Raw genomic sequence first — 72,089 nt, forward strand, 5'->3', positions numbered from 1 at the left:
ATAAATGACCCAAAGGTAGTTTTATCGTATTTGGAATTTAAGATGGGTAGAATAAGGTAAATGTGTCGAGATACATCACACATGTGTATCCAAAGGTAACTTGTGTCGATGGTCTAATTTCACAAGAACCTTAGTTTTATCGAATATGGTTGTTAGGCGAAGAAGTTTCACGTGTCGGAGCTCTTACCAAAGTAAGACTCTGATGACCCCCTTCACTCGCCTGGAAATAAGCATATCAAGGGCCTTTATTCTTTTGTTTTTTCCATTAAAGTTTTAGTCTCGTACGAATGCTTCCTGATACGTGTCTTTTGTTATGCAGTTTTTACTTCTATGATTTTAGATGACTCTAGCTCTATACCTTTTCTAGATGAATCTAACTTTAGTGATTGGAAATAAACTATTCTTTTTACATTAGGGTATATGGATTTAGATCTGACCCTAAGGATAAATGAACCTGCTGCCCTCACTGATCAGAGCACTGCTGATCAAAAGATTGCTTTTGAAAAGTGGGAACACTCGAATAGGCTTAGCTTATTGCTTTTGCAATCTAAAGTTGCTAAGAACATTCGTAGTGCTATCCCACAATGCAGAATAGTGAGGAAATTTCTGAATGCCATTGAGGCACAATTTGTAAGTTAAAACAAGGCCAGAGCCAATACCTTGATGTCAAAACTCATATCTATGAAATATACTAGAGGGGGAAACATTCGCCAGCACATTTTGGAGATGAAAAACATAGCGTCTCAGCTAAATGACATGAAGCTCACCATCTCTGATTCTTTCCTAGTGCATTTAATTCTAACGTCCTTACCTTTGGAATACGGTCCTCTCAAAATCTCTTACAACACACATAATGATGAATGGACGTTCAATGAACTTATGTCCAAGTGTGTTGAAGAAGAAAAAAGGTTGAAAAGGGAGAAGGTGCAGAGTGCACATATGGCTTCTCATACATCCAAGGTAGGACCATGGAAGAATGCATTTAAGAGAAATGCTAGAAAGAAGCCAACTGAGGATAAGTCATCCCAAGATAAGCAATCTAACTCTGCTCCCATAAAGTGCTTCTTTTGCAAGAAGAATGAACACATGAAGGCAGATTGCATAAAGTATAAGAAGTGGTTGGAAAAGAAAAGGAATTTGTCATTTGTTTCTCATGAATGTAATTTATTATAAATTCCTGAAAATAGTTGGTGGATTGATTCTGGTGCTACTGTTCATATTTCCAACTATCTACAATTATTCCTGAGCATAAGGGAACCAACAATGCATGAGAAAAGTATCTATTTGGGAAACAAGATGCGTTCACATGTGAAGGGTGTTGGAACCTGCATGATTACTCTTGATACAGGCGTAGTTTTAGATCTTCATGATGTCTTTTATATTCCATCATATACTAAAAACTTAATTTCAATTTTGAAGTTGGATAAATTTGGATATTGTTTTAAGCTTAAAAATTCTAAATTGTTCATATTCAAAAATTCAATTGAAATTAGTTCTGCATCAGTTTATGATGGTTTATATAGATTGAATGTGAAGATCCAAACTCCAGAGTCTCTGACTTCTGAATACACATTGGTTGGAAATAAACGTAGCTTGATAAATGATAAATCTTACATGCTTTGGCATCAAAGGTTGGGTCATATATCTGAAAAGAGAATAAAGAGACTCGTAAATGAAGGGATCTTGAAATCTCTAGTTTTTACCAACAATGACCCATGTGTTGATTGCATAAAGGCTAAGCATACAAACACATATAAAGACGGTGCCCAACGCAATCGTGAGATATTGGAGACAGTCCATACGAATGTATGTGGACCGTTTTCCCCTTGTTACACAGGCGAAAAATATTTTTTCACCTTTATTGATGACTATTCTCGGTATATGTATCTCTACTTGATCTTTAAAAAATCTGATATTTTTCATATGTTTAAGGAATTTAAGAAAGAAGTAGAAAAACAAACCGATAAGGTTATTAAGATAGTCAGGTCTGATAGAGGTGGCGAATATTATGGTAGATTTACTGAGATGGGGGCAAAGGGAAGGACCATTAGCGTGATTTCTCAAAAAGGAAGGCATTGTGCCTCAATATACCATGCCTGATAGTGCCTATCAGAATGGTGTAGCTGAAAGGAGAAATCGTACGCTTAAAGAAATGGTCAGAGCTATGTTGAATTATTCAACACTTCCCATAAAGTTGTGGGGTGAAGCCTTAAGGACTGCTGTGCATATTTTGAATAAGGTTCCTACGAAATCTGTGCCTAAAACTCCTTACGAGCTGTGGACAGGTAGGAAACCATCACTGTCTTATATGCACATATGGGGATGTTCTGCAGAGGCTAAACTGTATAACCCTCACATTAAAGCCTTTGATTCAAGAACAACTAGTGGATATTTCATTGGTTATCCAGAAAGATCAAAAGGGTACAAGTTTTATTGCCTATCTCACTCACCACAGATTGTTGAAACAAATAAGACAAAATTCCTAGAAGATGGTTCAGTAGGATTGAGTGCACTTCAAAGCCTTGGTTTTGAGGAAGTACAAAATCCAGTTTCGTCACCTGTTAAGGAAAACATCGAAAGATATCACATTGTTATTCCTAATGATGGTGTGGTTGATCATTCAATTGTTAATACACAAATCCAAAGTGAACCTATTGTGGATAATGTGAAAGAACACAAACAGGATGATCAGGTTCAATCTGAGCCTGAAGAACGACCTGTTTGGAGATCCACAAGGATTAGGAGATCTGCCATACATCCTGATTATGTGGTGTACCTTCAAGAGCCTGGTGATTTCATAGATATAGATGATGACCCGTTGACTTTTATGGAAGCTGTTGAAAGCAAACAATCTTCGCACTGGATAGAAGCCATAAAAGAAGAGTTAGACTCTATGGCTAAAAATTAAGTGTGGGATCTTGTCACGTTACCTAAAAGAGTAAAGCTCGTAGGGTGTAAATGAGTCTTTAAGACCAAGAAGGACTCCAAAGGTAACATAGAGAGACATAAAGCAAGATTGGTTGCTAAAGGATTCACCCAGATGAAGGACATTGACTATAATGAGACATTTTTTCTTGTCTCAACTAAGGAGTCAATGAGAATTATTTTGGCCCTCGTAGCTCATTATGACATAGAGCTACATCAGATGGATGTGAAAACAACATTCCTCAATGGGGATCTGAATGAAGAGGTATACATGGAACAACCTCTTGGTTTCTCTGAAAATGATCGTTTGGTTTGCAAGCTTAACAAATCAATATATGGACTTAAACGGGCCTTCCGACAGTGGTATATTAAATTTTCTCAAGTCGTTGTGACTTTCGAGTTTACAAAAAACATTATTGATCAATGTATATACCTTAAGGAAAGTGAGAGTAAGTTCATTATATTGATGTTGTATGTGGATGACATTTTACTTGCAACCAACGATATAAAGTTTTTTTTAGAGACAAAACAGTTTCTTGCATCACATTTTGATATGAAAGATATGGGTGAGGCTGCTTATGTTCTTGGCATTGAGATCCGTCGAGACAGAGAAAAAGGTTTTCTTGGCCTCTCCCAGAGATCCTATATAGATAAGGTGTTAAAGTGATACGGGATGGAGAATTGTTCTCCTAGTTCTACACTCATATCAAAAGGTGATAAGCTGAGCCTAAAGGATTGTCCACAGAACGATATTGACAAAGCACATATGAGTGCTTATCCATATGCATCAGTTGTTGGCAGCTTGCAATACGCGCAGACATGTTCTCGACCGGATATTTCTTTTGCAGTAGGGGTACTTGGCAGATTTCAGTCTAACCCAGGTTTACCTTATTGGAAGGATGACAAGAAAGTCTTGCGGTACTTGCAAGAGACAAAATACTATATGTTAACGTATCATAAAGTTGATCACCTCGAGGTCATTGGCTACTCAGATGCGGATTTAGAAGGATGCCTTGATAGTAGAAAGTCTAGTACTGGGTACGTCTTCTTACTTGCTGGGGGCGCGATCTCTTGGAGGAGTGGAAAACAGACGACCACTGCTGCCCACACCATGGAGGCAAAATTCATAGCATTGTACGAGACTACTCCGCAGGCTATATGGTTAAAGAACTTCATATCACAGTTAAAGGTGGTCGATTCCATTGAGAAGCCACTAAAGGTCTACTGTGATAATGAAGTTGCAGTGTTCTTTTCGAACAACAACAAAAATACTACGTCATGTAAGCATATGGAATCAAAGTATTTTATTGTTAAAGAAAAGACAAAGAATCATTTAGTGCATATTGTCAATATTGGTACCAAAGAGATGATTGTTGATCCTCTTACTAAAGGGCTAACACCAGGATTATATTCCGAACATGTAATGAGGATGAAATTGTTAAACTCTTTTTTGACATATGCACATAAATAAAATGATCACTTTCAGTTTTTTATTCTTATTATGGTTGTTGTTAATCTCATAAAGATTAGAGATTCAACTAAGGACCTATAGAATAGAATAAAAAGGTCATTCTATTCATCAAGTTATTCCCATAAGGTTTTCTGGTTAAAGGGTTTATCGTCGGAACAAGTGAGAGAATGTTGGGTTAAACCACCATGTTGGTGGTGGTTACCCACGATGTGAGTAATGTTTCCCCACATAAAGTGCTCCTTCCGTTAAACCCATCACCGAATAAAAAAAGGAACAGTTGTTTAACCGTTCTCATTCGGTGATTATAAGAAGAAGGTTTCATGAGCAACCTCATACGGGAGAAAAGGTGTGGAAAACAAATCTGTGTATACAGTGAAAAATAAAGTGAAAGAGGAAATAGGGTCGACTCACTGGTGGCATTCGGAGGCATGCGCTTGTGGTTGCTGCAGAATGGCTGAGTTGAAGAAAACCTCTCTCCAGCAACATCCTCTGCCCTCTAGCAATGGCTGCCTCATGTATGCATTCTGTGTGTTTTGTTATTATTATAAAACGGTTGCACACCCTAGCAGCATATGCAACCCCCATTAAAAGTACTTAAAGTGGAAACCAACCGGTTGCACGCCCTAGCAGCATATGCAAGAAATCTCTTATTTAGGTGAGAAATTACTTCCATCTTTTTAGAATCTTCCTCTTGCTTTGTTTTTTTTCTGAAAAGGCTCCCTTGAGTTAGGGGAGGTTGGTTGCTAAGATGGGGCAAACACATTAAATTTGAGATGGGATCAGATCAGAGTGAATTTTATCAAAAGAAGAAGCCAAATGAAATCAAAGTGATGGTCCTCGAGATATATTTGGTAGATTAAATGCAGCGTGTAAAGCACTCCAGAGACTGGTGACTATGGGTGCACCTACTGAATGATATAACATTTAAAACGATAGAATAAATAATAATATAATAATGTTGATGATGATTATACTATTATTATTATTATTATTAAACGGAAAAAGTATGGTGAAGTTGGTAGATTGCCCCGGTGACCATTGGGGTTTCAACCACCTTCATCCTCACACGGGTTTTGATTTTAACCTCAATCCCCGCCTCTACCCCTGTTTCATGTCTTTCATTCTCGGTCCAAACAGGGCAAGGCCGGACAGGGCTCCGTTTCTCCTCAGTCCACTGCCATCCTTAAATGTATTTCAGTTATTTTACTAACGGAGATTGAAGACGGGGTGCAAGAAAGTGTGTTCATCCTCACACCGGTTTTGATTTTAACCTTCATCTTCATCTCTTCGCATTCAGATCTAAGTCATTGAGAGGGTAGTTCGATCTAAGTCATTGCGAGGAAGGAAGGAAGCTAACCCTTTTCGCGTTCAGATCTAAGTCATTGCGAGGGTAGTTCGAGACTCTTGTACGGGGCTCTTATTTGTTTGGTTCAATGTAAACGGAAGACTTTACATGGGAATGGACAAATATTTAAAAAAAAATCATGTCAGCTCAGCCTCACGTGAAATCTTTTATATGTTGTATTACTGGTACGGGTCGGGCTAACCCCAGCTTTCTCGGTCCAAAAAACAAAGGATAAATGTCATTAAATTATCAAAACACATTATTTACATTAAAAAAACTGTCCTCTCATTTCCCCACAACCAACCAAAAAAAATAACACTTCTGTTGTATTGCGGAAAAAAAGAAATCTCTAGTTTCAAATAATCATCAAGCACCGTATCTTCGGGTCCAACCTCATCTGGGTCCGGAAACCTCCATGCTGCAATGCACACAAAAGGAATCAACGGGTACGGACCCATCACCCAGCGAACCCCGAACCCGGTCGTACCCGAAGGCCTCAAGGAAGCGGGGCGCCCTCTCTACCAACCAAAAAGGCGGAGGCTCCACCCCGGCCTCCCCTTGCAGCATCTTCAGCACCATCCCCATGCAGGGCCTCCTGGTAGGCGCCTCCTGTATGCACCAGAAGGCCACCTCGGTTATCCTCACAGCCTCCTCCATCTCCTCCTCTCCCATCTCCAGCCTCCCGTCCACCACCTCGTCGAACCTCCCCTCCATCGCCTTCAGCATCGCCCACGCCGGGAAGTAGCAGTTGCGGGGGTCCTCCGCCTCCGGCACGAAGTTCCGGCGGCCGGATACCAGCTCAAGCAGCACCATCCCGAAGCTGTACACGTCGCACTTCTTCGTCGCCACTGAGCACCGGATCCACTCCGGCGCGAGGTACCCCGGCGTCCCGCGGACCGCCGTCACGACCTGCGCGTTCTCTCCGGCGCCGTCGAGCAGCCGAGACATGCCGAAATCCGACAGCTTCGGGCTGAACCGGTCGTCCAGGAGGATGTTCTGCGGCTTGATGTCCAGGTGCATGATCGGCTCGCGGCAGCCTTCATGCAGGTAAGCCAAGCCGCGAGCCGTGCCAACAGCGACGTTGTACCGTTGCCGCCAATTCAGCGTGCCGCGGCTCGGCTCGGCTTCGGCTCCGCCGGAGGATGAGCTCGGTTTCGGCTCGAAGAGCCACTTGTCGAGCGAGCTGTTCTGCATGAGCTCGTAGACGAGGAGCCGGCGCCGGCTATCGGCGCAGAAGCCACGGAGCCGGACCAGGTTTACGTGGGAGATGCTCCCGATGGTGGCCACCTCTGCCCGGAACTCGCCGCCTCCCCGGCCGAGTGAGTCGAGCTTCTTCACCGCCACCGGCGTTCCGTCCGGCAATGTGCCTCCAAAGACTGTGCCGAACCCTCCGGTGCCCAGCTTCCGGCTGAACCCGTCCGTGGCGTCGCGAAGCTCGGCGTAGGTGAACCTCGGCGGCAGCCCCGGCAGCGTCTTCAGGAACTCCTCCTCCTCCATCTCTTCCTTGTCTTCCTCATCGTCTTCTTCGTCCTTGCCATCGGCAACCTGATTCATGGTTACCCGCCGGTATGCACATTTGAAAACCAGGGCCACTAAAGCAACGCTTCCAATAGAAATTCCGGCAATTGCCCCTGCGCCGAGGCCGGAGCGCGCTGATACTGGCTGTGGCCGAGCGGTGGCGTTCTGAACCTTGATTCCGGCATGGTACGACTCGTTCCCTGTATATTTCAGGGTGTAGACGTCGACGGAGATGAGGAAGCATTCGCCGGAGAAGTTCCGGTAGAAGTAGGCGTGGCAGCCGCAGGCGGCCGCGCACAGAGACTCGCAGCCGGACTCGTCAGCCGTGTAATTATCCAGCGATGAGACGTCATTGAGGAAGTAGTCAAAGGCCGGAATGTGGAGGAAATGGGTGGCGGTCTGGCCACCGGAGGTGCAATTGATCGGGTTCTTCGGCCTGCACCCGGCGGTGACGTCGCTGACATCGATCTGGTTGAAGTGGTCGCCGGAATCAGCCCCGGGACAGCTGCATTGCCCGTTGCGGCAGAGTCCGTAAGGGCCGCATAATGCCGGCATGTCGCAGAGATCGCCCGGCGGCACCAGCTGACGCTCCGGCGGCCATCCGAGCGACGAATTCAAGTTTCCCGGCAGCACCGCCTTGTAGGTCCGAAGGTTCCCGTCAGAGTCGAGGCGGAGAAACCCGTAGGTCGAGTCGTTCCGGTCGCCGGAGTCGAGAAACACCGACGCGTTCATGAAAGAGCAAGACTTGGACGAGTTTGTGATGACCCCGGAATAGTACAGAACCAGCGAGCTCCCTGTGAACTCCGCATACGACTCACCGTTGGAGGTAGAGGAGGAGGTGGAATTCGAGGCGGCAAAGCAGGGGCGGAGAGCGGAGGCCACGCCGAAGTCGGACGTCATCGGAAGAGTCCTATACGGCTCGCCTGAATAGTACAGCACGGCGCCACCGATATGCATGGTGAGGGTGTAACGTCCGGAAACGGCATCGGAGAGGGTGGCGCCCCGGCGGAGGATCTGACCGGGGAGGAGCACGTCCGACGGATGGTCCCAGCTCTGCCAGATGACGCGGCTTTTGAGGGCGAGATACACGTCGGACGTGTTGAACACCTGGAGGTTGCCGTTCTCCAGCATGCCGATCATCTTCGCGCCGGAGCCGCCGAGGGTTCCGGCGACGGACCCGCCGGAATCCTTGATGGTCAGGGTTCCTTCACCAGAGAGGCCCAAGGTGCAGTTTCCGGAGATGGGGTGGGAGGAGTTGAGGGACCAGACGGTGGTCGCCGGTAGGGAGGAGGCGGAGAAGACCACGGAGAGGAGGAAACTACTGGAGCTGTTGAGGCGGAGGAAACCGAGGGTGAAGGAGGAGCCGTTGCTGGCGATCGGTTTTCCTGCTGAGTCGGTGGCCGGGAAGAAGGTGCCGCGGTCGGTGTCGATGGTGAGGTTGCCGGAGGAGAGAGGGAAAGTCGTCCAGTTTGTGGGCAACACGAAGAGCGTGGCGAACGATGAGTTCGTTAATAGGAGGAGGGAGAGGAGGAGGAGAGTGGTGGTGATACTGCTGCTCATCTTTTGATATTGGTGGTGGTGAATGCAAGCGTCTCTCTCTGCATATATGTATGTGTAAGTGTGCAAGCAAGCTGTGTTTTTGTTTGAGGTGGGGAAATTCAAAGCACCGATCCGCGTAGCCAAACAGTGGCAGTGTGTCACATGGGATTTTGTCAAAGTTGAAATTATGGGATCAACCTTATTAGTTAAGAGTCCCCTTGGATCTATCCCCCAAAATGGTTCATATAACTGCTAATCTGTATACCTAACAAGCTCGTCTGACCCAGCTGGGCATGCCCAGTTCAGGGTGCTACGAGTTGGGGATTCAGTCAGACCTGACCCTGTGACAATATCCTCACATCGTCTATGCTGGCTTCAATTCAAGCCTAGAAGAGAACTGATCAGTCTGGTCATGCCTGATTTGAGCTAGGTCCTCACCAACCTGACCAAAGAAGCCATTCGGGTCCGGTCCAGGTTCTTCAGACAAATCTGAAGATACTCACAGGTGTCTACGACTTTGGAACCACCCTAGCTAGCAGATTTCTTCTCACCTTGTTCGGCCCATGATCACGTATATGGTTGTACCTAAGGATGCAAACGGGTCGAATCCGGAACAGCCAAATACATGAGGATTTGGATTGGAATCAGATCTGGAACAGCCAAAAATTCCCAAAATCTCCATCCTGAATCCGACCCATTTGCATCCCTAGCAGTACCTAGCCAAGTGCCAAATGCATTTGTCTTCCTATGAGCAGTGCCAAAAGGGACAGGTACCCTACCCTATATGACATATGATGTAATAGGATCCTATGTTGATCCTAGCCGTCCAACTGATGCATCTGAACTGCTCGGATTAGTCCACATCAATGAACATGGTCAATCAATGATATATGTCTGACCATGATGGGTTGCTTGTGGAATCATTATTGGGAAAGACATGGGGAACATGGTTCATGCAGCTTCCACGGGCCTTATCATTTGAGCCATCACATTTGAAAACCCTGAATCTTGTGTTGGTCCCACATCTGTTGAGAAAATATGTAGGATGTCCTAATTTGAAATGATATCTTATGCAGGAATTCTTTTGATGACTTAACCATGTCATCTTTACCTCATACAGGTCAAAGCTATCCAAGCTATAGATGGCTTAAGTGGAGATTGCCTACCATTAGACCCCTTGTTCATTCTTTTAGTAAAAGAAGTTTATAGATCAAAAGGAAGGTGATTGCTTTGAGCTTACTAAAGTGGTCATTTGGTTAAAAGTTTATTTAATGCAGAAATACCTAACAGTGTATGGTCTTCTTCTTCTTCTTCTTCTTCTTGTATTGTTGATTTAATGTTTTTGACTGTTTTGCTTATTTTAATTAGGAGGAAAAAAAATGAAGGCTCATTGCGTTTACTTTGGTTGCAACTGGGAACAACCAACCACTGCCAATTTGATTAATAGTCCTGGCACTGAAAGACTTGGTTTCAAAGATCTTCAACTTTTTCTTTCTTTTTTTATTTTCTTATGATAAAATAAGGACTGAATATAAATAAAATTAAAAATACAGGAAAGAGAAATAGATAAACACACGAAATATACATGGTTGGACCAAACGCCTATATCCATAAAAAAAAAAGTACCCACCTTTCTTTTTCATTTATTCAATTCCTTGACTTATTTATATAAGTACATGATCAAAATAAATAATCTTTATCTACAACTAACATGAGAGAGTGATTGATAAATAATAATTTTGGGACTGCAACTGCTGTCTAAAATATACGATAATCTTGAAAACTGCTCTGTGATTAGGAATATTCTTTCATATTATTATAGATTTTAAGATTGAGAGACCTAATTCAATGAGCTCATTTGGGTAAGCTCTTATAAGATGTGAAGTTCACCTTGTCTCTAACACAATTTTAAGTACTTTATTGGTATGCAAAATTAAGAAAACATTTAAATCCCCGTCTGCACAGACAATGATTCAAAGGCATCCCAACGACATGGAACCAGCATCCGTCTTCATATCATGTCAATTTTACTTGTAAAATTTTCACAACAAATCATGAATTAAAAGCTTATCTCAGACCCAAGTCATGCTTTTTTGGATATGGACTTGTATAATTGTTCTTGAATCCTAATCTTACCTAGGCCAGATGCTATCCTTTCAGCCTTCTAAAAATATTTTGAAACCAAATCTTGGCAAGTCAACTTAGTACCAAAGGGTATGATGGCTTGTCCAGAATTTGGATGAAATAAACAAAAAAAATATGAAACATAAGACTGATCTTGTTCGTTTCATAACAACTGTACCAAGTCCATCACTTGTTTGAACGGTACTTGAATACTATGTTTCAAATGTCTGTTGTTTGATGATGATGTGCGGACAATTGAGACAGACATCGAGTTCTCGATGAAGAGCTCAAGTTTCAGCAACCGCTGGTATGAGGCCATGGCTGAGACGATGAATCAGACGGTGGCGTTCATGCCTTACCGACACCAAAAGCAAAACACATTCATCATACCCACACATTCACATCAACATCTATAACAAATTAGGGGTGGTAAAACCTGACACGACCCGCCAACCCGACCCGCCTCTTAGGCGGGTTCAGGTGTGGCTTAAACTAACCCGTTTAATAAACGGGTCAACCCGCCTAACTCGTTTATTAAACGGGTCGGGTTCATGTTAGGGGTATGCCAACCCGCCAACCCGGCTGACCCGTTTAATAAACGGGTTAGGCGGGCAGGTCAACCCATTTACCCGAATCCGACCAACCAACCCGCCTGCCAACCCTCCAACTGACCCGTCAACCCGACCCGCTAACCCTCCAACCCGTTTACCCGACCCAACCTGTTTATTAAACGGGTTGGCGGGTCGTGTCGGGTTACGCATTTAATAAACGGGTCGGGTTGGTGTTTGCCACAGCTGGCCCGTTTATTAAACTGGTCAGATTCGGGTTGAGGTATGCTGACCCGCCAACCCGCCGGGTAGACCCGCCAACCCGACCCGATTGCCACCCCTATAACAAATCAATGAAGAAAAAACCAGATCACTAAGTTCCTGCTTGGAATCTAGCAGTCAATGGTAGCTGGGAAAAGAAAGTATGGAATCCACAAATTTTGTGAATTTGGTACTTCCTACCTATTTGTTTGAGAGCACCATCATAGATCTGGCCGGTACTTTGCAAATTCATTTTTGAAGTTGTTTGGATGATGTGTGGATTTCATAGTTGCCTCTTCAGCTATCCTGCTTTCAAACAGAAACAAATATAATGTGATTCGTGTGATGATTGTGTTGTATTTGGTGTGAAAAAAAAAGTGCAGCTACCAACTACCATAGACTAAGATATCATAAATGCCCTCACGTTGAAGAGGTTGAACTGTTGCTTCTGTTGATAGATTTTGGGATTTTACAAGATTCTAGACTTATCCCGTATGTGATTAGAGTTTTACCTGTAGTTCTGTAAATACCAAAATTACTGCAGTAGTGATGAAATTTCTTACATTAAACAGTTTTTTAACAAAATTTGGATATCTCCAAATGTGCAAAATTTTAAGGAACACTAATTGCCAATTTAACAAATGGATTCCATAATAGATTCTAACTGTTGATGTGTGTATAAACAAACAAAAAGTTTGTAAAGAGTCACTCAATTAGAAATAAGAGGCTGTGTTATTTGGATGCATAGTGACAAAAAGTAAAAAAAAAACAGCAAAATCTCAGCAGCCAAAAACTCGCAAAAAATACAATTTTTTTGTAAATCATGCATTTTTTGGCAAAATCTTGGTAATAAAAATTAAATTAAAAATGTAGAAAATAAATTTGTATAAACAACTAAAAATAATCTGACAAAAAAATTGTGAGAAATTACCATTTTTAACTTAAGTAATTTCTCACTATATTTTCATAAATCTTGCGAGATTTGACACTATGTTGGATGAACACAATTCAAACCCCACCTGGTGGTGTAATTGCACAGTTTAAGTATGCTAGCAAGGATTTTTTTAATAAGGAATTGGATGGAAATGTACTTGTTCGGTTCCTTAACACAACACCACAAATGAAATCACTCAAAGTGTAATTGACATAGAAAGGGGTTACTAGAACATTTAGGGACGTTTGAATATATCTATTAGCATATTATAAAAGCCCAATTGTGTCTTAGTGTTGGCCGACTCCTTTTGTTCATCAAGTTTTCCCTTAACATGCCTCCAATTCCTGTTTTGTACATCGAGCATAAAACACCTAAAACTATGATTTTTGGAGGGTCAAAACAGTAACCTAACGATAAAGCAGGCGGAATGATCCCCCATTCTTTGCAAGTAATCTTATCCAATGTCATTAGTCCAATAAGACATCTAATAACATTTTTGTGTAGATCGTTTAGATAGTTAATGAAATTATCTCATCAGATTAATGAAAATCTCAAGCCCATTATACTTTTTGGAGCTTAAAACTTGGTCACGCCACCTTGCCTTATGTTGGGACATTGCAGGTTTAAAACCCAATGGTATAGTTGTATAACGGGTAAGCAGAAATAAGTCACCCAAGTTGAATTTTTCATGAATTTGCACTAACAGCATGTTACACTTCATTTCAACAACCCCAACTCATAACAATACATATTTTCTCGCAAACAAATCTCATTTTCACAGCTATTACTGAGAAATCGATCCGTCTTCCCAAAAACTATTTCCTCATACTGCCTAACCCCAACTTGCCTTTCAAAAACAAAAAGTTTCTTTAAGTGCTGATGAATTTCTGCTAATTGCAGAAACACCAGAGTTCATGAAGTTGGTGAAGATGTCCAATAAACTTAAAAAGATATGGAAATAATGCCCTAATTAATCATCTTAAACACCCTTCTTTAATATATCCGATGACATACTTTAGATACCAAAATTCAAACTTGACCAAGTTCATGAACACACTATTATCACGCTTTGTCTCATTTAGGGGTGTCAATAGGTCGGACCCCTGCCAAAATGGTGGCTGGCTCCGCACCCAGATCTGAATAAGAGGTGGCAATCGAGTTTGGATCTGAGTCTGATTGAATCTTTCAAAGGAAAAATCATACGTGGATCCGATAAGGATTGCATAAACCAAACCCGATTCATATCCAGTAAAATAACATTTTAAAGTTTTTTTTTACAAAATTGCAGATCTTAATCAGCACTTGGGTTAGACCCAGATTTGGTTTAAAATTTTATAAACCATATTCGACCCATATAATAACCAGACCCCATGAGTCTGACCTGGATAGTTAATCAGACCTCTTCCTTTTGTTACCAAACCCCAACTCTCCCGGATCTAGTATGGGTCATACCTGACCCGTTGACACTCGTAGTCCCCCATCTAGTTAGGTTTATCTTTGTAGCAGAAACACTAGAGCCCATGAACCATGTTAAAAGGAGTGCCTTTTGCATAGTGATAGAAACTTTTTTTTTTGAAGGCAAGCTGGGGTTGGGCAGACCCCCACCAGTTACACAACATACCATTAGGTTTTGAACTTGCAACGTCCCAACACATGATGACGTGCATTTACAGCTCCTACCGAACAAGCGGAGCCCTTCGTTGGTATAGTGATAAAAACTTTAATAAAGAGTTCACAACTTGGTGGAAAAAGTACCGAGTACGACGAGTTCTTGAACTCGTGACACTTCTTTCAGTGCCAAAAGCATCGAAGTTCAGGAACTTGGTCATATTCTGCGTGATGTCAAAACATATATTTCATTCATGTTCAGAAACAATGGATTGATTAGACTTACCAAGGATGTCCAATATGAAATCTCCTAACCAAACTTTTCCTTGGGACCCCTTTCCTACTGATTTCTTCCTCCTCTAGTTCATGTTCAAACACGGAACTAGTTAATCAAATGGAAAACTTGAAAAAGTGATACACTTGAAAAATGAAACTTTTTTCTAAGGAAAAGTTTACACGTTAAGAACACATTCCTATGCAACAGCAAACCCTTTACAAGTAGCATATGGTGGCCTCAATTTTCTTTCTTCTTTCCTGCATGACAACTACGCTAACCATATCTTTTCACTATAAAACCTATTTGATGTACTACGTTCTACTATGGAACTAGCATGTCAACCACTATCTCACATGCCATGATCATGTACACATGTGCCAAATATTAAAGTACTGCAATAAATCTAAATATCTTTTTTTTGAGTTGAAAATAATAGAATTTAGATCCTAAACTTATTGAGCCAAGCTCACACTGTTCATTTACAAAATAAATAATTGTTTCAACTTGTAACTTGCAAGCAATACGATTTGAACTCTAAAATAATTGTTTCATAAGCTAGATACTTCAACTATCTACACTGTATGATATAAAAGTATATGTGAAATATATTTGTTATTAATTAATGAGTCTATACGAGCTGAGATGAGCAGAATTGTTGGGTCAGGTGATATCAATTACCCATCTTTTCTCTATTGAGCTTAGTAAGTTATTTTTAACTTTGTTTGAGGGTATTTTGGTTATTTAGGTGTTATTAACATTAAAAGAAAATGTTGGTCCTTATGAACAATGGTAACTCTTTCTCATTGTATAAATTAATAATAAATGAGTTTTTGTTTTCAATTTTTTTTAACATCCCATACCCTCATACCCTAGAGCCCAAAGATGGTTTGGGGGTGTTTGTCATCACGAATCTCATGGCATTGTGTGTATGAAGGTGAGAATATGGTGTGACGGTCTTTTTTATTGGGGTTGTTGGTCGTGCAGTGTAGGGTGTTTATTGGATTAAAGAGGTAAGATTGTTATCCCTAATGTCTCTTTATTGATAGTAGTGTTTGTCAGCTTTGCCTAGCTTCTTGAGGGTGAATCACATAAATTTTATTGTTCCGGTTTGTGTTATCTTGGTTTTTTATCTTTATTTTTTTTAATAGGCAAGCTTAGGTTACGTGAATGCTTTTATTGCCATATATGAGTCTATCCCAAAAAAACCCAAAAATGTTAAGGCAGCTCATTCACATCTTGGAAGGAAAGAAGCCATGAACGATGATATTAAAGCTCTTTTCTTTTCAATAGAGAAAGCTGAGGTTAGGCAAACACCTATAGTTTAAAAACTCGTTGAGTCAATTTGGTCACTTGGTTGACTTAGCCTGGATCACCCAGTTACTGGATCACCCAGTTACTGAATCTAAAACAAGTACAAATTCATTTTGAACAAAACCAATCGAGTTGACCCGGCCGAGTCATGCATATATATTTATATATATTATATAAATTATAATATAAATATTATGCATAATTAATATAAAAATATGATTATATATATTAATAAAACAATATATCATAAAAATTATTATATAATGTTTATTATATATAATATATTGACAAAATATTATAAAATAATTTAAAATATACATATATTTATATATTTTATAATACAATATAAAGTTAACATGACCCAACGAAGCCACGAGTCATTTAAGGATGAGCAGAGTGGCGAGTCAATGTGGATGTAGATGATAGGAAAGGATATGAATGCTTTGAACCTCACCGAGGACACAGCATTGGATAGAAATGATTGGAGGAGAAAGATTCATGTGGAAGACCCAGAATGATTTTCTTTTTCGGTTCATAGTGGCGAGTCAATGAGTTTTAAGACCATGCAAACCTCTACCAATTATACAATCATATACCATTAGGTTTTGAACTTGCAACATCCCAACACAAGGTGATGTGCACTAACTGCTCTTGGCAGAGAGCCTTTGTTGGTTAAAGCTCTTGTTGTAAATGATGCGTGGGATTTAGTTCCTTTCAAACTCGACATGAATATCGTTAGGTCAAAATGAATTTTAAAGTGAAGCTTAACTTAGATAGCACATTAGAAAGTCAAAAAGCTCGACTAGCTGCTCAAGGCTTCAATCAAATAGAAGGAAACATTTTTATGAGACATTTCTCCCCCATAATAAGGTCAGCTAATATTTGAAGTCTTGACTGTTGCGACTGTGACAGGATGGAAATAAGGTAACTCGATGTTAAAAATGTTTTTTTTTTGTGGTATTTTGAATGAAAATGTTTTCTGAGGCAACCCCAGGATATGAAAATCCTAAACTTACTGGCCATGTTTGCAAATTAAAAAAGGCATTCTATGGGCTTAAAGAACCCTCTCGGGTTTAATCATTTGAAAGATTTTCTTATGGATTTTGGTTTTATATGCAGTATTGCTGATCCATCCATGTTTGTGAGACACCCTAATTTTATTAATTTATTTTGATGACATGGTTCTCATATGGACTGATGAAAAGCTTATGAACAGTTTCAGGAATCCTAAAAAATGAATTTGCCATAAAAATTTAGGCAAACTTCATTATAGAGGTTGTGTTTTTTCCCAGGTGAGATGTTTTTGTGTGCTCGAGACATACTCCAAATGTTAGACTGCAAGCTAATTACCATTTGTATGGTTTCAAAGTTTCAAATGAGCTACTATGATAGTAGACCTTATGAGGATTCAACCCAGTATCGAAGCCTCATGGAAGCCTTACAATACATGTGATGCAGAGCAGGACCGGATCATCCCAGACATCACAGACCCAACAACTTAGATCTGGGACCGAACCCGAGACCCGGATCCAGTTGAAGTCATTAAATACTCATCCTACGGTTGTGTGAAGAGGAGGGGGGATATTTTTGGGAGTCTGAAAAGCTTTTGGTAGCCGCACGTTCCTTTCGACTTATTCTCTTTCTTCTGTTACTGTTTGTTTTATTCATTTGATTTGGTCCCTATTAGCCAGTGTTTTCCTTTTGATTATTGTTAGTTTATCAGCTTGTAAGTACTGTCAGTTTCTTATTAATACATTGTTGTTCGGATCTTTTGATCCAAGCCTTTTCCTTCAGCCTGGTTTGGGTTACCGTGTTGCACAGTCATGCATTGAGAGGATACAACCTACGTCAATCCATTGACAAGGCTAGTGGCATCCTCACTACACCAGCAGACTTCACGTCAACACTCTTGCGTGAAGGTTGCGGTTCTCACCACTGCATCAAGTGGTGATTGTTCTTCTCATTGTTGAGCAGCGCACGACCATGAGGGTCGTATTCTCATTTGCCAAGACCAAGCACGTGACGCCGGTTGTTCTACTGCATCAATGCAAGATCGGAACATCGGATCCCCATGCTGCCCTATTTGTTGCACCCAAGTGCATCCCTAAGTCTGATCTCCACGTTGCATCAAAGAGTATCAACACATCACCCATTATGAGAAGGTCAGCCTCGGTCCCCCCACCCCCCACTGCATCAAAATGGTATCAGAACACATCCCCTCGTCCTTGGTCAACGACATGGCGAAAGAAGCGACGGATGATCCTACGAACGGGCAGGCACATGAGGGATCGAGTACCGTCAACGAAGACCCCATAAAGCGTATGATCGACATGATGACGAAGGTCCAAGAAGATCGGCTACGCCTAAGCAAGGATGTAGCCAGTCTGTCAAAACGTATCGATAGACTTGAAGAACAACTTGTGATCCTCGAGTCGTCGAGGAAGACGCACGCGACGTCCACGCTGAAAATGAGTGGTAGATTGGGCATTGATGTTGTTGGCCTCCCGAGTGCTGTGGCGGTCGACACATGCCCAACGAACCTCCAACTGTCAGCTGAGCCACCAGAGTTTATCGAAGCCAGCCTGCACAGGGATGTCAGCCGTATGATTCCCCAGCAAACGACGACAATGATATTAGAGAATGGAAAATGTTATAAAGGTGATCTTTTAGTTGGGGCTGATGGTATCTAGTCTAAGGTGCGTAAAAATTTGTTTGGACATCAAGATGCAATGTTCTCTGCCTACACGTGCTACACGGGTATTGCAGATCTTGTTCCTTCTGATATCGAGTCTGTGGGATACCCTATATTCTTGGGCCACAGACAGTATCTTGTTTCCTTAGGTGTGGGTGCTGGAAAGATGCAGTGGTATGCTTTTCATAATGAACCACCTGGTGGCACTGGTACTCCCAATGGTAAAAAGAAAAGGTTGCTTGGGATATACGGGAATTGGCATGACAAGGTTGTGGACTTGATCCATGCAACCGATGAGGACATAATCCTTCATCGTAACATATATGATAGATTTTCAGTTCTTTCTTGGACTAAGGGTCGTGTGGCCCTACTTGGGGATTTTATTCATGCTATGCAGCCAAATTTGGAACAGGGTGGTTGTCTGACTATTGAGGATAGCTATCAGCTTGCTTTAGAACTTGGAAAGGCAATGTTCCAGGGTATTCTTGTCGAAATACCTTTTGGGATTTTTTTCGTGAGCAAGTTGAAGCAAAATCATAACTACCTCAATGACTTGCCTTCTTTGGACCGAGAATGGTACCAACATCTCCTTTTCTTGAAGCATTATAAAGGCGACATTTCTGAGTTAAGGCTTTATTTCGTAGTCGTAAATAATGAGTACGGTTAGCAAACTGAAAATGAGCTCCTTCCAGGTTGACAAGATTTACAGCAACTCATACAACCAGATTGGATAGAGATATTCAAGGAGCATGAACTCCAGCTTCTTATTTCAGGATCACTTGATGGTATAGATATTGATGAATTATGCTCAACTGCACATTATGCTAGTGGATATCATGAGGAGCATCCTGACATTGAGATGTTTCGGGAAGGCCTAAGAGGCTTCTCACCAGAGCACCAAAAGAAATTTTTGAAGTTTGTTATTAGATGCTCTCGTGGACCCCTTTCTGGATTCAAGTACTTGGAACCAAGGTTTTATATACAAAGGGCCGCTACTGAAGGTGTGTTTGATCTATATGCATACTGTGGCGACAATAAGTTGTCAGAGCTAACTTCTTCCCAACTAGGGGAGAATGATGTAGAGCAGGACCGGATCATCCCAGACGTCACAGACCCAACAACAACAGAGTTTATGTAAAACCCCTCCGGCAAAATCGCCAGAGGGGATAAGTTTAAAAAAAAAAAAAAAAAAAAATTGTAACTGCGGTTTCCCCAAAGGGGAAACCGCGTACCGGAGGGGGAAGGATAAGCCTCACCCCCGAAATCCGCGGGAGGGTGAGGGTTATCCTCACCCTGCGTGAGGGTTATAAAAACCCTCACGCAGCCTCCCTCCACCGCACCCAAACGAGCGGCAGAGGGAGAGAGACAGAGAGTGAAGGGGGAACGAGAGAGAGAGAGAGAGAAGAGTCTTACCGGCGGCAGCGGCGACGACGGCGGCAGCGAGGTAAGCTCCACTTTCCCCCATCTCCTTCTTCGGCTGGAAGCACAGAGGGCCGGCAGCCATGGCTGCCGGCGAGTTTCAACAAATGAAAAAAAAAAAATCAGAAACAGAGAGAGGGGGAGAGAGAGAGGAGAGAGGGGATCGGCAAGCCGGCCGACGCCGGTGGCCGATCTCCCTGCGTTGGGGGGGCGGCCGGCACCGGCCACCGGCCGATGCCCTCCTGGACACAGTGGAGAGGGTCGGCAGGGGGCCGCCCCCTCCCTGTAAACGAAAGGGGCTTTGCCCCTTTCGGTCCTTTTTATGCAGACCGGGTCGGTCTGGGTGCGACCCAGACCGATGGCTCGGTCTGGGTGCGACCCAGACCGATGGCTCGGTCTGGGTCGCGCCCAGACTGTGTATTTAAAAAAAAAAAAAAAAAAAAGTTTGGTTCGGCCTGGGTGCGACCCAGACCGAACCGGGTCGCACCCCGACCAAACCGGGTTGTGAGAGTTGGATGAACCGGCTCGGATCGAACCGGTTCCAGCCAAACCGGTTCAAGCCGATTCGGTTCCAGTTGAACCAGTTCAGGCCGAACCGATTTAGACCAAATCGGTTCAAGCCAAACCGGTTCAGGCCGAACCGGTTCAAGCCAAACCGATCCGGTTATTTGTGGGTTCAGGCAGAACCGGTTCAGACCGGATCAGATCTGTACCGATCCAATTGAACCAAGGTCCAAATCGAATCATTCGGGTCTGGATCCGGGTTTTCAGTTCAGACCCAGTTCAATCTGGACCTGTCTCAGATCCAGATTAACCAGGTCCAAGATCTGATTGGATCAGTCTCTGATCTGGACCCAGTCAGACAGGTCTGGACCCAGTCAGATAATCCTGGATCCAGTCAGGTAGATCTGGATCCAATCAGACTGTCCGAGATCCAGTCCAGCAGGCCCAGATCCAGTCAATCTGTCCTGGATCCAGTCAGAATAGAATGGATCTGGTTCAGACCCAATCAAACTTTTTGGACCCAATCAGCAGTTTTGGATCCAGTTATGAGAAGGATCTGAATCCAAACAGACAGGGTTTGGATCCAGATTAGGATTGGATCTGAAAATAGTCTTGGATTGGCCTGAAATCCGAAGTGTACTAAGAGATCCATTTGGATCCGTGAGATCCATTTCAGTGAAATGGACATATCTTCGCACTCCGAACTCGGAATCAAGCGAGGTTTGGTGCGTTGGATTTGTATTAAAGAGAGGAATCCATTGGTTTATGAACTTCAGTCAAAATAGTAATACAGAAACCGTGGTTTCTTTAATAAGATTCGGGAGGGGTATTTTGGTAATTTTAGTAAGAGGTTTGTGAATTAATTCAAATATATTGCTTTAATGACCAGATCCTATTGTTAGAGCATCTTGAGACTCACCTTCGGTGGAAGTACAGTGTTTGCACTTGAAGTAAGGGATGTTATAAGTAATTTTAGATGTGAATAAACCCTTTACACGTTGCTTGTTATCGTAGTGCTATAGGGATCATGTGATTAGCATGATAGCTTTGTGTTAGACCTTGACATGCATAAATTCCATGCTTGACAATTATGAGTTACTTTAAATACATGTTTATTTTGAGATGCATGTTAGTGTTAATATGTCATGCATGATAGAAAGAGATTGGGTTTATGATTGCATGTTAATTAAGCATTTATATCATGCATTGTGATGGGATTGAGTTAGATTAGAGTCTCATTTAATTCATTCCTGTGGTGTGAATGGATATTTAGAGTTCAGCATGCAGTACCCCTTAAATCCCGGAAGTGGCGACCTGTGGCAAGGGCTACCTGGTTCGCGGCCAGAGTGCAGCCACCATGGAGAGTGGGCCGCCGGCGATTTAATGATGTAGAGACACTACATCATTGCGTGCTAAGTGAGAGCGGTGTGAGTCCTAACGTCATCATGAGATTGAGAATGAGATTGTTGTGATTAGTCATGACACCACTCGTGAGGGAATGAGTGAACTTTGAATTTGAGAATATTGTTCAATGTGTGAACTTGGCTATGACTTAGGATTTCACTCACACTGGTTTGAGACTCTAGAGGACCATGGATGGTTAATAACCATCATGTTTAGGATGTAGCATGAACCATGCCGAGATTGAGAGCTTGATCCCCCGGCTAGCTACCGGTGGGGTCCCCGTGGTGGTTCACTGCAGTGCCTGGTGGTCTGGGGACCACTGGGAGTGTATGGTTCATTGTCTGGCCAACATGTAGAATTGGGGTGTTCTACAGGGTTGCTACGCCCATAGATGGCTATTACCGGTATAGCCAGCCTAGTGATAGTTGTGTGAAAGAGAGTAATTGAGAATGATAATGGGGGAAATTAAAATAGACACACATGTGTGGTGTATCGAGAATTAAAATAAGACTAGGGGCTTAGAGCCCACTACAGTTGTAAATTGTTGTTTGTTTACTTATGATTATCTCTTACTGGGTTGTAGACTCACCCCCATTTGTGTTTAATTACAACTGTAGGTTCCAGGTATTAAATCAGTCGCTTGTGAGCAGTTCTTTTTCAGTCTTCAGCAGAGCAGTGGTATATTTCTACTTTCCTTGTCATTGAATAAGATGTAATTGTTTTAGTTATTATGAATGATGAACAATTGTAAGAAAAAGTTTGATTTATGAGAATGAAATAAAAAGTTTTTTTTAGCCACGTTTTCACTGTGTAAGCTTTGCACTCTTCCCTCTGGGAAGTAATACCAACCGAACTCGGACTCCTGAGGTCCCAGATCGGGGTGTTACAGTTTATCTCGGGTTCGGGATCGAACCCGAGACCCGGAGCCAGTTGAAGTCTTTAAATATCCGTCCTAGGGTTGCATGCAAGGAGGATATTTTTTAGAGTCTGAAAAACTTTTGGCATTTTTTTTTGCAGTCGCACGTTTCTTTCAGCTTATTCTCTTTCTTCTGTTATTGTTTGTTTTATTCATTTGATTTGGTCCCTATTAGCTATTGTTTTCCTTTTGATTATTGTTAGTTTATCAGCTTGTAAGTACTGTTAATTTCTTATTAATACATTGTTGCTTGAATCTTTTGATCCAAGCCTTTTCCTTTCATCTGGTTTGGGTTACTGTGTTGCACAGTCATGCATTAAGAGGATACAACCTACGTTGATAAGGCTAGTGGCATCCTCACTACACCAGCAAACTTCACGTCAACACTCTTGCGTGAAGGTTGCGGTTCCCACCACTGCATCAAGTGTCGGCTGTTTTTTTCATCGTTGAGCAGCACACGACCGTGAGGGTCGTGTTCTCGTTTGCCAAGGCCAAGCATGTGACGCCGGTTGTTCTACTGCATCAAAGCGTGATCGGAACATTCGATCCCCATGCTGCCCTATTTGCTGCACCCAAGTGCATCCCATGTCTGATCTCCACTCTACGTCAAAGAGTGTCAACACAGCACTCATTACGAGAAGGTCAGCCTTGGTCCCCCCGCCCCCTTGCATCAACCTGACTATCACAAGGCCTGAATTATCCTTCAATGTAAACTTTGTTAGTCAATTTATGCAACAGCCCACTGTTGACATGATAAGTCTTAAAACTAATTCTGAGATATGCCAAGGGGTCTATAGATTTTGAAATTCAAATTTTATTCCAAAGCACCTTGGATTTGTATGCCTTCTCTGATTTCTATCGAGTCGAGTATGCTGACCTGACTCTAAAAGATCAAACACTGGTTTTTTACCTTTTTTGAGTAGCAATGGTATATCTTGGAGTGGTAAAAAATAAAACACATTGGCTTGTTCCAATGCAGAGGCATCGATGGCATCAACTGTAGCTGAGGTGACATTGATCTCGTTCATCCAAGAGATATCATCATCTTCTACTTTCTTCATTTTGTCTTACTAGCACGATGGATATTTTATAGGATTATTTGCAAATTGGTCTCCGCCTTATAGCTAATTCGCAAAATGGTCCCTTCTTTATGTCGTTTTGCAAATCTTTCCTCGCCTTTCTCACTCTTATTGCAAACTGGTCCTTCCATCAACAGCTATTTAGTTTGAACATGGTCAAACACTAACCATGGTTAACTGGTCACCAAAATGCCCTTCATCAAATATTGTTAGTTTATTAGCTTTTTGCAAATTAATCCCTACCTTATTCCTGCCATGAAATTTTTTGCTAGTCGCCGAAATTGTCGTTGAAAATGGATTCTGAAGGAGTGCAACAATGTGCCAAAAAACTTAGCTTTGTTGGGAGTCCTGGAGTTAATAGAGTGTGGAAGGACAAATCTCTATATTGGTTTTCTTACTGCAAAGATACATGAAATGTAATTGTTAACCCCAGCGTGGTAACCCAAAAATAAAAGAAAAAAAAGAAAATTGGTCCTCTTGTAATGGAAGAACCATCTCTGAGGGCATGTTTGATGGCTTGTTCAGGTTTGGACAAAATGAACAAAAAGAACGAAACAGTCATTCTGTAACAACTGTTCCAAGTCCAATGTTTTTTGGATCGTACTCAAATGCTAACAATGGACGAACAATTTGGACAGTCATGGATAATGTGTCAAATTACTTCATTTTGGATCGCATGACCCGATCCATTCACCATTTTACATGTTTTAACATGTTTATTATGGTTTTTTGCCTAAATATGGATCCAATTATGAAATTATATGTAAAATCATTAATTTTTGCCCAGAATATGAATTTGGAATTGGATGGATCTCGAATGAGATTTATGCCCCAAATATGGACCTCAATTTGGATTTTTGCCTCTAATATGGATCTCAATTTGGATTTTTTCCTCAAATATAGATCTCGAATGAGATTTTTGCCCAGAATATGAATTTTTGCTCAGGATATGGATCTCAAATTGGATTATTGCCTCGAATATGAATCTTGAATTGGATTTTTGCCCCGAATATGGATCTTGAATTTGATATTTGCCGCGAATATAGATGTCTGATTGGATTTTGTCTCGAATATGGATTTTTGACCCAGATATGGATATCAAATTGATTCTTTGCCTCAAATATGGTTTTCCAAAAACTATTCTGCATTGTGTTCATTTATCAAAAAAAATAAGTGAAGAAGATTTTTACAAAGGTCAACATTTATGAATTACCAATTTGTTCAACGGTTGACACAATGGCTTGGAAATTTTGATATCATAAAAAACAAGGAACTCAGGCATCAAAATTCATTAGAAATTAGGCAACTTTGTTAGCCGTTGCGTATACAAAATGAATTTCAAACCCGCATACACAGATTTGAATATTTAAACTCCTGAATTTATTGATGGCAGCACTGCATAACTAACCATGAGAAAAGAATGGCTTCTGTGCTGGAGTGTTCTGTTTATAAATTATTTCATATATTGAGGCATTCTATGGTCAAATCCATGTTGTGGAAGCAGTCTTCAGAACCTTTTTCTGTATCTTGAAATTTTCTTCAATGTGCATTGAAGAGAAGCGTCATCGGTTCCAAGTGCTTTTGGCTAACAAGCACATATTATTTCTTATTCAACAGGCTATTATTAGAGAATTTATTACATCAAGTGTTCAAATATCCTATGCTTACTGCTCAGGACATGTTCTTTTTTGTTCACATTATAGAAAATGAACGTTATTTCATTTTTTTCATCATTCCAAGGTTGCTTTTGGAAGGGACTTTCGCCGGAACATGGCCAGAGATAAACCCAGCAAGCAGGAAGTCCTATTCTGATAATAGGAAGTTGAATCCTTACTAGATACAGTGTAAGAACATTATACATTTTTAGGATGGTGTACAATTCAACGATTTTGTGCTCACTGCTCAGGACATGTACTTTTTTTTGTTCACATTATTTCATTTTTTTCATCATTCCAAGGTTGCTTTTGGAAGTGACTTTTGCCAGAACATGGCCGGAGATAAAGCAGGCTAGCAGGAAGTCCTATTCTGATAACAGAAAGTTGAATCCTTACTAGATACAGTGTAAGAACATGATACATTTTTTGGATGGTGTACAAAGTTTTTCTTACTCTAGGAAAAAACCCAGATGGGGAATCAGAATTTTCCTATTTCAAGGATTGAAGATACACTAAATACAATACCATCAGTCATTGTTCTCAGCCTCGGAGACTCCATATGCTACTTCAATATAGAGCTTGATGGTTCTCATAGATAGACCAGGGAACCGGAGGTCGCCAGTCGGCCGCAAATCAATTTCAACAAAAGGCCAGTTCATGGCCTTAGCAGCTTTACATTCTTCACGCCCGTCTCTAATCACACAAAACTGGTTGTTTGGATTGTTGAAACGGGCTCTGATCCATGAGAAGCATTGAGCCTTCCCCACATCACAAGCACTGTAAACTGGGGAACAAAAGGAAAAAGTATATAAATCAAACATGAAACTGAAACATTTGCCCAAAATACAAGCTTATTAGAGCTTTTATTACATCAGAAGTCTTCAAAGATTCACTGCTCACTGCTCAGGACATGTTCTTTCTTTTTTGTTCACATTACAGAAAATGAACATTATTTCATTTTTTTCATCATTCCAAGGTTGCTTTTGAAGTGACTTTCAACTAGAATGGAACTTGCTTCTGAATTTAAGGACACTAACCTGCATGATACTTGATAGATTTTTTTATTTATTACTTGAAGAAACTAAATCTAGGATCGAAGACCCGGTCTCACTGGGTCAGCCTGTTGACCCATTGGCGTAAAACTCCAATGCTAGGACCATCGCCCCCACAGCCTATGCTGGGTTATCGGCTTGCCCTGCTTCCTAGATTATGAATATATGCATGATGAGGGCAACCTGAATACATGATACAGTTCTGGAACTATGTCCAAACTGACAACATATATAGCTGTGTGGTGCGAGGTACAAAAAAGCTTACCCTCAAAAGTAGGCAAAACTAACTAGAGGAAACCATACTATGACAAGCACAGCCACTTAGTGTCAAGAAAAGAAACAAATTCATTTTGCAAGACAAACATGACTTACAGAACACAAATGGCCATGTAAAAGAGTAGTTCTCTATTGGTAACTGAGCATATCTATTAGCTATAACACGGTATTGGTACGCGAGCTTCCTTTTGTTGGCATCATCATAAGAACCACCAAGGCCGTCCTTGTTGAAATCATAACCTGACAAATCCTTACCATCATCATACTCAAACAATCAAGATACGGCTCATCAGAGTCCTCCATCTGCTTCAGCACTTGTCAAAACAACTCATGAACTAATTCATATAAAATAAGAACTTGTTTATAGAAACCTCAAAGAAATAATTACACAAACTAGGAAAAAACAATTTACCTGTTGATGAAGGAAGAGACTATCACAGACTTGCAGAATGTGCTTTGCCCAACATTTACCAAGTTCTCTTCCTTTTTTAATGTCTTTTGAACCATTAAAAGCCTCTCCATATGTCCCATTCAGCAAAGACATGAGTAATATAAGAGTCTCATCCATGTCCCATACGTACACAGTCATTTTCTGATCCACCAAACCATTCATCTTCATAGAAGAACATCTGTTATCATTTAGACCATGACAAGGAAGAGAGTATTGCTCTTTACTGCAGTGTGCCGCAGCTATATGCTCATGCATGCCCTACAACAAGGATGTGCTAATGTACACTATAAAATCAGGATCAGATCTAGGAAAAGATGAAATCAGGCTTCAACATATTTAAAAGAATTATGCAGTAAATCCCCATAGATACTTAACCTGCATAGTATTCCATCACTACTAGCAGATCAAACGAGATAGTCACTTCGATGCAAAACCGTCTCATGCCAGAATCAGATACACTAAAACTTAGATGTCCTTGAGCTAAGTTCCAGATGGTCAACATCAACTTTAAACATGAACACAATTAATAGAAATGGTAATCTTCCTATCCTGCTAGATGGAAAAACCAATGTTGCCAGTGTCATTGCGAATCTGCCTAAATAGGCTGATTCGTCTCATACCCGCAAAAAATTGATATGAAAGTGAGTTGATTCAGATTATTTTTAAATAAATTTTAAAAATTGTTTAAAATAATTTATTAATATTCTTAATATTTTTAATGTTTTCTTGACATGTATCATCTGCTGGTTAAAAATTGGCCTACTCAGCCTGTTTCGCTTCAGAATCCTAATTGGCCAATTCACTGAATCGATCAGGGTCCATACGAGTCTGACATCATTAGGAAATACCAACCTTGAAACCTAAAATAAAAGACAATCTACACAATTTTAAAATTCAAGGATCACATGGACACATCACAACCGGCACTCTTTCATCCTTCACATGATAATCTATTCTTCATAAAGAAGACATTTAGAAATGCAACCACAAAAATGTAAGCAATATATACATTCAGATGCTACTAATCCTTCTGTTGGAATCACAAACAACAGCTTTAATAAAAGCTTCTTTGTACACAATAAAAAATGGCAATTGTTGATGACTCTGGACAATAACCCAATGTTTAGGCATCTAGTATAGAAAATAACCTCAAAGATTATATTAATTCTATTCACAGCTAAAGCTTATCTAAAATAATTTCGATAGCAGCAAACTTTCAAATCAAAAGTGAAAAATGAAAACAACCATAAAATCAAACCAAAAGGAAAATTATAAAAGACACCAACTGAAGCGACACACAACAGACCCACTCAGACAAAACCCAGAAGTAAAACAACATATAATTCACAATTAGAAGGTAGAATGAGTGAGGAAAAGAGTAAAAAAAGTAAAAAAGATTAAATAAAAATAAATGAAACTGAGAAACAGTCGATAGTTCCATACTGACCAACAACATGACCATCATCAAAGCATATTATTGGTTTAACCATTATCAAGAGTAGGGGTGGCAAAACCTGACACGACCCACCAACCCGCCTCTTAGGCGGGTTCCAGTTTGGAAAAAAGGAACCCATTACCAGCCTAACCCGTTTATTAAACGGGTCGGGTTCGTGTTAGGGGTATGCCAACCCGGCTGACCAGTTTAATAAACGGGTTAGGCGGGTGGGTCAACCCTCCAACCCGACCCGCCAGCGGGCCAACCCGACCCATCAACCTGACCCGCCAACCCGACCCGTCTACCTGCCAACCTGACCCACGAACCTGCGAACCCGTTTACCCGACCCAACCCAACCCATTTATTAAACGGGCCGGGTTCGGGTTGAGGTATGCTGACCCGCCAACCCGTCGGGTCGACCCGACAACCCGTCGGGTCGACCCGACAACCGACACGATTGCCACCCCTAATCAAGTGGGCATCTTCTATTAAAGGACAAATAGCAAAATCCCAACAAAAAAAATCCCAAGTCTTAACTATGATAGATAGTTCTATGCCGTTGCATCCATCTATGAGACAGAAACTTCAATAATCAAAATCCAAGATCAAAACCAATTCTCATATAAAATATCAGATAAAAGTATGTAATTTCCAACATGAAGACCACGAACCATCATTCAGAAAAAAAAAACAAGAGATAATAAAAAAGGGAAAAGAAAGAGCAAGAATTAACCATGTCTTTCCCATCTTTATTCATCTTCTCAACCTAAATAGAAACATAGCTTTCTTAGATGTCATCGGTTGAGAGAGACTCAATAATGAACTAATCAACCAAAAAACGAAGTTGGGTGGTCGAAATTACTTAGAAATTTTACATCTGGCATAGAGATTTGAGCCATTTCTTCTTAAGCTTGAACACCCAATTTCTACAAAAACGGAAGCTGCGTCGGAGATCGGATCCACGGTTACCACCGGGCAGATCATTCTCTACGAATCCCTTCTCTAGGGCTCCATCGATGATATCCGCGAAGCTGTCCTCCTTCGCTGTGGCGTTGCTCCTGGTGTCCGCTAATCCTTACCTTCTTCTTCTTCACAGGCTTAAGGATCTTAATGATGCAACACTCGTTCTTCACAGGCCTGCGAGCAGCGGAGCGGCGAGCGGTGCTGGACGAATCGATGGAGGATGTGATGGCGGAGGATGAATCGACGATCGGCACCATCGTCGGGGCCGACCGATATCCGCCAGAAACATCACTGCCGCCCTCCACCGCTACCCCTCTGGCGGCTACACAGGAGAGGGAGAGAGAGTGTCGGGCGTGCGACATGGTTCGGCGCGCCTGTCGAGAAATTTTTGTTCCTTTCGTTTCAGTTATTTTTTAACATAACAGGTAAGGGTGGAACGAAAATAACATACGTATAAGAACGTGGTGGACGCGCATAAAAATCGTCGTTCTTTGCGTAATTTTCGTTCGAATCACGCTGAGAACAGCGCATCAACCATGATACGAGGGAACAGAAAGAGACAGAAAGTTCTGACAGTGGGAGCGTGACAAAAGTTTTTATCGGCAATTTCTCATTTTTCAAAAACTTGCAAGAAATTGAAAAAAAATCATAAATCTTGCATTTTTTCGGCAAAATCTCAGCAATAAAAAATTAATTAAAAATATACAAAATTAATTTTTATAAGAAAATATTAATAAAAAATATTTAAAAATAAAAATATAAGTTTTTTTTGCAAAAAATAGCCATTTAAAAAGTAAATATCGTGTTTAAATCATGATATTTATGTTTTTTCATAAATCCCATGATATTTTGAAAATTCTCGCGAGAAATTGCCGTTTTAAACTTTCAGGCAATTTCTCACGATATTATCGCAAGATTTTCATAAATCTCGCTATATTTGTCGCACTGAATGGGAGAATCCCTTTCACCCTTTCCAAAACCAGAAACTTGTCACGAGGTTATCCTTGTCTAAACACTCGTGCAAAGCCTCATCAATGTGTGTCTTTTAACCGTTAACAGTAGAAAAGCTAACGCCTGTTAACCTCAAGGTCTGATTGGCAAAGCTTAATAAAAAGGCTGGGACCAATTTGCAAAATAGTATAAGGCAGAGACTATTTTGCTTATATGGCAATGGCCAATTTGCAGAAAACCTTATATATAGGATTCTTCTATATGGTGGAATTGTAGTGGTGCACACTTGATCTACGTATAGCTAAGCTCCAAAGCAAAATCTAACTGTTGGATCATGCTTAGCATATTATATTTATTATTTTCATGAGTTAAAGTTAACTCAAGTATGATGTTTTATATTATTTTTAAACTATCTTTATTTTCATGAAATGTGAGTCGTTGATTTTGGCCATCTCAAAAATAAAATCTTATGGCATATTAAACATGATAAAACCTTTTAATATTCTTATAAACACGTGTGCTGTTAAATTTACCATTGTAGTATATCTGTATGGTATCATGGTACATAACCACCATTTATTTTCACACACACACACACAGATATATATATATATATATATATATATAAACCCTTATTTTCATGTATAAATTGGGTGAAACAAACGAAGCCTTGAGGTCCGCATACCCACCAGGGAACACTCAATTTCGACCTTCCAGTATGAGAAGCCCTGTGGGTTTGGAACTCGTGACATCCGGTCAGTTTAGCCCTTGTAGGCACTTTGCTTCAATTTTTACCATGTAGAAACATTTGATCTTCATAAGACTCAAGACTCCTATCAAGATTCTGTTTAAGAACCCTATAAATGGATCTAATGTAACATTTAAAAATGAACTTGGATGAGTTGAAGTATTGAGCCAATCACAACTTTTGTTTTTTTTTTTGAAAGAAGATCCAATCACAACTTCAGATTCAAGTGGTTTTGCTAGTGAATTGCTCCAAATTGGCAAACCTAGCAAGAAAAAGGGAGGCGGGGATAATTTCACAAGTAACTGCCTTATTTATCTGATATTTAGAGAAGCGGCCCTACTTATTGGTTATTGCTTTTAACAGCATGCTTTTTTTTTAATGCATTGCAAATGGTGATGTGGGAGCCACCATGTGGGGCTAGGCTGTTGGTATGGTTTATAACTGGTAAGGGTTAGCCTAACCCCAGCTTTCTTTGTTGAAAAAAACAAAAATAAATTTTAAGGAGAGTTTAGTATTTTTTTTTCAATCCGAGATATTTTAATATCTTTATAAGCAAGCAGAAAGATAACCCTTCTGTGATTCGAACCAGGGACATGTTACGACGTGCTGCTTAACCATCCAACTATCCATTCTGGCCCCTTTAAGACCAAATAGTATAAAATGTAATAACTGATAATCTCGGTGGTTTTTCGTTAATAGCAGACAAGAACTGCAGGTTTTTGTAAATTCAAAAAGTAAAATAAAAAATTAAAATGATGATTTTGGAACACTTGGTTGTTAATAGGGCTTCAAATTAGTTTGACACAGTTGGATCCAGACCCCGATCCAGGTCCTACTTAAAGGGGTAAGACCATTTTGTTTTTTAAAAAAAATACATGTTATAAGTTTTGGACCCAATTGGGATCTCCTGTTAAATTTTGTAAATGGTTTTTTTATTGGAAAAAGTATATAAGAAAAATGTTATGCTGTTATATTTTTTTAACGATTTTTTTATTCGAAAAAGTATGTAACGAAAGATGTAATGGATGGAGATGTGGGGTATCGATCCCCGTACCTCTCAAATGTTAAGCGGGCGCTCTACCATCTGAGCTACACCAAGGGCCTAGGGGTGTCAACAGGTCGGGTTTGGTTTGGATCCAGGTAGAACCATACCCAGACCTGATTTGAGATGATGGTACCAGGTCGGACCCGAGTTCAATCTGTTTCACTATAAGAGAAATCCTATAATGATTTTGTGAACTAGATCCGGACTATACACTGTAAAATAATATTTTGTTATCTTTTTACATTGAAAATTTATGGATCTCAGTCAAAACTTGGGTTGGGCCTGTGTCTGTTATGAAATTTTACAAACCATACCTGGCTCCATATATTAATCAGACCCGCAGGGTCCAACACAAATTTTAATTTGACCTTATTTATCACCAAACCTTGATATGGTACGGGTCAGGTTCGGGTCAAACCTGACCCATTGACACTCCTAGCTACTCCCATAGTGACAAATATATTGAGATTTATTTAAATCTCGTGATAATATTGCGAGAAATTACTTGAACATTTTAAATGTTATTTTGTGATGTATTCAAAATATCATGAGTTTTTGTCAAAACATAAATATCGCAATTTAAACACGGTTTTTATGTTTTTAAGGGCTATTTATCATGAAGAAATAGTGTGAATTTTATTTTTAAATAATTTTATTTATATTTTCTTATAAAAAAATAAATTTTATATTTTAAATGTATTTTAATTGTTTTTTAAAAAAATGTGAGATTTTCAAAAAAAATCCTCGCAAGTTTTTGGCTGCTCATATTTTGCGGTTTTTAATTTAGTCAATGATATTTTGGAAATAACGCCGATGTTTGAAACATGCTTTAAACGGTAAAATATCCTGATAGTATTTAAAAAATCATGATATCTGTGTTTTTTTATCTAATGGAGCTGGGGTTAAGCGGACGCATCAGTTATTATTCAATCGTACCACTGGGGTTTTGAACCTGTAACGTTCCACCACACGGAGACGTGCACTGATAGCTCCTATCAGCCACGCTGAGACCCCGTTGGTGTGTTTTAACTTTTGTTACATGTCTTTATCTGATGATATTTTCGATAAAAAATCAGCAGAAATAAAAATTTAAAATTATCATGAGAAATTGATTTTGATATTTCACCATTTTACTGTTTTGTACTATACACAACAAACCATACATGAAATTTGATTTAAAAAAAATACAAGCCTAACAAATTAAAAATACAACACAAATACACACATTGTTAGTGCTTGATCTTCTCGACCGCATGTACTGTCTACTAGAAATCACTTGTTTTTCAACATTTTCTAGATTTTTATATTAAACCTATGGATATGATCTACATGATCTTTTAATTAAGGACATGTTTCGGATCGTCCAATTATATTGCATAAGCAGGATTTAAAAAGCTTTAAAATCGGTCGACAATGCAACACAATTTCACGATTGAACAAAATCATGTCTTTATGTTGAAAATATTCGATTCAGCGTGATTCCTAATAAATAAAGTAAACCATGTTGAACACATTTGTTGATCAAATAAAGCTTGCAACCATGACTTTCTAAATATGTACCACAATGGAGGGCACTAAATATACAATTAAGCATAGTTCAAGAAAATAACCATTTTTTTGTGAGGGTCTGCCTAACCCCAGCTTGCCAATCAAAAATAATAATAATCATAAGAGTAATGGGTAGGTACTAAAGGATATGTGCTAAATGGGTTTTTAAAATCTTCGATTGTGTTGGGCATGGTCGACTGGATCATGTGTTTTCAATAAAAAATGATATTTGAAGCCATGAAAGTTGATAAAGATTTTGGACAGCTGATTTTTTGAACCTTATAAAAACCCACCCATGTGTCGGAATCTAATTCATATAAAATAAAGTAGATAGATTATATCTGTAAGGCCAGAATTTAAAAATAAAAATAAAGAAAACCTAAAAAAACACATTTAATACGTATCATTTTAGCATATTTTATTTAGCACCTAACCCAATACTTATAATCATTAGTTTTTTGGCGGACAAATATCTGGCCCTTATATATATATATATATATATATATATATATATATATATATATATATATATATAGAGAGAGAGAGAGAGAGAGAGAGAGAGAGAGAGAGAGTTGTTTAATGAATGATTTTGAAGAAGTTTCAAAACCAGTAAATAAAGAATAGTAACTCTACAGTCTACGGGAAGTTATGATAACATATTAAAGCCCAATAATAATGCACACCAGAGTTACCCCCACCCGTAAACATGTGTGGAAACCGACCCCCGCCATCTCACGTGGCCTCTGAACTGTCCCTTTACATGACAAATGTTTTAATTGGCTGCTGCATCAAATTACCAAAGTGGGCAAAGTTTTGTGCAATGTTGTCAGAATCGGATTTCGAACCGAATCGATTTTATTTAAAAAGCTCAAATTTTGATCTGAATCTAATTTAATTAGTCTTTTAAAACCAACTTTTAAAAGACCACAAACTTGAAGAACTTATAGCCGAATCCATAGGCCATCCCCTTCATTGAGGCTCTGTTTGGGAACTGGCATTGCAGAGGAAATTAGAGTGACGAGAATGGAAGTTGAGGCTGGATTTGTCCTGTGAGGATACAGTTGAAAATAACCCATCTTCACCCCCTTATATCCACTGTCAACACCATTCTCATCTCCCAAATCAAGGTTCCCAAACACCTGTGGAGGTAGATGACATTTAATTAAACCCTCATACAACTGATTCAGGCCGACAACACTAGTTTTGTGCCACTTCCATTAATAGAACATGCTTTTTCCATGCAAACTGCTGCAAGAAATTCACTAAACACGATGTGCCTTTGTCTATAACACAAGAGGTAGAATTTGAAGCATGGATCATAAATCTCACAATATGTCTGAATCATCTTTATCATTGGGCCCAAAGAGCCAAGGTGGGCAGCAAAATAGAGTCTTGACATCCCCCACAAACAAATTATCAATGTTAAGATGAAAATAGTAAGCATGGGCAGTTCGGTCAATACGAAGAACAAGGACACTAAGCTGAAGGCAGGCACAGCCCATTCAATAAATTCTTGTACTCTTCAAAACTGGGTCTTGGGTAAGTAGTAACCTCTCTCTCACACATCCACAGTCCCATAAATTCTTGTGATCCTGGCTGTCGTGTAAGCATTATCTCTCTCCCTCTCTCTCAAATGCGACCATATCAGCAATAAGAGAACAGCAACACAAAATACACCGAGTTGCTTTTGACGTCAAGAGTTAAGCCAATGACTGAGAAACTCCAATATATAAACAATAACAACAGATAATGAGAGCAGACAGCCAGACGGATGCATAGACAGAGATATATGGATACAGGTCACGCTTAAAAGAGAGAAGGAACCTCTCTCTCTCTCACTATGGCTGGCCCTCATACGATATGCCCATCACTCTGCACCGGTTCAGAGTAGCAACAACAATGGGAGTAACCGATAAATTGCTGAGAAGCTTCTTGGGCAGTAACAAAAAGGAGAAAGATAAGGAGAGTAAGAAGGAACAGAAGGAAAAGCAGAACCAAACTTTCTCTTCAGCTGAAGAGAAATCTGTTTCAACCTCAAATCGACCTCTTTCAAAAGAGAAACGCAGATGGAGCTTCGGGAGATCTGTCCAAAAGCATTCAAGTTCACGCAATTCTGTCACCGCCAATTCCGACACCACCACATTCGGCTCCATTACATACCTTTGTGAATCTGAAAATGAACAAAAGAAGCATGAAGTTGCTGTTGCTGCAGTGACATCTGCAGCTGCCGATGCTGTTATCAGGCTTACCGCCATGGAACGCGAAGAGACTGCAGCTTAAGAATTTGCTGCCATTAAGATCCAAGCTGCATAAATTGTCAGGCATTTTCAGAAACACATCATTTTTGCCGTACCTTCATTTATCTATGCACCAATGTGTATGGTGTAAGCTGCAAGCCTGAAGGAAGCTTAGGACTATCAATGGGTGTGTTGAGAAATAAGAGTAACAAAAATATTCTGGACCTATCCCGTATGTGATGAGAGTCTTACCTGTAGTTCTGTAAATACAAAAATTACTGCTGTAGTGATGAAATTTCTTACATTCAACAGTTTTTTAAGAAAATTTGGATATCTCCAAATGTGCAAAATTTTAAGGAACACTAATTGCCAATTTAACAAATGGATTCAATAATAGATTCTAACTGTTGATGTGTATAAACAAACAAAAAGTTTGTAAAGAGTCACGCAATTAGAAATAATAGGCTGTGTTATTTGGATGCATAGTGACAAAAAGTAAAAAAAACAGCAAAATCTCAGCAGCCAAAAACTCGCAAAAAATACAATTTTTTTGTAAATCATGCATTTTCGGCAAAATCTTGGTAATAAAAATTAAATTAAAAATGTATAAAATAAATTTGTATAAACAACTAAAAATAATCTGACAAAAAAAGTGTGAGAAATTACCATTTTTAATTTCAAACTATATTTTCATAAATCTTGCGAGATTTGACACTATGTTGGATGAACACAATTCAAACCCCATCTGGTGGTGTAATTGCACAGTTTAAGTATATTATTAGGGAATTGGATGGAAATGTACTTGTTCGGTTCCTTAACACCACCACAAATGAAACCACTCAAAGTGTAATTGACATAGAAAGGGGTTACTAGAACATTTAGGGACGTTTGAAGATATCTATTAGCATATTATAAAAGCCCTATTGTGTATTAATGCTGGCCAACTCCTTTTGTTCACCAAGTTCTCCCTTAATATGCCACTAATTCCTGTTTTCTACATCGAGCATAAATCACCTAAAACTATGATTTTTGGAGGGTCAAAACAGTAACCTAAAGCAGGGGGAATGATCCCCCATTCTTTGCAAGTAATCTTATCCAATGTCATTAGTCCAATAAGACATCTAATAACATTTTTGTGTAGATCGTTTAGATAGTTAATGAAATTAACTCATCAGATTAATGAAAATCTCGAGCCCAGTATACTTTTTGGAGCTTAAAACTTGGTCACGCGGGCAACCTTGACTTTGCAGGTTTAAAACCCAATGGTATAGTTGTATAACGGGTAAGCAGAAATAAGCCACTCGAATTGAATTTTTTATGAATTTGCACTAACATCGTTTCAACAATCCCAACTCATAACAATATATATTTTCTCGCAGACAAATTCCATTTTCATAACCATTAAACTAAAAAATTGATCCGTCCTTCCGAAAACTATTTCCTCCAACTGCCTAACTCCAGCTAGACTTTAAAAAACAAAAAGTTGCTTTACTTTCAAATGAATTTCTGCTAATTACAAAAACACCGGAGTTCATGAAGTTGATGAAGATGTCTAACATATACCTGAAAAGATATGGACCCTAATTAATCATCTTAATTAAACACCCTTCTTTAATATATCCGATGACATACTTTAGATACCAAAATTCAAACCAAGTTCATGAACCCACACTACTATCAAGCTTTGTCTCCTTTAGGGGTGTCAACAGGTCGGACCCCTGCCAAAATGGGTGGCTGGGTGCACACCGAGATCTGAATAAGAGGTGGCAATCGAGTTTGGATCTGAGAAACATTGAATCTTTCAAAGGAAAAATCATACACGGATCCTATAAGGATTGCATAAACGAGACCCAATTCATATCCAGTAAAATAACATTTTAAAGTTTTTTTTTTACAAAATTGCAGATCTTAATCAGCACTTGGGTTAGACCCAGATTTGGTTTAAAATTTTATAAACCATATTCGACCCATATTCGCCAATATTCGAAGAGTCTTGACTGTTGCGACTATTAAAGGATGGAAAATAAGGCAACTCGATGTTAAAAATGTTTTTCTTCATGATAACTTGAATGAAAATGTTTTTACGAGGCAACCCAGGGATACGAAAATCCTAAACTTCTTAGCCATGTATGCAAATTAAAAAGGGCACTCTATGGGCTTAAAGAACCCTCTCAGGTCTGGTTTGATCGTTTGAAAGACTTTCTAATGGATTTTGGTTTTATATGCAGTATTGCTAACCCATCCATGTTTGTGTGACACCCTGATTTTATTAATTTATGTCGATGACATGGTTCTCACAGGGACTCATGGAAAGCTTATGAACAGTTTCATCAGTCAACTAAAAAATGAATTTGCTATAAAAGATTTAGGCAAACTTCATTACTTTTTAGGCATAAAAGTGTTTTTTTCAGGTGGGATGTTTCTGAGTGCTCAAGACATACTCCAAATGTTAAATTGCAAGCCCATTGCCACTCCTATGGTTTCAAAATAGCGACTATGATAATAAGACCTTATGTGGATTCAACCCAGTCTCGAAGCCTCGTGGGAGCCTTATAATACCTGACTATCACAAGGCCTGAATCATCCTTCAATGTAAACTTTGTTAGTCAATTTATGCAACAGCCCACTATTGGATATGACAAGTCTTAAAAGTAATTATGAGATATAACAAGGGGTCTAGAGATTTTGAAATTCAAATTTTATTCCAAAGTACATTGGATTTGTATGCCTTCTCCGACTCTTATTGGGCATGGTGCCCCGACTCCAAAAGATCAACCGCTGGTTTTTGCACTTTTTTAATAGCAATTGTATATCTTGGAGTGTTAAAAAATAATATTGATCTCGTTCATCCAAAGAGATATTGGAATTCTTCTAATTTCATCATTTTGTCTTACTAGCACGATGGATATTTTATAAGGTTATTTGCAATTTGGTCCCCCGCCTTACAGCCGATTCATAAAATGTAATTGGTTTGCAAATTGGAGTCCTGGAGTTAGTGTAGAAGGACAAACCTCTATATTGGTTTTCTAATTACGGCAAAGATACATGAAATGTAATTGTTCTTGTAACCTGTAGGGGTCTGCCTAACCCAGCATGGTAATCCAAAAACAGAAAAGAAAATTGGTCCTCTTGTAAGGGAAGAACCATCAATTTGTCTGTCTTTTAACCGTTAACAGTAGAAAAGCTAACGCCTGTTAACCTCAAGGTCTGATTTGCAAAGCTTAATAAAAGGGCAGCGACCAATTTGCAAAATAGCATAACTATTTTGCAAATCTATTATAAGGCAAAGACCAATTTGCAGAAAACCTTATATATAGGATTCTTCTATATGGTGGTATTGTAGTGGTGCACACTTGATTTACGTATAGCTAAGCTCCAAAGCAAAATCTAACTGTTGGATCATGCTTAGCATATTATATTTATTATTTTCATGTGTTAAAGTTGGCTCAAGTATGATGTTTTATACTATTTTTAAAGTATCCTTATTTTCATGAATTGTGAGCCATTGATTTTGATCATCTCAAAAATATAATCTTATGGTATATTAAACATGCTAAAACCTTTTAATATTCTTATAAACACGTGTTGTTAAATTTACAATATATATATATATATATATATATATATATATATATATATATATATATATATATGTGTGTGTGTGTGTGTGTGTGTGTGTGTGTGTGTGTGTGTGATGTTGGTACACAATGTGCTATTTATAAAGAGTTGAGCATCAATAATACTTTTCATATTTTTTTTTTAATGACAAGGAACCCTCGCCAAGACCCAGGTTACTTAACAGGCCCACCCCCTGCGAGGTAAACCCCGGGTGGGGTCATCTACACCCAATCCCTTAAGGAGCCCACCAGTTAAAGGCACCCGCCTAATTAATGTAGTCATATTGGTTGTGATTGTCATGTTTTTATTATAAGCATCTAAACACCTAAAAATGGCAAGTTTGGTTAAGGTAGTATAGCTCCATTAATTTGGGATGCAAACAGGTTAGAGATGGCTCATTTCATTCAGGTCACATCTTGCACAAATTAAGTCCAATTCTAGATCCAGAAGTCGCCTAAATCTCATAATTGAGTTACAGTTCTGGATCTAATATGAGTTTTTGTGGCAATGGATCTGTTGAAAATACTACAAGAAAAATGTTAATTTGCTGAGAAAAGTAGTCATCGCTAAAATTAAAATTTGCTGCAGATTTAGCGATGCAAACATTCTGTCTCATACTCCATCGCTAATTAGCGATGAAAAAGTTTCGTGTCAAACTGCAATGCAACGTAGCGACGGATTAGCGACATAAGTTTTTCGTCGCTACGGAAGTCACTACTTAGCGACGGAGTTTGAGACAAAATATTTTCGTTGCTAATCTGTCATTATTTTTTAATATAAGCTCGTCTAAGTTGTGACATTCTCTCTCCTCTCTCTCTGATTTCCCCCAAATCGAACCCTAACCCTCCCGTCTCTGTCGATCCTCATGTCCGACCACCACCGCCCCTTTTTCGACAGCTCCACCGGTGCCTCCTCGTCGGGCGACCGACCCCGTTCGGTCACCTCACCCCTCAGGTGATCCCTCTCTCCCTTTGCGTTATATCCTTGTTATATTTTTTTTCATCTTGGGTCCAACAGGGGCCATCGGCCCTTGCCTCCTCTTTTTTAAGAGTCGCCCCTGCCCCCCCCCCCCCCCCCTTTTTGTCTTGGTCCGGCAGGGGCCATCTGCCCCTGCCTCCTCTTTTTCAAGAACCGCAGGGGCCTTTGTCCCCTACACCCCCCACCCCTTTTTCATCTTGGTCTGGCAGGGGCCATCCGCCCCTCCCACCCCCCCCCCCCCACACACACACACACACCTTTTTTTTTCGTCTTGGTCCGACAGGGGCCATCGGCCCCTACCTCCTCCTTTTCAAGAGCCGCAGGAGCCTTTGGCCCCTGCCCCCCACCCCTTTTTTCGTTTTGGTCTGGCAGGAGCCATCGACCCCCTGCCTCCTCCTTTTCAAGAGCAACAGGGGCCTTTAGCCCCCCCCCATTTTTTTTCTTGGTCGTATATAATTGTGCTTTGCAGGTGCGTAACTGAGCTAATTGCGCGATGCTTAGTGCTAAGCATCACATGCAGCTAAAAATGAAATGCAAAAAAACGTAAAAAAAAATGCAAAGGCAATAGCATGCAAATCGAGTAAATACCCATGGTGAGTAAGTGATGCAAGCGTATCACAGGTTATTTAATTTCTTGGATGCAACAATTTTCTGTTCACACACTCACTTAGTTGTGGATCTCTAGGACTGCTTTGATGGAATTCGGAGATCATGCTGAGCATGATTTTAATGTATGAAAATACAAGTGCTCTTATTTTTGGAGTTTGGATTTCATGCTACTCATGGTAGTAGTTAGTGAGATATTGGAGTGTGTTTGTTGCAAGTACATGTTTGACATTGTTTTGATATGATTGATTTAAATGTATTGCAATGTTTGATGTAACTGTATCCATGCTTGCATGCAGTTATTTTTAATTTGATTATGCCTTTCATGTGAAATTATATCATGAAAACATGCTTCAAATGAATGTATCATGTTATGAATGAGTTTACACATGAAAATGAATGATAAGTTATCAATGCTTCAAATATGCTTCAAATGAATGGTTTTGCATAAGAAAATATTAAGCTATCAATGCATGCATTATTGTTCTTGTGATTGAATGACATCATATATATATATATATATATATATATGTGTGTGTGTGTGTGATATATATCAAATCATTACATCTACCACAAATGCATGATAAGTTTGATATTTTATTTATCATTGCATTCTTTTAATTTTTTTAACTGGTTAGGATAATATATGTAACATCATAGGACAAAATGACTGCAAATCGTGAATGGATGTACCGTAAGATAGTTGACAATGGAGTATCGCTTGAATATATGGATGATGTTGACAGTTTTATTGAATTTGCAATAGCAAGTGTCAGTATAGTAGATCTCATAGATCGAATCAGGTGTCCCTGCACGATGTATAAAAATAATCGATTTGTAGAACCTCATGACATTAGACATCACCTATACAGGAAGGATTTTATGAGTGATTATCAGAAATGGATGCTTCAAGGTGAATAATTTATAAATAATTTTGACGCACGGGTGAATGTGGTGCATGATAATCCATATGTGGATTTGATATTTGATACCACAAGACGAGAGTTGGGTTCTGTTATGGATCTTATTGATGTACCAACTGGGTTATGCTATGAATTCTATTGATGCCGCAAGACCAGAACTGTCTAAACTATACTCCTAGTATGATCAGTTACAGAAAGACAAGATTGCTGAAGAGGGTGATTACTATCAATCAGATGATATGTATGACTTCTCTTATGGTCACGATGTCGCACATGGTATGCATGTCATATCTTCATTGTCTGATGACACACATATAAAAGAATGTTATCCAAATGATATACCAAGTGGATGGGCACCCAATGAAGAAGAAGATGATGACGAAGAGGAAGAATAATAATATGAAAGTTAAACAAGTAATGAGAAAGCATACTCGACCTAGTGAAATACATATTGTAATACATATCTTATGTAAAACCCATAAATTTTAAGGAATTTTTGATGAAATAAAAATATGTGTTTGTGTGAAATAATATGGTTTATGTAATATTCAATGCGATTTTGATGCTTGCAGGCCAATAGAGCAAACCCGGTAACGAATACTAGAAAGAGTACTTGGATCTGGACTTTAGTGAGATCCGATGATCCGACCCAGTTCATGAGGCCAAGTGGGGAAATTTGATGGTTTCAGAATGATAGCGTGAGATCCGAAGCACATTTAACGTGAGAGAGTGCAAGGTTGGAACAAACGGGAGAAAAATCCACGTGGAAACGGGAAAGATCCACTAACAAGGAAAACATCTCAATAAGACATAAAGAGAATTTCCTTGCAAAAGTAAACAAGTAGTGGTGTGGTGTTGTGGTAGGACACACTGTTGTGTGGAGCCACAACCCAAGTTCAAAACCCATGGTGCGCCCATGTAGAAATGAAAAATGTTGTTTTTTTTGCTTAAAACCCAGATCTGAGCAAAAAGGGTTTAATACAATTTTATCCACATACTTTGCAATGAAATGAATGATATCACAAGTGGTAGGGTTTGTTGCTCCTTTGGTGGAGGACCCTAGTTCGAAAGCCCCTATGCATGAATTTTTCCTTTTTACACAGAAAAGTAATGATTTTTACCATAGTGAAAAAAAAAGAAGGGGTTAAAATCGTGGGGCTTGTAAACCCCTATCTTCTAGCCCATCTCCCACAAAAAAATGTGTGGGAGTTGGCTACTTTTTCACCTTTTTTCAAAAAGTAAGGGGAATCCCACCAAATGGGGGAGGGGTACCACTAAAGCAACCAACAACGGTAGTTAGAGAGAGACTTTTGCTAAAGGGAAGGGGGGGCAATTTAGGAAGTGCCAAGCACCCACCAAAAACGTGGGTTTGAGGATGGTTCCTAGGAGCTTGAATTTTTGAAACTCCACCTAAGATGGGGGAGTCAAAATAGGGGAGGAAGACTCTTGAAATCAAGGAGCATGATTTCCTCTCCCTACTACTCTCTCTCTCTCTTATTCTTCTCTACCATCGTGGTGATTGATCCCCCTTGCTAGACCGAGTGGACCTTCATTCTAGTGGTGGTGTGTTGCTCCAACAAAGGAACAAAGTTGCAGTCGTGCCATCGCGAGACTCCAAAGAGGTAAGGAGTATTTGATTTATACGTGCGTGTTCGATGTCTTGCTGCACAAACATGTGCAGTGTTGTCGATTTGAGGGTGGACATCACAATAGACGTGAGTAATGGTCATCGTCATGAATGCCTAGATGACGAACCATGAAAGTTCAGCCAATAGCCTCGTCTTGATGATCGCAGGGACCATGTGATGCAAACACACGATCTAGTGCGACACTACAAAAAAAAACTTAGATCTGAATATACACTGTAGAAAAAAAAAATATATATATATATATATATATATATATATATATATATATATATATAAGCTTTCCTACGTAGATGCATGTTTGGAACCTTAGACCTACATACTAGGGGAGGTTTACACGTTTGTGGACATGTCTAGAATAAAACTGAAAACGTAACTGTATAGTTAGTGATCTCTAGAAGAAAAAAATGGGATCACGGTTTTGTTGTTTGATTTACATAAATTTTGGTGCTTGTATCTTTAAGTTTTTTTTCTTCCTTGCATATACTTTTACATAGTTAAGGTCACGGTTACACATGCCTTATAGTTTGGCCCAAGTTTTACCAACAATATCACACGTGTTATTACCTGATAACGTGTGGGTTAAACTGCAGTAAAAAAAAAAAGACTGCGTGAAAGAACCAACGTGGATGGAGTATGTGCAAGTGAAACAGCATGACACGAATGGGGTGTGTAATGACTCCATTAGGGCAAAGAAAATTGTGTAAGAAAAATAGCATACTGGATATGTTCCACCATGTATTTTCATGAATATGCTTAGGGTAGTACATGTGCTTACGTCTTAATGGCAATAGAAGGTTGTGTTAGAGATAAGTAAATCCATGTGTATACACATATAGCTATATATATATATATATATATATATATATATATATATATATATATATATATATATATATATATATATATATATATATATATACCTTGGTAGTTATCAAATGCTCTCTCACGTTTCACTAGGGCTGTATAATGTTTAACGTAGAGACTCGGTTTGTTTTGTTTTATTCAAAGAACAAATTATATATAAAAAAAATGTATAAGTTTGATCCGAGCCGAGCAACCATGTTATGTGGCTATATGAAGGGGGACGTGGAACATCCAGAGATTTCAGTCTATGTGCCAACCAGCATATTGAGTTATGTTGGAATGACATTAACCACCATACATTCCACAGTGCAGGGGTTTGCTCTACGAACCTTTTTAAAAATAAAAAATGATACAAGTAAAAAGGAAAGGGGAAAGAAAGTTATATTTAAAATTGTTCCTATGAATATCTTTCAAATATGTTTGACCCATTGATTTTATAGATCAATATGAGGCAATCTGGTGTTCATACAATGCTTAAGTCTAATGTGCAGCATTTTGAGATTGAAAGATATCTGGCTCCTTAGATCCATTTTTATCTTATGAATGTGGTATGCTTAATGTCTCTTATTGGAGTAAATTTTTGGCCTTATTCATGCAATAATATAAAAATTGTTGAAAGTGCATCTGTAAGAAAGGTTCTTGGAAAGAGATTACCGACTTATTTGCCAAAAATTTGCTTGTACAGACTTATCAATGTTGTGTGTGAATGCTTTGGAATATGTGTTAGGGCTCCTTAAGTGTTTGGTTTCTCAATTTAGTTTGCTCTCCTGTAGGCAAAGGTGATGTTACTGCGTGAAAACATAACCCTCAACAGGGTCACTAAGTTGCAAATATTTTTCATATAGCATGTATGTGTTTATACACACACATACGCATGCTACCTATCAAAGTGAGCCTATTATTCAATAACATTGGCCTTATTGAAAAGAAGTGATGGAATGTTGTTCTTCACTGTGACAAAAAGTGGTTCCTTTTATTCCAAACTTGATACTTAGAACTTGACCCTAGCATGGTTCGGGTCATTTCATGGCCATGAAACCCGCTGATCAGTTGGTCTGTATATGTCGGGTTGATGGCTAAGTGGGTTGTACCGATGCATGAATAGCAATTGAGTAAGCACACTGTCTTAAAAAGAAAGAAATAGTCTTTGCGACACGTAGAATGCCTAGTTTCGTGGATGCGTACGCATACTCCACAGCCGAAAATAAATGTTGGAAAATTATGGGCTCCGAGTAGAGCCATGATTGGAGTAATGCTACTCAATTGTGCTTATGACACCCTGACTCAAATGTATATAAAGTGTGTGAATCCTAAGACAGATTCGAGATTTTGGAAAATCCCTGTGATGTGATGGCTCACACGGAAAAATAAACAAAAATGAAAATGTATGCAACAACATAAAGTTTTGAGGCTCTGGGTACACCTGAAAGATGGTGTATGTTACCGAACCCCTCGTTGTGCGATGATTCACATCTGGTTTTAAAGTAATGTTAAATGTATGCATAAATATAAAAACCTTCGAGATTCTGGTTACACCTGAAAGACAGTGTATGTTACCGAATTCTCCGGGCTCTGGGTACACCTGAGAGAATGGTGTATGTTACCGGACCTATGGTCTACCTTGGAGAGGATCGGACACGATGTCGAATGCCTGTGTGTACCCACAGGGTAATGGAAAGATAAACATAAAAAAATTTACATTGTTCTTGTAGATATTTATGAGTAAATGTTGTAATCCTTGTAGTGGATCTTGTAAATGATAAAAACACATAGTGCATGTAAGAATGAACACACATCTGGTATTTTTCTTGTTTCATAGCAAAGTAGAAAGCATGCCTATTTCAGTAGAAATTTTCTTCTTAGCAAGTTATATTGCCTGGAACTTTATAATTATGATATATGCAAATGTTGCACATATTTGTACACAGGACACTGAGCACAACATATAAATATAATACTTCTTACGCAGACAGTGGAGTCTGACCAATTTGCTTTAAATTTTTTTTCAGATAGCGAATATATAGAGCATTGTGGCATCGCATTTGGAAGTAGTCAAGAGATCTCAGTTTTTCAGTGTTTCCTGTTTAAACTCTGAATAGTTAGATTTGTAATTTCATTTATGAGATATAGTTGATGCTTTTAATTAATGAATGAAATAATTTTAGTACCTCTCTGGCTTATCTGTAACTCGCCCGACACTTGGACTGATCACTTTCGCTATTTAAAAAAGAAATTATCCCAAAATGTCACGTCCAAATTATTGGGGCGTTACAGCTTTGGTATCAGAGCAGAACTGAAAAATATGAGATCTTGGCTCTTCTAGCGACTGTGATGGCTCTGTAATTATGTAGAAATGTTGATTTCTTAATGTAGAGATAAAAACATATAATTGCATGTTATATTTTCATGGATTTATAACTAAGGTTGTAACAACCTTTTTATTGCTCAAACAAATGGCTTGGGCAAACCGTTGCAATAATATTATGGAGACGCTGCATAATCTGGCTGAGGTGGTAGGCCAATAAGCTACGACAATGCAGCAGATGGGCGACAATTTATATCATGTGACCCATTAGAGGATACATAGAAGATGAGTTCCACCTAAATTACGATATAGATTTTTCTGGAAGGGAAATATGGATGTGCTTGAGGGCATAACTTCCTAAGCTAGTCCCATGTCAACTCCTGCGAGAGTTGAGGTTCTTGACCGAAATCCAGAGACTGCTTGCGTATTTTACCTTCTCAAAAATGATTGGTGAATCATAACAAATATCAAAATTATTATCCCAATCGTATTGGAAACGATGATTGTTTTGATAAGAGTCGTCGGATAAGGCTCTAAGTTAGTGTTTTCCCTTTTTCAACTTTGTTGGAGATATTAGTGACTCTATCATTGATGAAGGGTACCTTTTCAGATAATCTTTAGGACATAAGGTGAAAGCCTTGTCTGTGACCGTTGAACCTTTGAGTTCCTCGTTGGAGGATGTTGTAGATTCCCTGTTGTTCTTGGTGATGAGAACATTCAGAAGTACGCTTAGCAAGTGGCTTTTGTGTTGTCGATGATGACAGTCGACTCTTAAGAGGGTCATAGTTGGGGACTACATAACACCAGACTTCAGGGTGTTATCGCTTTTGAGAGAGCGCGGTGGGAAGTTCTTGTTTTCAACCACAGTTAGAAGGGATTGTGGTGAGTTGGCTCAGATGGTGATTCCTGGTAGTGCCAGCATTGTCATTAGGGTGGTGATGCTCTAATGATGCCGTTAGAGTGGCGACTCTCTGACGATGCTGCTAGGGTGATGATTCATTAACGATGCCATTAGAGTGGTGATTCTTTAATGAAGGTTGTTGAAGTGGTGATTCTTCAACAATGTCATTAGAGTGGTGATTCTTTAACGATGACATTAGGGTGATGATTCTCTAATGATGTTGTTGAAGTGGTGATTCTTCAACAATGTCGTTAGAGTGGTGATTCTCTAACGATGATATTAGGGTGGTGATTCCCTAATAATACTGTTGAAGTGGTGATTCTTCAATAATGTTGTTAGAGTGGTAATTCTCTAACGATAACATTAGGGTGGTGATTCTTTAATGATGCTATTGAAGTGGTGATTATTCGACAATACCGTTAGGGTGGTGATTCTCTAATGATGTCATTAGAGTGGTGAGTTTCTAATGAAGTGGTTGAATTAGACTCTTCAACGATACCGTTAGGGTGGTGATTCTCTAACGATGCCATTAGGGTGGTAATGCACTAATGATACCGCTGAAGTGATGATTCTTCAACAATGCCGTTAAGGTGGTGATTCTCTAACAATGTTATTAGGGTGGTGATTCCTTAATGATGTTGTTGAAGTGGTGATTCTTCAACAATGCTGTTAGAGTGGTGATTCTCTAACAATGTCATTAGAGTGGTGATTCTCTAATAAAGTGGTAATTCTTCGACAATGTCATTAGGGTGGTGATTCTCTAATGATGTCATTTAGGTTGGTGATGCCCTAATGAAGTGGCTGGGGTGGTGATTCTTCAGCAATGTCGTTAGAATGATGATCTTCTAATGATGTCATTCGAGTGATGGCTCTTATTTATGATATCGGAGTGGTGATTCTTCAGATAGTGTGTTAGAGTAGAAATTTTCTAACATTGGTCGTATAGAATGGTGATTTTCTGACGATAGCGACCTTATGCGATGTCTCTTGAGGTCGTTCGAAGAATATTGTTAGAGTGAAAATTTTCTAACATTGGTCGTATAGAATGGTGATTTTCTGACGATAGCGACCTTATGCGATGTCTCTTGAGGTCGTTCGAAGAATATATATATATATATATATATATATATATATATATATATATATATATATATATATATATATATATATATATATATAATGAGTTATTGCACCGATAAATTTTATTATGGCACTATTTGAATTGTGCATCGTGCATTTGAAAACTATGCAAGATTGCTAGGGATATTACTTAGCAAGCATGATTGTGTAACCTAACGATTAACTATTATTATGTTTTTGTCCTGATAGATGGCATGGAAGGCCAAGTGCAATGATATCATGGACACTGTGAACAACCTTGATGAAGTTGTGCAACAACAGGTGGTTGTGATGCAACAGGTGGGTGTGAACCTCCAACAGGTGGCCCAAGATAGGCAAAACATAGGTATAATCACTTACAAGCGCTTTATGGAAATGGATCCTCCTACTTTTAAGGGTAAGGTAGACCCTGAAGCTGCAGAGACATGGATACGCGAGATAGAACATATTTTTCGCGTTCTGAATGTTCTAGAGGAGTAGAAGGTGAACTTCGGTACCTATCGTTTGAAGGACCACACTGAGAAGTGGTGGGACACGATCTCTATGGTTAAGTTTCAAAATGAGAATATTACGTGGGATGAGTTTGTAGATGTTTTTAACTCTGAATACTTTCTTAAACATGAACGTAGTAAGAAGATGCAAGAATTTTTAGACCTACAACAAGGGACAACAACACTGGCGAATTATATCAATAAGTTTCGTTGTCTGGAACGATATTGCCCAAATGTATACACCATGAAAGATGATCGAGCAATGAAGTTTGCTTATAGGTTGAAGCCAGCTTTGAGGACCAAGGTGTTCACCCGAGGGCTAAAATCACTCGATGAGGCCATCGAAGTAGCGACCCTATTGGAAGAAGATTGTGTCAAAGAGCAAAAGAACCAGTGGAATAAACCTGAGCAACAAATCAAGGTTTATATGAGTACTAATGAGAAGAATCCTAGTGACAACTCTCAGAGTTCTTCCGCCAGCATTAACTCCAAGCGTCCGACTGACCAGTCTAATTCTTAGGATGGTGTCTGGCAGCCTGTTAAGGACACAATGCGTGACTATTTACATGAAGCAATTTCCGACGTTGTCTGTAATGAGGTGTGTATTTTTTTTTTGGGACAGGAGAACTTCGTCTACAGGTGCCTGTCAGGTATGAAAATTTCATGTCATTTGTTTCATGTCGTTTGTTTCATTTCGTTAGATTTCAAGCTAGTATATGCATTATTTCATCACATATGAGCATTATTTCATCACTATGAAAGTTTTTGACTGTCTTATAACACATATATGCATGATTTCATCACTATTAAAGTTTTTTTACTATATTAAAACACATATAAGCATGATTCCATTACTATGATAGTTTTTTCACTACCTTAGAACACATATATGCATGATTGAATCACTATGAGAGTTTTTTGACAACCTTAGAACACATATTTGCATGATTGAATCATTATGAATTTTTTTCTGTCAGCCTTAGAACACATATCTGAATTCTGTTAATATCATTCACTTTATTGCTAGCTAGTCTATGTGTAATTCACTCATGTTACTTTGATTGCCTTAGATTAGGTGCATTGCATATAATTTATTTCATTATATTTTGTTTATCAATATTAACCTTTCTTTTCTCTTGTAGGATGTTGGAGATAATCAACGTAGAGGAGCTGATGGAGGCATGGATGAAGGGGTAGATCGAGACAATGAAGAAGATGATGCACAAAATTTTGGCGATGATTAGATTCATGTGTTGAATTTGTTGTACCTTCTTGTTGTTTCAAAGAAAACTTATTATAAATGTTTACTTTAAATAATTAAAACTTGGTGAGGATTATAGTAGATCGATAAATTATTGCAGTTGCTTTGTATATGTATTTTTTATGTGTACTTTATTTTTTATACACAGGATATATAAATTGTATCATGAGAAATTTTTTCTCGATATTTATATTTTAAACAAAATTTTTAAATTTTTTTATTATTTGTGACGGATATTATTTGTCGCTAATTAGTATCGGCCTCTAATTTCATGATGAATTAGGGACAAATATTTATCCATCATAAAAATGAATCGACCGATGTTTTGTGATGAATTTTAATCCGTCGTAAATTCCATCACTAAAATAGCAACGAAATTAGCGGAAGATTAAAATTTGTCGCCAAACCAAATCTCTGCAGATTAATGACAGCCTTGCGACGAATCATGGCATTCGCTAATTCATCGCAAATTAGCGATGGAACTAGCGACAAAAGGTTTTGGTCGCTAATTAGCGACTAGAAAATTGCGATGAAAGTTATCCATCGCTAAACTGTACAATGATGGATTGGCGATGAATTATGACCATCGCTAATCCACAAATTTCTTGTAGTGAAATGGAAAATTTGTTGAGCCTCATGTAAAAAGTTAAAATATGTTGGGATAGACCTGATTCAGAATTAGACCCATTTGAGTGTGTTCACTGGATTCTAGCATGATCTGAATAGACCTACCCGCATTTGGATATATACTACCTAGATCTGATAATGTGGGTTCAGATCCACATTAAACCTAGGCCCATAGAGACTTATAAGCAAAATAGTGAGAGCCTAAGACCCCTGGATCTAGAGAATAGGTCTCTTGTGCCACCATGATACTTTTATTTTAGCAGGGCAAACCCCCACCAGTTATTATTCAATCATATCACTGGGGTTTTGAACCTAAAATGTCCCACCACAGGGAGACGTGCACTGACAACTCCTACCAATAACGCGAAAACCTTGTCGGTGTGTCATCCTGATACTTCTCTTTGCTTCTTAAACAAGAAAACATAAAACTTACCAACAGGGTCTCTGCTTGTCTGGCATGAGCAGTTAGTGCATGTCACGTTGTATTGGGATGTTGCAAGTTTGAATCTCAATGGTATGGTTGTATAAGTGGTAGGAGTCTACCTAATCCCAGTTTTGTCTGTCGAAAAAGAAAACATAAAACTTAAGTCTAAATGAGATTATCTGGATGGTAGGATGACACTATCATGCTTGAAGGGTTATCCCTTATCTTGGCTATCAAATAAGAAAAAAAAACATAAGACAGTGTATACTGGGGTGCAAGTGGGTCAGATTCAGGTTGAATTCTGCAAGATCCGAATCCAAAATGCAGACAGTAGATCTGAATTTGGATCTGATTCTAATAAGATCCCAAGAAGTTAGATTGAATCCAAATATGAAATACATGTGGTAGTACTGGATAAAAAAATTTGAATAAAATATGCTATTTATATCAAAAAACTGCATTGGGGTCAGCTTTTGGTTCGGATCACCTCCAGATCCAAATTAAAATGTTGATCTGAATCCAACCTGAGTATGAAAGTGATTTGATTGAATAGATTTGAAACCGATCTGAATCCACCTTCTATAACTGGTGGGGGTTTGCCAATGACTTCTAAAATACTCGTTTCACTACAAGGAAAATGCTAATTAGTGATAAAAATCTATGACAGAAATAATCCATCGCAAATTAACGATGGATTAGCGAGAGAAAGATATTCGTTGCTAACCTTTACGACATTCACGATAAAAAATAATTTGTCGGTAATCCGTCGCTCATTAGCGACACATAATTTATGGAATATTTTTTGTGTCATAATCCATCGCAACTAAGCGACGAATCAGCGGTAGACCTTTTCTGTCACTAGGTCATCGCCAAGTAGCGACGAAATTCGGCCATCACGAACCCGTCACTAATTTCCCTGTAAATCCCTAATTTGAACCCATTTCTTTCTCTTTTCAGTTTCGTCTTCGCTGCCTGACGCATTTCTTCTCTACCGCCTGTCACTCGTCCCCCCCCCCCCCCCCACGACGCTCCCCCTTCACTGATGCCCGCCCCTCAGGTAACCCCTGTCTCTTTTCTACTGACCTCCCCCTTCGCCAACGCCCCAGAGTTTCGTTGACCTCCCCCTTGGCCGGCCATTACTGTTTTTGCCAGGGAGGGACCGAGCCCCCTCCCTGTGTTATGGGAGTCGCGGGAGGGGCTCTACCCCCTCCCATTTTTTTCCAGGGAAGGGCTGAGCCCCCTCCCTATCTTACGGGAGTCGCAGGAGGGGCTCGACCCCCTCCCCTTTTTTTGCCTTTTTTTCGCCAGGGAGGGGTCGAGCCCTCTCCCTGTCTTATGGGATGCCCAAGAAAGGCTTGACACCCTCCCCTTTTTTTGTCGCCAGGGAGGGGTCGAGCCCCCTCCCTGTGTTACGAGAGTCGCAGAAGGGGCTCGACCCCCACCCAATGTTTTTTTTGTCAGAGAGGGGCAGAGCCCCCTCCCTGTGTTACGGGAGTCGTGGGAGGGGCTCGGCCTCCTCCCATTTTTTTTTTTGCCAGGGAGGGGCCGAGCCCCCTCCCTATCTTATGGGAGTCGCGGGAGGGGCTTGGCCCCCTCCCCTTTTTTTTGCCTTTATTCGCCCGAGAGGGGTCGAGCCTCCTCCCTGTCTTACAAGATGCCCGGGAGGGGGCTCGGCCCCCTCCCCTTTTTTCTCGCCAGGGAGGAGCCAAGCCCCCTCCCTGTCTTGCGGGATGCCCAGTAGGAGCTCCCCCTCCCTCCCCCACCACCACCACTATTTTTTTTGTCTTTTATTTTTCCAGGGAGGGGTCGAGCCCCCTCCATGTTTATTTTTTTACCCCCTATCTTACGGGATGAGAGGGAGGAGCTAAGCTACTTCCCTCTCACCCCTAGATTGCAATACTTGAATGTCTTGCATGAAGCTTTTTTTTTATTTGATCTGAATGATTGGAATGATTTGAATGTATCGTAATGATTTGAATATATTGAAATGTATTGCAATGTTTGAATGTATTGCATGACCTTTTTATTTGTTAGAATATGGTTCGTGGATGACACAGTCGTTGAGCACCCACTGGTAGTCAGTCTAAGCTTTCATCTTCATGGGTTGCTTCGATAGGTATATCATTTAAATAATTGTAAACTTGATTAGTTTAAATGTGCATCGTGTGATTTTCTAACTCATTGTCCTGTAGGTGTTGTTTCGCCTACACATGACCCACCTACGCCAGATGTAGGGTCTTCTCAGTGTGACACACGATAAGTAATTCAAATAGTATATATCGATGGTCGATCGTAAGTTTTTCATTGTCACTTGTCCAATGTTTAACTTATAAAAAGTGTATATCGACAATCGGTTGTTAATGTGTATCTTTTCATGTGCAGTGCGAGGTTTCCATACGAGGAATTACAAAGTCATTACTGCATCATCTTCCAAGACCAGTAGCGCAATGGAAAGAGTACCCGAGAGAGGTGTTTGACAAATTAATTTTCTCGTTCATGGTATGCAATCATTTATCATAACAAGAAGTGTTTTATATTTATGTGTGCTAACTTTCTGAAAGTATTTGTAGGCTTTTCATCGCTTTGTGAGTGCAAACGAGGAGAAAGACGCGAGGGTAGTGTGGCAGAAGGTAGTTGTCAATCGATTTGTCGACATGTTGCACAATATGAAGACTGCAGCAAAAAAAAAGCGGTTGGTGGGATAAATGATTCAATGCAGTGGAAGGGCCATGGGCCTTCTACTATCAGGAGAGATTATTGGGAGGGCATGTGCGACAAGTGGACGAGCAATGATTTTAGAAATAGCTCAGCAAAGGCTGCACAAAACTGAGCAGTGATACCCGATGCCCAGCTACACACAGGTGGATCTAGGTCTTTTGGGAGCTACCAGAAGAAAATGGCAATTCATCAATATATATATATATATATATATATATATATATATATATATATATATATATATATATATATATATATATATATATATATATATATATAAATTTGTAAGTATTTCTGCATACTTATTAATCGATTTTTTTTATCATGTAACATTGAAGGAAGCAAAAAAAGGAGGCATTGTGCCTTACAAGGATGTGTTTGTTGAAACACATAAACGTAAGAGCACAAGAGATTTTGTATCAGAGAAGGCAAGAACGACATCGATATGTATTTATTGTATTAATAAATATTATGATATACAAGTTACTTTGAATTACGTTATCATAAATATTGTAATTCTTAATTATTAATTTATATTCTAATTACTACTTTATAGGAGTCATATGAGCAGCAAATTGTACAGCGATATGGCGATGACTCCACTCAGCATCCGCCTTTTGATCCTGCAACATGGTGACTGCTATCGGTACCCCCAAAAAGGGTCGTGTGTTCGGGTTTGGGAGTAACATGAACACCACATCAGTCGTTGCCTCCTGCAGCCATGGCTCACAGAGTTCTCCCTCCAGCATCAACTCTCAATGTCCGATTGACCCTGCTATGTCTTGGGATGGTGTTTGTCAACGTCTTGAGGACAAAATGCAATACTTTTTAAATGAAGTCATTCCCAACATTGTTCGTAATGAGTTGTGCAACTTTTTTCAGGACAGGCGAACTTCATCTGCATTCAACATGAGCTTAGGTGCCCGTCAGGTATGCATGATTGAATTACTATAAATTTTTTCTTATAATTCTGTTAATGTCCTTCAATTTTTTGCTAGTCTATGTGTCATTCAGTCATTTACTTTGTTGTATTAGATTAGGTGGATTGCATATAATTTATTTTATTATATTTTATTTATAAATACTAACATTTTGGTTCTCTTTTGTAGGATGCTAGAAATGATTGGCGTAGAGGAGTTGATGGAGGCATCGAGGGAGGGGGGAGATCGAAAAAATGAAGAGGATGATGCCCAAAATCTTGGCGAGGATTAGATTTGTTTGTTTAATTTGTTTGACAAGCTTGTAACTAATTATAATTTCGCAAGGACTGTATTTGGTTGTTAAAGTTTGCTTAACTTAGAATTTGTGTTTAATTTGTATGTATTTTTTATGTGTACTGTTTTTTTTATAAGCAGGATATATGAATTGTACGCGAAATTTTTCTCGAGTTTCAAAATATTCCAAAAAAATAAAATTTTTATTAAAATTTAGCGACGGATATTATTCGTCGTTACTCCGTCACCAATTTATCCGTCGCTACTCTGTCACCAATTTATCCGTCGCTACTCTGTCACCAATTTGAAGCAGTCATCGATTTGTGACAGAATCTAAGTCATCGTTAATGGCTGTCGACAAATTAGTGATGGCCATTAACGATGAATACTTATCCGTCGACAAATAGTAGCGACGAAATAGTGACAGATTAAATTTCATCGAATAACTAAATCAGTCTCTATTTAGCGATGAATTCGCGATGTACATGATTCATCGCTAAGCCGTCGCAACTTAGTGACGGATTGGTGATAGATAAATTCTATCGCACTTTAGCGATTAGGGTTATGCGACGGATACTATACGTCATTAATTCGTCGCCAAATCCATCACAAACTTGTTTAATGACGGATTAGCGATGTATAGAATATGTCGTCAATACGCATTTTCGTTGTAGTGTCTGTTTAGAGAAAGAGAGAAAGGTTGTGTCTGTTTTTTGGTTTGTGAGTTTTGGTCACATGATGCAAGCACTATGCTTACTCATGCATGACCTAACCTTTGTTTGATGATCAAAGCAAAGTTGGGAGAATAACGTGAGAGGTAATAACAACAAAAGGACATGAGGTCATGGAAGGAAGATGCCACACCTAACCCCCTGCAAACGTCTCCTTTCATGTGGACCTATCTTGAGAAAAAGAAAATAGATAACTATCCACTAAAACGTTGCATGTAGTTAAGAGAACCGCCCTTGAACTTTCCCATCAACACTTGCAACTGTTTGGGATCTCCATATATTATTTCATCATATTTATTTCTTTGTTTCATGTTTTTTTTCGCTAGAATAAGAAGAAACAAACACATCACCGACCGCACATCTGCAGGTCTTTGGTTGGTAAAACCCTTTGGGGTCGTTTGAGAAAGGCATCTCATGATCAGAACGCGAAAAGAAACCATGATGACTGTAGACCCCACAGTAAAACAGAGTTGGCATATTTGTTTCACCTTTTTTTTATAACCTGAAGAAACCCCACCCGGCACGAAAACCTGGTCGCACTCGCTCAGCCTGCCGTACCTATGGGGCAGCGTAAAACTCTGAGTTTAAGACCCCTACCCCAGGGGCCCATGCTATGCGTTGGCTTGCACAGAGGAGCGACGCTAATGAGAATCGAACCTTGACTGCTTGTCTATCAGTCAAGGCCCCACCCCACTACGCCAACCCCCTTGGGGCGAAGTATTTCTTTCACCAAGCATAAGAAAATGGAGGGTTTTTGTATGTAAACCGTTATTTTCATGTATAAATTGGGTGAAACAAACGAAGCCTTGAGGTCCGCATACCGACCAGGGAACGCTCAATTTCGACCTTCCAGCATGAGAAGCCCTATGGGTTTGGAACTCGTGACATCAGGTCAGTTTCGCCCTTGTAGGCACTTTGCTTCAATTTTTACCATATAGAAACATTTGATCTTCATAAGACTCAAGACTCCTATCAGGATTCTGTTTAAGAACCCTATAAATGGATCTAATGTAACATCTAAAAATGAACTTGGATGAGTTGAACTATTGAGCCAATCACAACTTTTTTTTTGAAACACGAGCCAATCACAACTTCAGATTCAAGTAGTTTGCTAGTGAATTGCTCCAATTGGCAAACCTAGCAAGAAAAAGGGGACGAAAAGAAAAAGAGAGGCGGGGATAATTTCACCAATAACTGTAGTATTTATCTGATATTTAGAGAATCTGCCCTACTTATTGGTTATTGCTTTTAACAGCATGCTTTGTTTTTAATGCACTGCAAATGGTGATGTGGGAGCCACCTTGTGGGGTTAGGCTGTTGGTATGGCTGTATAACTGCTAGGTGTCCGCCTAACCCTAGCTTTCTCTGTCGGAAAAAAAAATTTAAGGATAGTTTTAGTGTCTTTCTTTTTTCGATCTGAGTTATTTTATTATCGATTCTTTATAGGCAAGCTGAAAGATAACCCTTGTGTGATTCGAACCAGGGACATGTTAGGACGTGCTACTTAACCATCCAACTATCAATATTGGCCCCTTTAAGACCAAATAGTTTAAAATGTAATAACTGATAATCTGGTTGGTTTTCCATTAATAGCAGATAAGAACTGCAGGTTTTTGTAAATTCAATAAGTAAAATTTCAAATTAAAATGATGATTTTGGGCCACTTGGTTGTTAATAGGGCTGCAAATTAGTTTGAAGGACATCATCTATATGTTGCATAAGCAACATATAGATCAAATAAAGCTTGCAACCATGACTTTCTAAATATGTACCACAATGGCACTAAATATACAATTAAGCATAGTTCAAGAAAATAACCATTTTTTTGTGAGGGTCTGCCTAACTTCAGCTTACCAATCAAAAATAATAATAATCATCAAAGTATTAGGTAGGTACTAAATGAAATATGCTAAAACGATATATGCTAAATGGGTTTTTCAAATCTTCTGTAATCTTCTGTTATTTTTTTAGCAGTTTAGACTGGATCATGTGTTTTCAATAAAAAAATGATGTTTGAAGCATTAAAATTGATAAAGATTTTGGACCGTTGATTTTTTAACCTTATAAAAACCCACCCATGTGTCAGAATCTAAAGCTGATTCCTATAAAATAAAGTAGATAGATCACATATGTAAGGTCAGAATTTAAAAATAAAAATAAAGAAAACCTAAAAAACAGATTTAACACGTATCATTTAGCATATTTTATTTAGCACCTACCCAATATTTATAATCATTAGTTTTTTGGTGGACAAATATCTGGCCCCTATATATATATATATATATATATATATCGAGAGAGAGAGAGAGAGAGATGGAGTTGTTTAATGAATGATTTTGAAGAAGTTTCAAAACCACTAAATAAAGAATAGTAACTCTACAGTCTACGGGAAGTTATGATGACATATTAAAGCCCAATAATAATGCACCAGAGCTAGCCCCACCCGTAAACATGTGTGGAAACCGACCCCCGCCATCTCACATGGCCTCTGAACTGTCCCTTTACATGACAAATTTTTAATTGGCTGCTGCATCAAATTACCAAAGTGGGCAAAGTTTTGTGCAATGTTGTCAGAATCGGATTTCGAACCGAATCGATTTTATTTAAAAAAGCTCAAATTTGATCTGAATCTAATTTAATTAGTCTTTTAAAACAAACTTTTAAAAGACCACAAACTTGAAGAACTTATAGCCGAATCCATAGGCCATCCCCTTAATTGAGGCTCTGTTTGGGAACTGGCATTGCAGAGGAAATTAGAGTGATGAGAATGGAGAAGAAAATGGAAGTTGAGGCTGGATTTGTCCTGTGAGGATGCAGTTGAAAATAACCCATCTTCACGCCCTTATATCCACTGTCAACACCATTCTCATCTCCCAAATCAAGGTTCCCAAACACCTGTGAAGGTAGATGACATTTAATTAAACCCTCATAAAACTGATTCAGGCCGACAACACTAGTTTTGCGCCCCTTACATTAATAGAACATGCTTTTTCCATGCAAACTGCTGCAAGAAATTCACTAAACACGATGTGCCTTTGTCTATAACACAAGAGGTAGAGTTTGAAGCATGGATCATAAATCTCACAATGTCTGAATCATCTTTATCATGGGGCCCAAAGAGCCAAGGTGGGCAGCAAAATAGAGTCTTGACACCCCCCACAAACAATGTACCAATGTTAAGATGAAAATAGTAAGCATGGGCAGTTTCGGTCAATACGAAGAACAAGGACACTAAGCTGAAGGCAGGCACAGCCCATTCAATAAATTCTTGTACTCTTCAAAGCTGGCTCTTGGGTAAGTAGTAACCTCTCTCTCTCTCACATCCACAGTCCCATAAATTCTTGTGATCTTGGCTCTCGTGTAAGCATTAACTCTCTCTCTCTCTCTCTCTCAAATGCGACCATATCAGCAATAAGAGAACATCAACACAAAATATACCGAGTTGCCTTTGACGTCAAGAGTTAAGCCAATGACTGAGAAACTCCAATATATAAACAATAACAGATAATGAGAGCAGACAGCCAGATGGATGCATAGACAGAGATTGATGGATACAGGTCACGCTTAAAAGAGAGAAGGAACCTCTCTCTCTCTCACTATGGCTGGCCCTCATACGATATGCCCATCACTCTGCACCGGTTCAGAGTAGCAACAACAATGGGAGTAACCGATAAATTGCTGAGAAGCTTCTTGGGCAGCAACAAAAAGGGGAAAGATAAGGAGAGTAAGAAGGAACAGAAGGAAAAGCAGAACCAAACTTTCTCTTCAGCTGAAGAGAAATCTGTTTCAACCGCAAATCGACCTCTTCCAAAAGAGAAACGCAGATGGAGCTTCGGGAGATCTGTCCAAAAGCATTCAAGTTCACGCAATTCTGTCACCGCCAATTCCGACACCACCACATTCGGCGCCATTACATACCTTTGTGAATCTGAAAATGAACAAAAGAAGCATGAAGTTGCTGTTGCTGCAGTGACATCAGCAGCTGCCGATGCTGTTATCAGGCTTACCGCCATGGAACGCGAAGAGACTGCAGCTGAAGAAGTTGCTGCCATTAAGATCCAAGCTGCATTCCGTTCCCATCTGGTTGTGGCTCTCCCTTCCTCTTTCTTGCTCCACTCTCCCAATTGTGCTGTCAGTAAATTCAAAATTTCTCATTGACCACATTCCTTTGTGCAGGCAAAAAAGGCCTTTCGAGCACTCAAAGGCTTGGTGAAGTTGCAGGCACTGGTGAGAGGTCACCTGGTGAGGGAGCAAGCCACCGCTACTCTCAAGTGTGTGCAAGCTCTAGTAGCAGTTCAGGCAAGAGCCCGGGCTCAGAGGATTAGAATGGTCGAAGAATCTCAGCGATTATCATCTCACAGGAGATCACACCATGAACACCAACTCAGACATTCATATGTAAGCACTTCTTGCCTTACCATTTCTCCAATACATAGCATTCCTGTCTTGGAAAAATTGCAAGCCATTTCTTATAAATTCATCCAGATCTGACAAACAGAATGAAACAACACTAACATAAAAATCAACCAGAGTTTGCTGAATTTATCAACAAGAGTAAATCATCAGTTTAGTAAGCAACAAAACTATGCAAGATCACTCAGTAGTGCAGACTTTTGTGAGATCAAATCCTAGTAAAAAGACTCTGAATTGAGGTGCAATTTACTCTTTGTCCATTTAGGACGCAGACAGAAGCACAGATGAGAACATAAAAATTGTTGAGATGGACATCGGCGAAAGAACGGGTATCTCAAAGTCTAAGACAAGTAATTCAGGTGCACATTCTAAAAGATCTGAGCAGACATGCTCAACACAAAGGAGGTCCTTACCACCTCTTCCAAAATTGGACCGCACCCAATCACCTTCTCCTTCAACTGCATTAACCGATGTCAGTACACGAGCTTGCAGTGGACAATATGAGGAGTTACCATTGATGGGAACACAGAGAACACCACAGTATCTGTCAGCAATGCCATACACAAGTAGAGGTTCATTTGGAGCTTCGAGAGCTGAACACTCAGAGTCCACTTCCAATGACTGCAGCTTTTTCCCAAATTACATGGCCAACACAGAGTCTTCAAGAGCTAAGGCTCGGTCACAGAGTGCACCAAAGCAGAGATCTCATTCATGCGACAATGTATCGTCTAGGAGGCGGTCATCAATGGACAGCAGGAGTGTGCCTCGTGCAATTCGAATGCAAAGGTCATCATCACAAGTAGGCTCATCCTGCAAAAGCTATCAGTATGCAGGTGCAATCAAACTCGATAGATCAGCAATGTCTCTAAAAGAAAGCGAATGTGGTTCCACCTATTCTGTGCTTGCAAACACCAATTACTACAGATCATCGGCTGCCACAGAGGTAAGTATGGTACACAAGGATACTCAAAACATGTTAAGAGACTGTTGCAAGTTTTTGTATTTACTATGATCACCTAATGTGGGAGTGGTGTTTGCAGGCATATGGCAAGAGGAGCTAACTCCAGCTCCGAATCATCATTGGAATTTGGAACTGTTATTTGTGAAAGTACAAGGAACAATGCAGAAACTTGACAGTCCAGTTTTGTATCAACAGGTAGAGAGCCCAGGAGGAGCCTGCTGAAGATACAACATAACATTTTATAGATGTATCTTAAGGCATATGATTTGGTTCTTGTCTTCTGCATGTAAAATTCTTTCTTAGTCCACCCTCTGGGTATGTCTGCCAATTGGCTGCTGAAATTTCTGTGTAAAATGAAACATTTTCTTTTCCTACAACTTTTTCTTATGGAAAGAGCTTGATAACATGCCAGAACAAAAAATTTGTTTTTCCTCGTCTCCTGGATGAGTAATTTCAAGAATATAAAAAAAATGGCAACTTTCGCATCACTTCATTCATGATCGCAAAATAAAAATTAGCAAGTATTCATCCTGAGCAAGCATGATACAGCCTATGATCTATCTATTGGATTGCAATCCCTTGCCCCCATAATATTGCTTCGTTGTTGCACGTGAGAATTCTGCAAATGTCATCCCTTCTTTCAGGCGAGTTGAAAGTGGTGGAACCATTTTCTGGATCTCATAAGCTAAATTATTAAATTCCCTACCGATGATATTGGTGCTGTGATCTGACTCATTTTCATAGGTACTACTTTCAGAACTATGATTTCTTAATGCTAGATCTTCACTGACTCTCACTGCAGCTGTATGGTGCAACCCTGAGACTGAAAGGGCCTTGCCCCATGCTGGTTGAAGGAACACAACAAAAGTTTATCTACTTATGTTTGTTTTTTCCGCAGGTCTGAAAACAGAGTGAATAGTTGAGCAGAGTTTTCCATTAGATAGTATCTCAGCTGCTTCTCCAGCCTGAATAATGAAACTCCCAGGGGGAGCACTCACCAAAAGAATTTTTCTGCTTACAGGGCTAAGAATTTGCAGACATGTATGTCCGTCCAGAGGATAACATTCAGATATATGACCACCTAACTTGACCTTATCCCCTTCCTCCATCAGCTTCTCATGTGATAACGAAAAAATTGGGGTTGTTAGCACTGTGAAAATCCCATAGTCATAATGCCACTGTTGCCACAAACTGGACATGGATGTTTCGCAGGATCTAGTTCCATTTTCGTTAGATTTCAGGTTCTTGCTATTCACTATAGTTTGGCATCTAGTATTGTTATATTCTCATTTCAGTACCACGTCTTCCGATCTTCTCACTTTATTTAGACATAAAGAGGGTTTGGGTTCTGGTTTTTTCCTAGATGATTTTGGTTTCAGAGTGTCTTTCAAAATAAGCCTATCCCAGCTCGAATGGTAATGAATCAGACGGCCTTTAGCGGAACAAGATTTTAATATGCTACATTCAAGCTCACTACCTCCAATTGCCTTATCACATATTTTTGCTAAAAGAAGTCCTAGATCCATCATGCAAAATCCTAGTTCCTTAAAAGCATCACTTAGCGTCTTAAATTCATCCTCCTCAAAATCAGACATGCCAACTGCATCAGGACAATCTGTTGGGATCTGACCCACTTTATCCTCAGTATGTGGACCTTCAGAACTCAATTTCAAACTTGAATACTTCAGCTGCATTGCGAAAGATGAGACGTTTCGTTCTGGGTTCTTCAAAGGAACATCTGTTCCCAGTCCATGATTCTGGCAATTTGCAAAGTAGAGCATTAATAAACACAAAATTGGAGTATTTTAATCTGAATCTGAAAATATCCAGGTAATTATGGCAAATTGTTAATATCTACAACTGGATTCAACTTAGCAAGCCCTCCGAATTAAAACATTCCAAAAGATGTTCGAGTATTTCCTTTATAGACTCGATTGATTTCCAGAAGCTTTGTAATAATGGAGCAGGAATCAATACACCCACCCACACACACACACACACACACACACAAACAATGGAAAATAAGAAAGCAAAAAATTCTGACATTAGTGAAATTGGTTCACTAACAAATGGTTTTAAGCACAACTGAAATATTCCAATAAGAGAAAACATGAAACCTTCCCTCTTAACAGCATCTCAAGCAAAAAGTAGAAAATTGCAAAGCTCTGAACGTTGGTATCAATCAAATGCCCCATTTCTTTCATTTCTCCAATATCTAGCAATCTCAACCAGGCTCAACGTCTACATAGAGTGTTTTCTTAAATAAATATTTTTTTCTTAATTTTTCAAGCTAATGACATGCTCTAGATAGCTAAATAGTTTGATTGGCTCTTAACATGTTAATTTCACCTCATATTCATTTGTAAGCCTAAAATGTTAACATATATTAGTGATCAAAATCCTCCTCTTGTGCCCCCTTTAAATTCCAAGTTTTTATCTCCTTTCAATGATGTGCTTAACGTTTGGCCTATGGCATTCAGCAATTAGTTTTTCCCTGCACTTGGCATTATGGCCGTCTATAAACAGTGGGATATGGTTCATATTCAACATATATTAGCCTAAAATGTTCACTGAGATATGGTTCTGGCACAACCTAGGATGTACTTGAGTTCTTGCGTTTTAACCATTTGTTCTGAGTTTGTCACTTCAGGGTTCTTATGACATATCCTACATCACATTCGTTTATCCACAGAATCTTGCTGATGAGAAAAAAAAAAACTCTTAAATAAGCAATATATGGCATGTCCCAGTTAGCTATAGGAGGTTTGATTAAATCCTTTATCAAAATACATTAAATAAGGCAAGATGTTATTAACTCCCATGAAGAGATTTAGATATCATAATCAAACATGACTAGTGATGCAAAGGGCATTCTGAGTTTATTTCAAATATAAACCCGAAACAAAACTCCAGCACTGTACACTTTCCCAATAAATTTGTTGAGACAAAAAAGGGTGGAAAGAAGTTGCAGCACTGCTGAACAAGCTAGACAACACACGCAATTTCAAAGTGCTCTCTATTCAAAGTTGCCACCAACTAATCCCCAAATCTCGCATCAAAAGCTTCAAAAGACTGCAGCTAAACCAACTACGCAAAACAAGTTAAATCCATGGACATGTAATCAAACCAACCAAATTTTCATACCTTGAAGAAAATATGTAATTCCAGTATTCTACCATCTTTTCTTGGTAATCTCTTTCTTTTCTTTTCCTTTTTCAACGACCACTCTCCTCCACCCCTACTCTGTTTTTCATCAAATATACCATAACCTTGAAACGACAAACTTCATACTGTGGTTTCTCTCATCCCACAATTTTCATAAAGAAGCAGTAAGAAGCTTTCCTCCATTCCAATCCTATTATCCATGAAAACAACCCTAAATATTGAATCCTTGAGAGCCAACAACTGGTTGCACCCTCCAAAATTTCCACCAAGAAATGACACGAAATAATTCTCCATCACAACCTTATTTTCCATAAAATCAATCCCCAAATTTTCGGAATCCCAAATTTTCGTATTGAAATTTGCACTCTCTACCATATTAACCAATAAGAAAAAACAAAAGAAAATCCCCTCAATCGAGCCCTAATTTCCATAATAAGAAAATCCTAATCGTTTGAGTTGCTCAAATCGCGTTTAGATATTTTTTTTTCAAACGTCCAGACCACTAATAAAAAAAACGCCTCTTCGTCCAAAACCCTAATTTTCATCAAATGCAGATATTCTCGCGCGAATCACATTCCAGATCAAGCGGTGAGTCGAGTTTCAGGAGTTACCTTGAGGATCCGGCGGCAGAGATCGTCTTCGAGGAGCGAGAGCTTACGAGCAAAGGCGAGAAACTTCCGAATTCTCAACAGCGTTTGGCAACCCGGTCACCGCCAGCAGGCCGTGACCTCCGGGTCCTAGGGTTTCCATGACCGTTCTGGAGATGGAATCCAGCCTATCCGGGGAAGAAGAAGGGCATGGTGATGATGATGATAGGAGAATAAGGTCGGAGTAGCGGAGCTCGAAGGCTTTCAGAATGCCGACCTCGCTTTCCATGGAGAGAATTTGGTGGGAAACGGCGCAGGATGGGCTTGTTCAAAACTGGGCATACGTAAGCAGAAAGGTAAAATATCGGGAAAATAGAGGGAAATATAAATATTTAAGAATATATATATATATATATATATATATGGGGAAGACATTCCGTCACGTTGATGTAAGATACAAATGCCTTTTTTTTTGTATGAAATTAAGCTTACAAATATGATCGGCATGCTTTTCTTACTAAAAATTGGCTCTTAGATCGTCTGACTATGACCTATAGGCATGTTTTTATAAAGTTTTTAGTCGTTTTTTCGAAAGAGAGCTAGGGTTAGGCGAGTTGAGATCAATCAAAGGAGTGGCTAAGGCACATGGCTATGTGATACAAGCCAATCACATGACAGCATTGCCTGGGGCCCACAGCATGCAGGCCCCCACATGAAATGATGTCATGTGATTGCCTGTGTCTCTTTGGATTCCTAGGCCCTACGGGTTATACAACTACGCTATTGGGATTAGAACTTGCAATGTCTCAACACAAGGTGAGTGCACTAACTGCTCCTGCCAAACAAGGGGATGTTAAACATAAGGGGTGGACAAATTTGGGATTAACGATAAAGCATGGATGGATTTAAGATTAGCCAATAAGGGATGATTTTGGGAAAAACCTTATTTCTTTTGTGTATATCACTTAATCAGTGGAACTCAATTAGGTCCGACTGAGTTCAGTCAGTATAACATAACTCCCACCTATCTTGATGGATTTGTCAGGGGTTAATTGGCCCAAGTCTCATTCAAGTCAAGATCACAACGCAAATTTCATGAGATGAGTTTTTTGTTTTTTTTCTGAAAGGCAAGCTGGGGTTAGGCAGACCCCGCCAGTTACACAACATACCATTGGGTTTTGAACTTGCAACGTCCCAACACACGGTGACGTGCACTAACAGCTCCTGCCAAACAAACGAAGTCCCAATCTGCTGAAACATAAAAAAAATTCTATAGCAGCCTTGAACATTGCCAGCAGAAAATCGGTCGTATTTAATTGAATAGGATGCGTCATCTCCTTTGATCATAGCAACCACAGAATTTCCTCAAGGAGCCAACTCGGGCTTCTCATAAGCTCAAGCCCGGCTCAACTCACCATGAGCTCGAGCTAGCCTTCGGCCGTTAGACCTAATCAAAAGTGAACCATATCGTGATGATCAAAACCATTCTTTAGAAAAGAATTTTCCAGGGCTAATTGTCTACAAATGCCATCATTCTCGGTTAATAGCAAGGATATAAACATGAAATTATCAATTAAAACAATTGAAGCACATCAAAAGAGATACAAATAAAGAAAAAGGTTTACTTTTGCTTTCTTTGCGCTCCAATGGTGCGTCTATATGGTTACATGTTGAATGTCATGTTAATGCTTTGGTCCACTAAAGTCATTAATTTTAAACAATAGTTTGGCTGATTGCAATTAGGCTAATTCATACACGTTTTCAGGTCACAAATCTTGGCAAGAGGCGAGTGTATAAACTGTAATCCATCTGCGTTAGACACAAGTTTGGTCAGAGAGAGAGAGAGATTCTCATTCCCAAATGAAAAGAGGAAACATGGGATATTCAGCAACATGGATATCAATGTTCCAGTTTCAGTGTTCCCTTGAAGCTCTTTGTCAGCCAGATAGCGGTCTCCCTAGGAGATACCTTGCCCGGCCCAAAAGGCTTCAGCAGTATCCCCAACTCTTCAAACCTTTCCTGCAGCAGCAGCCGTGCGCTGAACTCTAGCAGCCCTTCCAGCGCTTCGGCCCTCTGCTGGTATGACCTGGTGTCAAACCGCTGGTTCTGCGAATCCATCAAAACCCGGCTAGAACACACTCCCACTCCATCACCATCAACCGATCCCATGCAGCATGAACTGATGTTGGATCCAGTTTTCCCGGTCCTCCCATGTATCCTGATAGTCCGCTTTTCCTGTGTCATAGACAGATCAGCCAAGTTTGATAAGGATCCCTGCATGGCAGAGCTTGCTGATTTAGCATATTTGTTATTCTGAGGCTTAGTAAAGAGAGACTCTTCAGTGCATCCTAATGGGAACTCTGCAATCTTGTCGATTCGAGGAGCATTGACGGAGACATCAGGCGAGTCCATATGCTGAAGAAGGCTGATATTGTGCTTGACTGGTTGGCATTTCTTGACAGCTCTGGTCGAAGGCGACCCCGAAACAGCAGATGCTCGTGGAGTAATGTATGTATGCTGTATTCTTGGTGTTGCCCCACCATTGTTGATGCAAGGTGTCTGAGCGGTTCTTGTGGGTAGTGGCAGTGATGCCCTGCGAGTGGGCCTACCGGATTGATCACCTGGAGTTCGCACTGTAGGAAGCTGCAGCAGAAGCAAAAAGCAAGATTTGATGGCTTCATATAGGAAAAAGAAAAAAAAAGTCAATTGCAACCTATGTTACAAGGACATGCCATTCTTGCGTAATTTTCCATTAGAAATAGTATATAAGAGGACATGACCCAACAATAAATTAGAGAATTCATGTAACATAGATTGCAACCATTCATTCAGGCCAACTCCCAACAGTGAGCAGCATGAGACCCAGGCAAAGTCGAAAGTGGTGGATCCAGCTAAACATTTGTTTGATACTAGAAAAATAAAGTCAAGACCCAGATGAGCTTACTGATTCACGATTCAGGCCACTTCTTGAGATCTTTGACAATGACGATCTTCTCTGTGGTGTAGAGCAAGCTTTAGCAGGTGTTTTGGGGTGCATTAAAGTAGTTGATCTAGGTGTTGCTGCAACATGGGAGCTGTTCGCATATAGAGGTTTTCTAGTGTTGGTATCTTCAGCATGGCTACAGGTATCTGATAACCCACTCACTTCATGCACAAAGCTGGGAGTATTGTATACTTTCCTCTTGGCAAACATCCTATCTTGCTCACTATCCGGATCACAAGGTCCCAAAAATTTTTCATCGCTGAATGATCGCCTCTTCCCTTCATGGTAGGCCGGAATGTATTTATCTTCTATCTCAGATAACCTAGAACTATCAATGCAATCAAAATGAGAACATGTTTCGGAACCGTGATCACCACACCGGACCATCTTTCTTGCTTTAACCACACCATGCACACTGTCTGCATCTTCCAGATTACTTGGACATGCTGCGCCATATCCAGGTGGGCGACATGGAAGAGAAGAGCGCATCTGGTTGGACTTGAGATGGATCTTGAGGACATAAGGCTGAAGAACTGGGTGTCTCAGAAGATCTGCAGCCTGATAAGTCAACTGGTGTTAATATCAAAGTCTGATGCCTGGATTTGAAGTCATTGGTCAGGACTAAAGTAATGCATAGAGGGTTTCAGCTCGCGATCAGAAATTAGAGAAGCACATAAAGATACAAGCAAATGAATCATTTGTAAAATTCACTTGGATTAGTGTTTAGATAGCTAATTAGCTGATCTTGAATTTTCTTTTGCATCAGCAAAAGTGATCAGGTTCCTTTGGTTATCGGTTTGGGCAAATTTAAGAAATTTGGAGCCCTGAGACATCAAAGCTGCTGCCACAGAGACCAAAGTGAGCTTCATTTTCCCTTTCTCTGCAGGGAAAAGAGAGGGACTTTCGCTTGGACGTGATTGCAGGTCCATGTCAACAAGACTGTTCGGCCCTGTGACAAATATTCTTGGTAATGGACATGACTGGACATGAACATTAAACATCTTTCATATAAGAAAGAAAATGATCCTGGAAAGTTGCATTCAGTACATACACTTGGCCGGTACTCTGGGCTTTTTCTCAGCATGCTTTTTACGAGGCCCCTACTGCAAACAGAAATGCATATCAGGTACAAGCACAAGAATTGCCATATCAACCAGATGAATTACAAAAATCTGGAGAAAAAGAAAAGGATTAACTAAAACTTCCCAGTTTTCCAACTTTCTTCCAAAAGATAAAGAAAATATTATTTAGTTGCAGAAATTTTCACATTTTAAATAGTTTAGATGATCATATTTATAACAGTTTATGTCCATGGGTAGCCTATCAAGATGTGGCAAAAATTGGAGGCAAGAGAAGCAATATGTAACTGAATGCAACAAAAAAATAAAATTGAAGACAAGTCTAGGAATTATGAAATGATCAATGGCTTTTCAGTTTAACATGTCCAATTACTCTAAAGCGTGAAACTTCATATTGACACTTCAGAACACAAGAACATGATACCTAGAACTGTGAGACTCCTAACAAAGCTCAATGTGTTGAATGGATAAAGTGAACTATATAAAATATTTAAGCATCCATCATGTAAACTAAAGTTGCAATTATTTTCACTGCTGTGACTTTTTCAAGGAGCATCAATCACGAACTAAAGTTGCATTTATTTTTAGCACTGTGACATTCACTTTCAAGTTTAACAATGACAACTATTGACATGAGCACTAGAGGCATAAGACTTACAATGCGCCAGAATACATGGTTGGAAGGGGAGCCACAATAGACTTGTTTATTTTATTGATTAGTGCTTGCATATCCTGCAGGGAACAATGGCAATTTAAACTGCCGATGAGATAAGCTGCAATATATGTAATACACTAGGAATATACCCAAAAAATATACAGTGCTAGACATGCAAAATCATGAACATGGGGACATAAGAAAGAAAATCTATGAGGGTGATAATATAATGAGCATAGAGAAAAATTATGAAGATATTCCTACAAGGATGATAAAATTAAGCAAGTACAGAGCAAATAAAAGATAGGTATTTTAATTTCTTTTATGCAATGTGGTAGTTAGGTACCGTACCGTATCGTACGATACGGTATGATACATATCATTACTATAAGGAATATCGATACGATATTCCTTATATCGCGGTATGAGTGCATATTATAGTTGTATCACATGTATCGTATCATACATGCATGTACTGTACCATATCGTACGATATAGGGTGTACGATACAGGGTCAATACAATTAAAAAGGGATGAATCATAATTTTTCAGTTTAGTGTTTTAAAGACATCTTGACGGCCGACTCTCTCAATTGTGTAGAAGCTATTAGAGAGGTATCCACGCACCCTAGGACCCGTGAAAGCGATTTGGGGGTCGATCCATAGGGAAGGAAGAAAGCTTTTACAGTTTGCTAAAGTATATGTGCATTTTCACATGTTTCTACTCAGAGAAGTGGTTTAAGGTAAAAAAAATCATGGTTGTAAGTATCGTACTGTATCGTACGATATAGTACAACACGTATCATTACTTTTGGGTTTTGCGATACAATACACACTCATATCACGATACGAGTGTGTATCATACTCGTATCGGGTGTATCGTACAGTATACTCATGTATCGTGTTGTATCGTACGATACAATATTGGTGCACTTAAAAAATGCTGAAAGTTGTCTTTTTTCATTTTGGATTTAAAAGGCCTCTTGAGCGCCGGCTTCTCCATTAGAGTCTGTTAGAAGGAAATCCCACGCACCCTAGGTTCTGTGAGATCGATTTAGGGATCGATTTATGCGCAAAAAAGACATTTTGCGATTTTATCAAGAGTGCATTTCCACCATTTCTCACTCAAGAAAGTGGGTTAAGGTACAAAATCCTTATTTTTTGCTTTTTATTGAGTGTTTTTTGGGAAAGATGTGTTTGGTGCTTCTTATTTTTTGTTTCTTATTGAGTTTTTTAATTGGTTATGTTTTATTTTAGATGCTTTGATGTCGTCTTCACATTCATGCCATAGAGATAATCCCACATAGCAATACTGCGGAAGCATTAATGATATATCACGACTAGGGTCACCATTGAATTTGAGATGTTTGTTTTGTGATGCTATTATTAGAGGTGGACTGCATAGATTTAAGCAACATATTGCAGGTCAAGATCAAAATATGCGTCCATGTGATTCTCCATTTATTCCACAAACTTTTCGTGATGATGTTATTGTTGAACTAGAAAAAATTCGAAGAAGAATTTTGCAAAAATGAAAAGATGAAGGACTTACAACCATTGATCCAGATTCTGAAGATGATGA

The 72,089-nt window shown here is 39.4% G+C and overlaps 4 protein-coding genes and 1 long non-coding RNA gene across 5 annotated transcripts in view; 1 reads left to right on the forward strand and 4 right to left on the reverse strand.

Moving 5' to 3' along the window:
- Positions 1-6,095: 6,095 nt before the first annotated feature.
- On the reverse strand, positions 6,096-8,833 carry LOC149829260 (G-type lectin S-receptor-like serine/threonine-protein kinase SD2-5). Its single transcript, XM_090017326.1, has one exon. The coding sequence runs from the start codon at positions 8,817-8,819 to the stop codon at positions 6,135-6,137; it is 2,685 nt and encodes an 894-aa protein (XP_089873452.1). The 5' UTR covers positions 8,820-8,833; the 3' UTR covers positions 6,096-6,134.
- A 17,079-nt stretch (positions 8,834-25,912) lies between these two features.
- Positions 25,913-28,846, reverse strand: LOC149829261 (uncharacterized). The gene is made up of 2 exons (XR_016434218.1): positions 26,955-28,846; positions 25,913-26,314 (listed from the first exon to the last, which is right to left on the reverse strand). It is a non-coding gene; the product is annotated as an uncharacterized LOC149829261 (long non-coding RNA).
- A 31,437-nt stretch (positions 28,847-60,283) lies between these two features.
- On the forward strand, positions 60,284-62,139 carry LOC149829262 (protein IQ-DOMAIN 19-like). Its single transcript, XM_090017235.1, has 4 exons — positions 60,284-60,748; positions 60,842-61,063; positions 61,344-62,021; positions 62,119-62,139. Exons 1-4 carry the CDS (start codon positions 60,284-60,286, stop codon positions 62,137-62,139), a joined length of 1,386 nt encoding a protein of 461 aa, XP_089873361.1.
- Positions 62,140-62,596: 457 nt separating this feature from the next.
- LOC149829263 (uncharacterized) lies at positions 62,597-64,234 on the reverse strand. Its single transcript, XM_090017236.1, has 3 exons — positions 64,157-64,234; positions 63,517-63,796; positions 62,597-62,883 (listed from the first exon to the last, which is right to left on the reverse strand). The coding sequence occupies exons 1-3, from the start codon at positions 64,232-64,234 to the stop codon at positions 62,597-62,599; spliced, it is 645 nt and encodes a 214-aa protein (XP_089873362.1).
- Positions 64,235-67,616: 3,382 nt separating this feature from the next.
- LOC149829264 (serine/threonine-protein kinase Nek2-like) overlaps positions 67,617-72,089 on the reverse strand; it is a 13,125-nt gene continuing 8,652 nt past the window's right edge. Inside the window, exons 12-15 of the mRNA XM_090017327.1 lie at positions 70,512-70,585; positions 69,826-69,877; positions 68,736-69,332; positions 67,617-68,434 (exon numbers count right to left, since the gene is read on the reverse strand). Of these exons, the coding sequence (XP_089873453.1) occupies positions 67,691-68,434; positions 68,736-69,332; positions 69,826-69,877; positions 70,512-70,585 (1,467 nt within the window). The 3' untranslated portion in view covers positions 67,617-67,690. The remainder of the gene's footprint in view (positions 68,435-68,735; positions 69,333-69,825; positions 69,878-70,511; positions 70,586-72,089) is intronic.

Source organism: Nuphar pumila, chromosome 9 (genome assembly GCF_984573655.1).
Source record: "Nuphar pumila chromosome 9, dmNupPumi1.hap1.1, whole genome shotgun sequence".
Classification (NCBI taxonomy): Eukaryota; Viridiplantae; Streptophyta; class Magnoliopsida; order Nymphaeales; family Nymphaeaceae; genus Nuphar; species Nuphar pumila.

Coding starts and splice junctions, on each gene's coding strand:
- LOC149829260 (XM_090017326.1), bottom strand. CDS start 8,819: ATGAGCAGCAGTATCACCACCACTCTCCTCCTCCTCTCCCTCCTCCTA.
- LOC149829262 (XM_090017235.1), top strand. CDS start 60,284: ATGCCCATCACTCTGCACCGGTTCAGAGTAGCAACAACAATGGGAGTA. Junction 61,064..61,343: donor ACCAACTCAGACATTCATAT/GTAAGCACTTCT, acceptor TTGTCCATTTAG/GACGCAGACAGAAGCACAGA. Junction 62,022..62,118: donor GATCATCGGCTGCCACAGAG/GTAAGTATGGTA, acceptor TGGTGTTTGCAG/GCATATGGCAAGAGGAGCTA.
- LOC149829263 (XM_090017236.1), bottom strand. CDS start 64,234: ATGGGGCATTTGATTGATACCAACGTTCAGAGCTTTGCAATTTTCTAC. Junction 63,797..64,156: donor AGATGCTGTTAAGAGGGAAG/GTTTCATGTTTT, acceptor GCAAATTGCCAG/AATCATGGACTGGGAACAGA. Junction 62,884..63,516: donor ATGTGATAAGGCAATTGGAG/GTAGTGAGCTTG, acceptor TCCTTCAACCAG/CATGGGGCAAGGCCCTTTCA.